Source organism: Macaca thibetana, chromosome 5, assembly GCF_024542745.1.
Source record: "Macaca thibetana thibetana isolate TM-01 chromosome 5, ASM2454274v1, whole genome shotgun sequence".
Classification (NCBI taxonomy): domain Eukaryota; kingdom Metazoa; phylum Chordata; class Mammalia; order Primates; family Cercopithecidae; genus Macaca; species Macaca thibetana.
In genome coordinates, this window is record NC_065582.1 from 14738205 (window position 1) to 14810293 (window position 72089).

Genomic DNA, 72089 nt, shown 5'->3' on the forward strand with positions numbered 1-72089 from the left:
AAAGGAAATTGGCCTATAATTTGACTCTCGTAGAAAACACCTGTGACCTGTTAGAAAAAATGATCATACTGATCTCATAAAATAACTTGGGAAGTGTTCACTCTTTTTCTGCATTCTGGAAGATTTTGTGTTGCTGAAGCCATCTAGGTGTGAAGAGGTTTGCTTTTTGCTTTTTAATGTTTTAATTATAGATTCAAATGTATAACACATTTATAACTATGTAAACTTAATAGTTCATTTTCTTGTTTGGTCATTTGTGGTTTTTTTTTTCTTCTGTCTATCCAAATTTTCACATTTATTTGCATTTGGTTGTTTGTAATAGTGTCTCTATATTTAAAACATTTTTGATCTCTAGAGATATCCCCTTTTTCATTCTTGATGTTAGTAGATTTTTTTCTACTCTCTTTGCTTCTAATAAGACTCTTTAGGATATTAAAGTGTATTAGTTACTTAAAAGGATGACTTTTAAAAAATTCTCCATTACGTATTTGCTTCCTAATTTATTACATTCTGATTTTTAAAATTATTTCCGTTCTACTCACTCAAGCTGCATTCAAGCTGTTCCTACAACTTGAGCACTGCCTGCCGTGGGTCTAGAGGTGACAGATTAATACAGGAGTTATTAAGAAATTATTTTAGGCAGTTAGAGAGGGTAAACCAGTTCTCAGTGGAATTTTACTTTAATAAAAAGCAGCCCCAAAATTTATTTTCTAATAGAAAGCTGTCTGAAAAGTCCAGCTTCAAGCAAGCTGGAAGCTTGCATATGTTAAATGCCAGCAGCTGTACTAAAAGCCAGGTGCACCCAATATGGCGATTCCCCCTCCCTCTTCTTGGTCGTCACGTGTGCAGGTGTCATGGCCCGGTAAAGCCACACGTGCGGATATCATGACACCAGCCATGTAGAAGCCATGTTTGCATAATAAAAGATGCGGGTGTGAGGGCCAGTTTCTTCATGGACTATGTAAATGGCACACCTGTTGAAACCAATCCCCTGGGCCCTCTGTAAATCGATCACCTCCTACTCAAGCGTCTCTACAAAATCAATCATATCCTGCCCCAAACCCAGAAACCCTCTTGGGCAACCCACTTTCTCCGTATGAGAAAGCTCTCTCTCTCTCTCTCTTTCTCTCCTTTTTCGTCTGTTAAAGTTTCCACTCCTTAACCTGCTCATGTGTGTGAGTCCGTGTCGTTAATCCTCTCAGCGCCAGGCGACGAACCCTGGGTATTTACCCCAGATACCGAAGCTGCTTCAGGATGGGCACCTGCTCCAGAGCTAAGAGCTGAAAAACTACCTATTGGGTACTATGTTCACTATTTTGGTCACGGGATAAATAGAAACGGAAACCTCAGCATCATGCAATATATCCTGGTCACAAATCTGCACATGTATCCCCTGAAAAAAAAAAAAAAAAAAAAAAAAAAAAAAAAAGGGGCTGATCATTTTCTGATAATAAAATTCACATTTTTACATCAGTGGCTTAAACATTTCCCTACTTGTAGCAGGGGTGGTGGTGGTGGTGTGTATGTGTGTGGGTGATTTCACCTTATTTTAAAATAAAGCCAAAGAGAAGTTCTAGAAAATGAAACTTTTATCCCCCAGAGGTGATAGTTTGTTATAAATAGCCCTTTGGCAGACACCTCTGAAAGTGTTCAAGCTATACATAAAATTAATGAATCTACAAAATTGTGAGTATTGATTCTGTGTGCTTTACCTTACCCATGACCTTCCCTTAAGATTGTTCTAACATAACATTGAAGTAGAGATGAATGTGTCTTTCTCCCAGAAATTTGAGAGATTAAGATGCTCCGTGGGATCATTCTCCACTCTAGAGTATAATAAAAAGCTTGTGTCTCCACTATTTTATTATCCAGAACGCTGAGCACTACCACATATTTGGAGTACAATAAAAATTGATGTTTTTAGTAGTAACACTGAAATATGTGGTCTGGAGGTGCTTTATGAACCCTCAAACAAGATCAAATTATATTTCTGCAGAGACATGTACACACCTAAAATATATAAATAATAATTCAAATGAACATGTGATTAATAAGTTTCCTCTGCTGTCTCTGTCTGAAAATTATAAGACAGTTATTGAATACAACTTTTAAGATATGGGGTTGATTTGTAAGATGAAAGAGTGAAAGTTTAAGTTCATTAAATTATCTTTAGTATTCAGACCTAAACTATTTGCACTGAAATCCAAAATATATTTATGAAAGACTTACGTTCTGTACATGATGACAAAATACACTTGTATAGATGAAAAGACACAAATTATACTTAAATACAAAAGATTTTCTTATATTCTTTTTTGTTTTTATCTCAACTGAATTGACATGTGCTCTTTTCACATAAACTACCTCGCTGTTCCCAGCCAAAGGAATTAGAGACATAAAAATGAGAAAAGAGCTGGTCATTTATTCTTGTTCATCTCTCTGTCACTATAGTATTATTTTCCATTATTTATTTTCTAGAACTTAGATCCAGTTAGTTGTAATTCATTTAGTACATGAGAGGCTGTGTTAAGTGTGTTAAGACTTTGGCTTTGTTGCATTTGGTTAAGTATTTTTTGAAACTGTGCACATCTGGGATTTTTTTTTCCTTTTTGTTAAAACCTGTAGAAGCTATAATGAACATTTATCAATCACTTATGTTGTTTTATTAAATTAATAATTATAGTATATGAAAAACATACTATAAAGTGTTTTCTCATAAAACAATGTAACACCTTAAACTTTGTGCAATTTTAATCCTTGGAACTAAATTTGTCATGAGCTTTTAGCTCAGTCATTCTGAGCTACCCTTAGCTCAGTCATTCAAAGATGAAGATGACATAATCATCCTAAAAGATTTTGCCAGGAATTATTTCTATAAAATAACAATTCTTACATGTAGATTATACTTCATTTGTAATATAAACATCAATTTAATGTTATTATTTGTACTGACAACACAATATATACTGTGGATAATAACTCTAGTACTGCTATTGAAACCACTTTTTGATAAACAATGGCAGATGAATAAAAATTTCATGGGAACATTCTTTCTACTGATGTGAAAATGGATCAAGCCCTTCTCTGCTGAGCTCAACAGGGGAACAATTTCAACAATAGCCAAAAAGTTATCATCACAGAGAAGAGGAAGGACATAAAAATGGTCCGTGCTTAGCTGATTGTAGAATGTTCACTGACAGCATCCTTACTGGAAGTATTTCAGCGTCCTAAACCATGGATGGTATAAACCAGGAAGAACTACTGCTTTGCAATGAAAGACAAAGAACAAAGGAGGCAAGAATTAGCACATATAGTAAGAAAGCCCCTGAAGAAAGTATGTAAAAGACCCAGTCAAGCAAATTTTAAAAACTGTCTTAGACTCAAGAAAAATGGACACCAACCATCTATTGGTCAATTAGAAAATTATGGCAAGGAGTTTATGAAAGAAAGGTAAAAATCTGAGACATTATATAAATAAAAAGCATTTATAGCAATCACTTGATTTATGACTTGTCTGCCAGTCTAAGAAATGTAGTTCAGCTTGAAAGTAGACAGTCTACAAAGAACACAACACATGGAAAAGCAGGTAGAGATAGTATATTTTGGCTAGTAGCTGAAAAATGAGTGTTCCATATATTCAACCCCCTTTTAATTTATAATTTTGGTGTTTTGTTTAGCCATTATGGTCAGGTAACAGAACAGATCACTGTTCCATTCTACAATAATCACATGATTTAGGCCACTGCTACTTACTGGTCTTTGAACCAGCAGCATTTACATCATTTACAAACTTGTTAAAAATGCAGAAGCTCAGGTCCCGCCATGGTTAAATCAGAATCTTCAAATTGACAAGGTATCCAGGTGATTTGTGTGCTTTTTAAAGTTTGAGAAACACTGATGTATAACTACAATTTTGCAAGTGATTCCCAAACATGACTGCATATTAAAAATCACCTGGGGAATTTCTTATAGGCAGTAATCCCCAGGCTCCACACACTAGACATTTTCATTCCAGTGGACTAGAGGTGAGTGTGTACACATCATTTTAAATGCTTGCCACTAAGTGTTTTCAATGTATGGCCATAATAACTGTACAAGAGAAAAAGTAAAGAATATTGATTTTCAAAACATCTGCACATAAGACTTATTTGGTTTAGTTGTTAAAATATCAGATTCACAAGATCATCTGGAGATTCTGAGCCATGAGGCCAGAGTTTGAGATCATGGATTTCAGCACGTATTGTGACATGCTCTCCAAGTGAGTCTTACAACAACTGAACCAACTTTCTGGACTCTGCCTTTCCAGTATAATGTTCTCCTCTAAGCGCTGCTTTTTATTGACTTTGCTATCCCAGGCAGCATAGTTTTCCACTGTCATCACTTGCTTTGTATTCTGATTCTTAAAATCACTATGCTTTTAGTTATAGCCTAGAACATGACTCATTGGGAAGCCTGGCCTTTCAGAAATTGAAAAAGCGAACTTATTCTCAAGTCTGAGTAACCTGGGGAGTGAAGTCAATTCAAGCTCTTATTTGAGATAAAATAAATACAAATAGAAAGAGTATGTTCATTCCTCTGTTTTCCAGTCCTCAGTCTGAGGGCAAGACCATCTCCCAGATCGATGACTCATTACTATCAGTGGAATGTTTTGGCTTTCCTTAAACCACAGTTTGTCTTCCCATTGACCCCTAACACTAGGTTTAAGTTCATTGAACCAGGGAAAATTGAGGGTTATGCAATACAGCTCTAATATATGCTACATTTGCATAATAATAATCTTCTTCCATTCATCACACTTTCATTAAAAGAGGAGACATATCTAAGGGTTTTGTGGCTCCAAAAACTGGTATACATGAATGGAAAGTATCTTATTGTGTTGAATTTTCCTAAGCTGAAATGGTTAGAAGTAAAAATCATCTCTTATTGGTTCAATGTTATCCTTAAGAGAGCAAAGTTCAAGAACACTAAAACAAACATTTGAGAAAAGCATCCCCCCATAGGAAACTGGAATTCATTGCCTTTCTAAAATTTGTGAATCCCAAATGTAATCATATGTTGCTGTAAATCTTACTCCCTTCTTAAGGCAAAGTAATCCTACTACTAGTAATTAATAAATTGCCGTAGAAAACCATGAAGCAAATAGCAGGAAATTCTTGAAATACCAAACTCATTTTTTATTCAGATAATAGAACTAAGACCAAGATAGAAGATATGGCTTGTACACCTAATTTTTAAGCTAGACTCTAATTTCACATTGCCTGAATCCAAGTCAAACCTTCTTATGTTCGCTTTTGTCTTAGCCACTGCCTCTCAGGTAGGGTGAATCCAGGTGATCCAGATTGGGTTAGCTAAGGATCATAGCTGAGGGGAACTGATTATATATAAACAATTCCATTTTTCACCTGCCTATGCCTTTTCAATGACTGCCCAGGCTTCTGTAGGTCATAACAAAATTCAGCAGGACTAAGGATATGAACATTTTATTGAATATATTACCTGTAAAATGCAAAGAAATGCTCAAAGAATTACATATTTGGCAGTGAAGTATGAAGTTTTATAAAGACTTCTGTGGTAATTGGACAATGATTCTCGTTAGATTGTTTTAGATGTCCCATCATGTAGAAACTTTGGTGCATTGAAATATGAAGAACAAATGTTTCTTATGTTTTGCCCCATGTATAAAACAATATATGCTGAATATATTTATGGACAAGGAAAAATTATCATTTCCTATCTGAGGCTTCTGAAACTTCATATGTAAAAATATAAAGGGGGCTTTATTTAATTATTAATAGCAGCATTTCTTCTGAGGATGAATCTATATTATAAAGAAAATAAATTACATGAGTGGGAAAACTTTGACATAACCCTGTCTTTGACAAAACCCTGAAATAAAGTGATAACTATTTTTCATTGAAATGATTGTAAAATTGAGGTAAGGGAGAGAAAAGAAGGCTATCTTTGATGAAGAGGATACCAGCATGTACATTAAGCATAGCTTGTACACTAGAAGAAGACAGAACCTTGATATATATGAACTCGGCTAGTCAGGAGAATAAATATGAGAAATACTTGTGTCCTTGAAAAAAAATCCTTAATTCCTTTAAATATAAACTTAGAATATAATTAAAATTGATGCTTCTATGTAATTCTCATGCAGAATATCTCCTCATTTTTTACCTTTGAACATGTATAACAAATTATTACAGAAGAGTAGAAAGGAAAAATAAAAATACCTGAACAATTACATATGACCATCATTTTTAGATATTAAAAATGAGATCCAGACAGGCAAAGTAACTTTCTCAAGGTCACATCGTGTTAGAAGTTACTTTAAAGTCACATTACTTTCTTTTTGCTCTTAAAACTACCAATTAGTAACTACTGATGCTGATTTTTTTTAAATTTGACTACAATAAATGAAATATTTAATAATTTAAGATCTAGGAAAATATTAATTTTCTAATACTTGTGATTTACAATGAACAGATTAAACATTGAGCACCACACTATTGGCATCAGTCATATTTCTAGAATTGATATTAAATTGATACTCTTAAATATTAGAAATTGTGTGCTATGCCATAAGAATCAATAGAAAAAAACAAATATATGCATTCTAATTTTTACAATTTTATTTGCTGTTTATACAGGCTGTTTTATGTAATCTAGACACAGGATGGTGAAGAACATTTTCCATAAATAAATGTATTCTTCCTAGATGAAATTATAGATTTGGCTTTATGTTTAATTAATAAACTGAGAAAATATAATAATATGTGATTACACAGAACAGGGCAGACATATTCTATCTTCCTATAAGTTTGAAATGCATTTATTCCAACTATGATAGAATACATTAATATATTTTAGTACAGTTGGACATCCTTTGTGTTAGAGAGATTTTGAAAAGTCAGAAATGATATGTACTGGAAATTTGTAAATTTTGTAGCTCAGGGTGCCATATTTGTGGCTTCTTATTATTCCTGGTATAACAATGCACAAATTACATTTTTAATTTTTGTGACAGCTTTTGTGATTTATGATTACATTTCTTTAAAGTTTATAGAATTCTTATAATTTGGATGATTGATAATTAAAAGAATAATCATTTAAATTAAAGTAAAATTCTACCCTGATGAAGAAGAAATACAAAGAAATAGAACCAAATATAGAGAGATTTATTATAGGAATCGGCTCACATGATTACAGATATTGGCAAGTCTTAAGATCTGCATGTGAGTTAAGAAACTGGAGACCTAGGAGAGCTGAGGGCTTAGTTCCAGTACAAGTTCAAAAGCCAGAAAACCAAGGCAGTGAATGGTATAGTTCCAGTCCAAAGCCAGTAGTCTCAAGACCCAGAAAGAGCTGATATCTCAGTTCAAGTCAAAAGGTAGGGAAAAAGCTGATGTCCCATTTCAACGTGAGGCAGAAAGTATTCTCTCCTACTCAGGAGGGGATGAGCATTTTTGTTGTATTCAGGCCCTCAACTGATTGGGGGAGGCCCACATATATTAGCAAATGCAAACTGCTTTACTGAATCTACAGATTTAAATGTTAATCTCATCCAAAGACACACACAGAAACACCCACAAAAATGTTTAACCAAATATTTGGGCACCTCATGGCCAGGTTAAGATTAACCGTTGTAACATACACACAAAATGAAAGTAGAACAGGACGTGGAAGAGGCAGTAACATTTTTGAGACATGTACAATATTTTCCAAAGAGCCAGCCATAGGATGCTAAAGCTTTAGAGATACTTTTAAGTTATTTTATGTTACCCCTTTTATTTCCTCCTCTATTTCAGTATATTTTGCTGCTTGTTTTATTTCATACAATGTGGACTTATAAAAAGTTATTTAAAAATGTTTTTCATTATCAATAAAGTAATCCACATGATTTGGGAAAGGGGGTTTTGAAATTAAAACAGATTTCAGACAGCTGCCTGTGTTATAAATACTTTTACACATGAATTACTCAGATCATAATGGGAGATTTTAGTGCCTCAGCATTTCTCCGTTGTGCCATACATAATAACTATGTGAATAAATACTATGAAGTCATACAGATATTACTTATTTGGCTGAAATATTGTAGCAATTGACAGTTCAGAGAATCACTTATGGAACACTAGGGTAAAATTACATAGTAATTGAGAGACATTTTATAATAGCCAGATACTAGTTTTAAAAGCAAGGAATTCACTATTTACACTAACTTCCTTTTAGGCCCAGGCCATATAAAATAACTAGTTACAGGAGTAAGTAAAATTTAAGTAGTCTGGGAGGAAGAAGAGTTTATAGTTAATTAAATCAGGGAATGAGGCTTTTGAATGGCTGTGTGAGGAGCTTGGCAAATCCTTCCTTCAAAAGACAATAAAATGGGACATAATTGTTAAAAATAACCATTTTGGGGGAACATTTGACTAAAAGGGCATACAATGCATTGATAAATATTTCTTCAAAAAATCTGTTGAATCTAAATAAAAACCATGGAAGTATGTAGTATTTTAGCTAAGGCCTGCTCCCATTTCCCCAGTTCTGGGATATGTGGCATCTACCTGGTTGGGCAGGGTAGGCCTCCAGAGTGGAAGTTCCCACCACACCTGCCACTCCATATTGTGAAAGTTCTATCCTGGGCTTGTAGGATGCGCTGCAAGGACTGGTAGCTCCTATCCCCCCATTTTTCCATCACACTTACTACTATCATTTAATTTTTCTTTTAGTGTCTGTCTCACTAATGAAATATAAGTTCTAGGACAATGATTTTTTTTTTTCTGTTTTGTTCAATGCTGCAACACTTAGAAAATTTAATCTGCTGTAAGTGGTCAGTAAAGATTTATTAAATTAGATCTTTTACCTAGTAGCTTCGTTTTATGTTTGTTTTTTATTGTGTACGCTATTTGGACTGATTTTAACCATCTTATTTTATGCTGTTTGTCCTGCTCTTTAAGTTTTCTTTTTTTTTTCTTTCCCTAACTTGATGGACTATTTCTTTGTGGGGTGTTTTTATATTAGTCTACTTTTATGACCTCTCCTAGATTTAGAAGTTATGCATATTTTAATTTTACTAGCTTTTAAAACTATACTGAAAGACAAGAGCAAATATACCTGATTTGTGTATTCTTATTCTTTATACTAATCGTATATTATATCTAATTTATTAACATTAAATTTAGTTTTTAAAAGCTAAGAGAAAATATAACGTGATTGAGCCATGCCAAAGTTAAAATCATTTTTACTAAGAACTAGATGAGTAAAACCAAAAGAAAAACTTCCCCCAAAAATCAAGCAAACAAAAGCAGTTGATTAAATAAACATTTTCTAAAATGACTCTCTAAAAGAAAAATGATATTTTGTGTGAATACTTATTTTTACCTTCTCTGTTTTTAATTATAAATTTCTTGAATATTTTATACACAAACACACACATATACTTCAGGGACGTAAAGATGTGCCTTGCGGTGAAATAAAATGTTAAAACCATTATTTATAAAGCAAAAATAATATACTAGAGGTCTTGTTTTGATTTCATTTCTCTTCCCAAATCTACTATTATTTAATTTTAAATTAAAACATAGTTCTTTAATTAAAGTAAATGCCTTTAAACTTTATTTCTTAAATGTATTATTCATACTAACCAACTACACATTGTTATTGAAAGTAACCTATTATGTAATAAATATAAAAATAATTGAAAAATAAAATGTCCATAACATATAAAGTGTTTAAAAATAAGCAGAAATTAGAGATGTTATAGCCTCTCACTCCTGATATGTATAAAATAAACTACCTTCCAGACACAGAAAATAGCCACTAAATATGTTTTAGAATTACTTAGAAGTTGTGTGCAGAGCGTACATCCTTCATGTTTTTCTTTCTCATCCCTTTAAATAGCAACTTGAAACACAGTTGGTGAGGACCAGGGCTCAGTTTGGCTTCTGATAGAAATTTGGATACACAAATTGAGTACAGTTATTAATGGCTATGCTTACGTGGAAGGGTGTGTTCAGATCTAAGATAGGCTGAAAAATGTTTTCACAATTTCCACAATCTAAAACTTGTGGGAAGACTGTGACCGTGAGATAACAAATTTTTGCTAATAATCGGAAAGAAAAGGCCAATTCCTGAATTAATTGCTACTATCTAAAGGAGGATGTGAGTTGACCTCTGATGCCAACTAACATGGAAGAAGAGTAAAATATTTCATTATTTTCCTCAAAAATTAGTGTGTTATATATGCTTGAACAGCAGTAAGAAAGTTCAAAAGTATAGATTTTAAAATATTTTCTCTAGATCCTATGTATAAGCTCCACACTGATAATGTAGTCAAATACAATAGAAAAGGAGAATAAATGTGAAAGCCAACATACTAAGACAAAATCAAATGAACATAGAGATTTAAAATATTTTGAAAGATAGGGGAAATACTTTTAATATTTGAATTAACTGGCCTACTGTAAAGCTGTAATAATGAAATGGCTCATACCACAAAGTGCTCATCAATTGTGAAAGAACTGTTTATAGATGAGGAGAAAATTAATGACAAGAAAGAGGTCCTTCCACACTAGCAGTCATTTTGGCTATAGGTATATGTGTCAATCTCTACTAGGAACATTAGAGGACACAAACTCATCAACCTATCAGATACAGTCTCTGTGACTTACAATAAAAATAAAGCATTTTCAGAAACATATTGCCACATGTCTAAGAAAATCTTAATTTAGTGCTGACATAGGTCTCCAAGCAGATTTGATTTGATTTCATTCTTTTCTTTCTTTCTTTTTTTTTTTTTTTTTTCTGAGATGAAGTCTCACTCTGTCGCCCAGGCTGGAGCTCTGTGTGCTGTGGTATGATCTCGGCTCGCTGAAACCTCCACTTCCTGGGTTCAAGCAATTCTCCTACCTCCACCTCCCATATAGCTGGGATTACAGGCACCTGCCACCATGCCTGGCTAATTTTTGTATTTTTAGTAGAGATACGGTTTCACCATGTTGGCCAGGCTGGTCTCGAACTCCTGACCTCAGGTGATCCGCCCATCAAGGCCTCTCAAAGTGCTCGGATTACAGGTGTAAGCCATTGAGTCCAGCCTCCAAGCAGATTTGAAAACCAGTCTGTGAGAAGTACAGGTTTCATTAATTACCAGATAATGAAACTGTGACGGGAAAGTTTGAAAATTTAATCTTTAACAACAGGTAGAAAATAAAAAGGAAAAAAAAAAAGTTTTAGTAAGGAACAGAAAATAAATTTTCAGCACCATTACTTCAAGAAAAGCAAAATGGGTCATGGCAATTATTATATTTTAAATAATAGTTATAAAAAATCATTTCTGCTAAGTTCTGATTGCTACCCCTCAACAAATATCTCCTAAAAACAACCTAGCAGCTAAAAACATAAATGGATGTCTAATTTTCAAAATATCATACTTTAAACAAACATCAAACAAAATAAAAAGCAATGCATTCAAAGAATGATGATGTATCTGTGCTGTATACTAACAGTGAAATTTTAAATGTTAAGAAATGGTTGAATTAGCTTATTCAGTTACAGGCATAATTTAATTGAGGTCACTTCTTCATAAATTACACGGACTATTTACATTGTCAATGTGTACTCAGAGGATTAAACAGAGCATTATATTTGTTGTTCTGGGCTTAAGGGCATTCACTAAAGTGTAAAGTGCAGTAAACCTGCGGTAATTTTAAAGAAATATTTAGGTAGCTAACAATTTTAGGTTGTATATGTGACAAACAAATAAATGTAAGGAGACTAAGACCTCATCAAGGTAAAAGGATCAAAAGCCATATACTGCAGGGGTTTGTTTTTGTTTTTGTTTTTGTTTTTCCTGCTTGTTAAATCAAAGAGCTGGTTCACGGCAGCTCAGTGCTCTTTTATACAATAATAAGGAAAAGACATTACATCCCAAGAAGAGGTTTGGCTAGTGTCTTAATCCATTCCTGCTACTATAACAAAATACTACGGACTAAGTAATTTACAAACAACAGCCATTTATGTCTTACAGTTCTGGAGGCTGCGAAATAAAAGGTCAAAGTGCCAGCAGATCTAGTGTCTGGTGAAGATTTATGCTCTGCTACCAATATGGCGTCTTGTTGCTACATCCTCACATAGCAGAAGACGGAAGGGTACAAGGGACTGGGCACTTCCATCAACCTCTTCTATAAGAGCACTAATCCTGTTCAGAAAGGCGGAATGTTCAGAACCTAGTCACTTCTCCAAAGGCCACCTCTTAATACCATTACATTGGGTGTTAAGTTCCAACATGTGAATTTTCGAGGGGCATATACATCCGAACTACTACGTATAGTCTCTGATAAATTCAGAGGGGTTACTTCTGCATCTTTATCTGTGTGTGCACGGTTCCTCGTGTAATAAACACAGTGCTTGAAGATGCTGTTTTTGTTGGCATAGCTTTCCTTGATTAAAAAAAGGAAATACTTGCCTTAATAAATCCATGGAGATAAATTTAATTAAGTGTTATTTTACGTCACCCTCAAATCATGTCTAAATCTATAGTTGGTTAATCATCCAAGTTAAAATCAACTCTCTCGTCTTTGTTCTACATTTAGTGGAATTAAATTTTGTGGAAGTAAATATTGTGAAACTTCCTAGTATATCTAGCAGATGGGTAAATAAATTTCTCTCCTTATTCTACTTTCAAAGTATTGTCTATTTATTAAGTTATATAACTAAAAACAATTTTAATATTAGCTTGTTTTGTTCCACTTTCAAAATATTGTCTACTTTCAAAGTATTGTCTATTTATTAAGTTATATAACTAAAAACAATTTTAATATTAGCTTGTTTTGTTCCACTGCATTTATATATTAATTTGGAATTAATTGCCATCTTTAAAATAATGAGATTATCCATCCATGAAGGTGATGTGGTTCTTTATTTATTCCGATTTTATTTATGTCATCAAATAATGTTATATAATTTTCTAAAGAAGGTATTGTTGATATGTTACTTATATTAAGTAATTTCTAGGTCTATTTCTATTTTCATTGAGTTGCATTGGATTTTTTATTTGATAATTCATGCTTAAAATGAAACCCTATTGGTTTTTGACTAAATCTAGTAATCCTAATGTATTCTCTTACTTGTCTAATGGTTTTCTAAAACTACTCTTGGATTTTTTAATTTAGGCAAGAAATGTCAATTTTTTTTTCTATAACTTTCCTATTTATTTATTTCCCCAATACGGAGTCTATTGTATTTTCACATATATATGAAATATATATATTTACATGTGATATATATATGAAATATATATTTACATGTGATATAAAGATATATATTTACATGTGATAAAGATATATATTTACATGTGATAAATATATATATTTACATTTGATATAAAGAGATATTTACATATGATAAAGATATATATTTACATGTGATAAAGATATATATTTACATGTGATAAATATATATATTTACATGTGATATCTATCTATCTATCTATCTATATATATATTTTTTTTTTGAGACAGGGTCTCACTCTGTCGCCCAGGTTGGAGTGCAGCTGCATGATCTCCACTCACTGTAACCTCTGCCTCCCGGGTTCAAGTAATTCTCCTGCCTAAGCTTCCTGAGTAGCTTGGGTTACAGGTGCCTGCCACCGTGCCTGGCTAATTTTTTTGTATTTTTAGTAGCAATGGAGTTTCACCATGTTTGCCAGGCTGGTCTCAAACTCCTGACCTTGTGATCAGCATGCCTCGGCCTCCCAAAGTGCTGGGATTACCAACGTGAGTCACTGAGCCCAGCCTATTTTCCTATTTTCATATTTCTGATTTTTATTTATTATCTAATATCTCTGCCTAGGAGCTCTGCCCTTATGTAAAATAAGAGCATCAGTAACCTGCGTTCTTTTTCCTTTTTCTTTTTTTTTTTTTTTTTTTTGAGACAGAGTCTCACTCTGTTGCTCAGGCTGGAGTGCAGTGGCGCGATCTCAGCTCACTGCAAGTTCCGCCTCCTGGGTTCAGGACGTTCTCCTACCTCAGCCTCCCGTGTAGTGCATTCTTTTTCTTAATTCTTATTTCAATGGCCAGTGGCATTTATTTTCTAAAATACAAATCTTTAGTATCTTAACTTAGGTTTTTGGTAGAAACCTAAAACCAGATTACAGAAGTTTCCAGCTGTTCTTCATTTTGCAAGTGTTTTTTTATGTGTAAAAATAGACATCAATTTTATTATATTCATCTATTGAGTAGTTCATAGCATTTTTTCCCTTAATGTGCTAATTTAGTTAAATTACACTGATAGGTTTTCTTCTGATTCTAGATTATTCTTGGATAAACTCTACATGGTTATGCTCTATTATTACTATAGATAGTGAAAGAATTTGCTGTAACTTGAACTTTTCTTCCAATTTGTTTGGATCTGAAATTGGCTTGTAATGCTGTATTGTACTCGTCTTATTTGCATGTTAAATTTGTATTAACCTTATAAGACGAGTTGGTAAAATGTCTTAACTTTTTTTCTTTAGATCTTTGTACAAGTTAGGGATTACGTATTTCTTAAAAGTTTGGCAAAAATCACATGTAAAAAAGGTTTGGGGCTTGAGGTAGATAAGAGCAGAGGACTAATTATAGCCTCAATTTTTAAAAACAAGTATTTGTATATTATTCAACTGTTACTGATTTTCCATTCTGTGATTGATTTGGGTGTATACGCTTCCTTAGGTATTTTCTATGTTGTTAAATTTTCAAATTTAGTTTGAAATGTTGGTCATAACATTATCTTATTATTTTTTACTTTATGGGTATGTCTTCTTAGTGGTTCCTTATGTATTTCCTTCATATATTTCCTTGTATATTTCCAATAACAAATAATATGTTATTTATTATTTGTTTTAATATTCTTTTATGTTTTCTCTCTATTATTGTTTCTTTTATACTTTTTGTTTGCACACTTTCCTTACTTTTAATATGTAATGTTTTAATAAATGTTTAATAGCTACGAACATTTTTATTGATTTATTTCATCATCTGTGACTGATAATTGCCTTTTCCTCTTTATTTCCTTAATGAATGGGAGTGATTTTCTCTGTGATAATCCCCTTTCTGTCTTGATATGGTCTGCTGTGTGGATTAAAGGTTTTAAACTATCTTTTTAGTGCACAAGTATCTAACTTATAAAAAGCTCTACCTAGGAAGCTGCACCTAAGGAAAAACGTCTTAGGAGACATCACCATTAGAATAGGATTTAAAGTAATAAGATTCTGACTTAGAACCTGAACTTTGTGCTGTAATTTGATGAAATTTTTTGAGGGTTTGGATGTATTTTGCACATGAAATAGATGTAAAATCTTTTAGCCACAGACCAAAGTTTTGCAGATTACTTGCAGTGATTGCACAAAAATCTCTCAGATCCCTTATGTCTCTTTAGAATGCAACTTTGCACCCTTTTCCATCAAGAGGTAGAGTCTAATTCCCTTGTAAATCTGAGATTACTTTGTAACTTGCTTTCAACACCCAAAGGTGACAACAGTAAATTAGCATGACTTCAGATTATAGGCCTGAAGCAGAATAATGGCTTTTGTTTTCACCTGAGCAACCTGAGACTTGTTTGCTCTTTGTGTCTAGACTGCGGGAAACTGAGTGGCCGAGTAGAAGAGAACTGAGGTTCTCCAACTTGCAGCCAGCACAACTGCCAAATATATGAGTAATTTTGGATCTTACTGTTTAAACCACCACATTCCAACTCAAATGGAGCTCTTGAGTGACCTCAAACAAAACCAATCCACAGAGCCAAGAGATAATAATAGTGTCATTAATTTGTATACTACTAAACTGTGAATGGTTAGATAGCAAGAGACAACTGAAATATTCATCATATTGTCCCCGCTCCTGTTATAAAATCTTTCTTCAGTCTCCATTGCAATTCCATAAAATTACATTCTTCCTCATACCCAAAGCACACACGCTTTAGAATTTATCACACGTTGCTGCATCTTCCTTTACTCCACCCGTTGTTTCCAAAGTCATCCAGCTCACCTGAGATTACAGGTGACTACTGTGAGCGCTTTTTTGAGTTTCTCAGAAGGAGTTAGTTAAAATCACTAGGGCCTGGATAACTCAGTGGTAGGAATAATTAGATAATGAGGTAGATTTAGTTTCCCATATCTAGAGCTCAGTAGTTTCAGCCTGTCATTTTCCCACAGTTTAGATGGAATTCAGATTTTAAGATAGGGTGAGGAAAGTACCTGGAAATGGACCATCCATGGCAACTTTCTGGTAAATTTCCATGGTAGAGTGACTTCTCCAGAAACTCAATCTTTTCAAAGCAACCTGTGCTTTTAGGCCTCTAGGAAACAGAGTAATCTCCAAATTCTTCAAAGACACAATATGACAATTTATTAATTGCCAAGGATAAATTTAAATGTCAAGTGGATTTGAATATAATTGATATTGTAAGCTCCTTTACTAATTGTAGGAAAATACATAGGAAGCAAAATTGTAATAGACATTTTCTTTGTGAGTGCAAAATTTAAAAACTGATAATTTATCTAAAAGAAATTAGTTTGATGATTTCAATTGCTTATCATAAATAAATATGTATATTCACCCCCAAACTAAATGCACCAGTAGATCAAACTGAGCAACACTTTCAAGTGCCTCTTTATTTCATGATGAATTATGGATATTGCTATTATTTTCTTCACTGAGGCGTGTTGTATTGGGTTCTCATAATCACCATATTCCTTTACTGATATGTCATTTTTCTTGTATAGTATAATGAGGTTTAGCTACAATTAGGGCTTTTACATTGGTTTTATCTAGAGAAGCTGTTTATGAAAGTTGGTGCTGGATTGCAGAAACCAGAAATCCTATACTTGCATCTGAAAGCTTCCAGATTTGACTTCTGAAGTTTTTTTGTATTTATTCTCTTTATCATTAAAAGAGTGTACATCTTTATATATGACTGTTCACATTCTTTTTTTGTCAGTCTCATCACTATGACCATTGTGACTAACACATAGGATTTTTTGACTCGGGATTGGCTAAGATTCCTTACCAATGCTAAAGAGTATTACAGATCACCAATTAAAAATGTTGGTTTCTTTTTTTTTTTATTTTTTAATTTTTTATTATTATTATACTTTAAGTTCTAGGGTACATGTGCATAGCATGCAGGTTTGTTACATATGTATACTTGTGCCATGTTGCTGTGCTGCACCCATCAACTCGTCAGCACCCATCAACCAAGACAGGTATAACTCCCAATGCAATCCCTCCCCCCTCCCCCCTCCCCACTCCCCATGATAGGCCCTGGTGTGTGATGTTCCCCTTCCCGAGTCCAAGTGATCTCATTGTTCAGTTCCCACCTATGAGTGAGAACTTGCGGTGTTTGGTTTTCTGTTCTTGTGATAGTTTGCTAAGAATGATGGTTTCCAGCTGCATCCATGTCCCTACAAAGGACACAAACTCATCCTTTTTTATGGCTGCATAGTATTCCATGGTGTATAGGTGCCACATTTTCTTAATCCAGTCTGTCACTGATGGACATTTGGGTTGATTCCAAGTCTTTGCTATTGTGAATAGTGCCGCAATAAACATACGTGTGCACGTGTCTTCATAGCAGCATGATTTATAATCCTTTGGGTATATACCCAGTAATGGGATGACTGGGTCATATGGTACATCTAGTTCTAGATCCTTGAGGAATCGCCATACTGTTTTCCATAATGGTTGAACTAGTTTACAATCCCACCAACAGTGTAAAAGTGTTCCTATTTCTCCACATCCTCTCCAGCACCTAAAAATGTTGGTTTCTATACCCATTTAGGTGAATGGAATGACAGATTTTCAGATTGTAGTTTTAGCACAGACTGAGAGGCAGCTGAGATAGATGGTAATCTTAATTTTTCATTCTTTCTTTCAAATAATATTTATTGAATGGCTTGTATGTACCAGGAAATCCTGTGTGTGCCTGGGGTACATATGTGGTGAAAATAAATTTCTGTCCTCATGACTCTGGCATTCAAGTGGGTGTTCTCTATCTTTTGGGATATTTCTATCATTTTGAAAATTTGAATAATCCTAGAATCAAGATTTAATAATGTAACACTGTGTTAGAGAAAGATATACAGGATCACAGCTGTGTGACTAAAGTATAAAAATCTTATTTACTTTTTAAAATCCTAATACTTCAAAAAAAGTAAACCCTATAAGATTAGCATTTTATTTTTAGATCCAACCACTACTACATTCATAAGACATGAAATAGAATCAAATAGTTTTAATGTTTAAAGAAACATTAGTTTTGTCTTAAAACATTTAGAAATACATTGTTTTCCTTTATAGCATACAGTCTTTTGACAATGGCTATTTGAAAGCTTATGCAAGAATAATGAGATGAAAAACTTGTGTTATTGTATAATACATGTCCACTTTTTAGTTAACATAGTTCTCAGAATGACAAAAATAAGACAGTTCATTAATAAGTAGCAGTAAATCAAAAAGCACAAAGGGAGAGCCATTTTAATGATTCTTAGGTAGCAAAAAATAATTTGATGTGCATATGAACTTAGTCTTCTCCCTGTTTGTAAAATCCCCCTTACACTATTTGTGAGATCATTCAGTCTTGTGGCTTTACATTTCTTCTGCCTGCTGTTGACATTCAAACCAAGCTCCCTGTATAAGACTGTTGTGCTGAACTCTGAAACTCAACTTCTCACTTTTCCTCTGAAACCTGATTTTTCCATGTCAGTTTGAGGAGAACCTCCTCCTTCAAGATGCTAATGGGAAAATCTTGGAGACATATTTGATCCATTGCTTTCTCTCATATCCCACATCTAATATTTCAGGAAATCTGTTGGTTCCTCCTTCAAAGTATATGCAAAATCTGACCACTCTTCTCTGCTGTCCCCCTGGGCTGAGTCATTAGCATCTCTCATTTTCATTAGCATAGTAGCCTCCACATTGGTCTCAATAATTCTATCCTTCTAACCCACAGGATGTACCTTTTTGGGAATGAAAGCTCATGTAGGAGCTCCTGATTTTGCTTAGAAGTCCAGCTGAAAGTCCTTACAATGATTCCCACTCTTTTCACCTTCCTTTCCTCTCTGACTTTATCTTCTGCTACCCTCCCCGTCACTCCCTTCTGCTAGGCACGCTGAATTCTCTTCAACACTGGCCCTGACCATAGAGATTCACACCTGCCAGTCCCCCTTCTCATCACTCTCTCAGTGAGTTCAGCTCAGACTGTCCTCCTTGAAACTGTGGCTGTTCTCCTGTTCCCCTCTCCTGGCAACCCTTATCCACTGTTCCTCCTCTAATATGACCCAAAAGAATTGTCACCTTCTAGTATCCTATATAAAATATTTATTCTTGCTATTCATACTTTATTTGAATATAATTAATGTAAGCTCCGTAAGAACATTGCTTTTTGCCTGTTTTCTGACTAGATTATGACTGACGCTTAGAAGTGCCCTCAATAAATAGTTATGTGCCTCATAACAAAATTTCAGTCAGCAATGGACTACATATACAACAGTGGTCCTGTAGGATTTCAATACCATATTTTTACTGTCCCTTTTCCACGTTTTCATCTGTTTAGATTCTTACTATTGTGCTAGAATTGCCTACAGTATCAAGTACAGTAATATACTCTACAGCTTTCTAGCCAAGGAGCAATAGGCTATATACCATATAGCCTAGGTGTATAGAAAGTGATACCCTCAGACGGGCACAGTTGCTAACGCCTGGAATCCCAGCACTTCGAGAGACCGAGGTGGGCAGATCACCTGAGGTCAGGAGTTTGAGACCAGCCTGTCCAACATGGTGAAAAATACAAAAATACAAAAATGCTAAAAATACAAAAATCAGCCAGGTGTGGTGGCATGTACCTGTAATCCCATCTACTCAGGAGGCTGAGGCAGGAGAATTGCCTGACCCTGGGAAGCAGAGGTTGCAGTGAGCCGAGATCACGCCACTGCACTCCAGGCTGGGCGACAGAGCGAGACTCTGTCCCAGGAAAAAAAAAAAAAAAAAGAAGAAGAAAAGAAAAGAATGTGATACCCTCTAGATTTGTGAAAGTACATTCTATATGTTCACATAATGATGAACTCTCCTAACAACATGTTTCTCAGAGCGTATCCACGTCATTAAGCAAGGCATGGCTGTATGTTTTAAATGAATGCATAAACTTGTGGTTTTCAGTAAATCTTATGTGATGGTTAGCAAAAGGGAAACAGGATCTTATTTGATGAATTGATAAATGGAGTGTAATATTACTAGAGAATATAAGAGTTTCAAACAACTATTCCTTTTACACTTTTACCATTGTAAAAGTAATTTTCATTTAGTGTCATTCACTGTTAAGTATAATGAGGAAGAAAATCAATGGGAGTGTCTTTTTTGCTGGCTGTTACCAATTGAAGTACAGAAACTACATACTAGTTTCATGATTATATATGTATGTACACACACACACACACACACACACACACACTTGGTTTAAATGGAATACAGCCTTAGAGTGCTTGTGGCAGTTTTAACTAAAGGCTCTCAATAAAAGACAAGCATTCTAAGGGGAAAAAATGTTCAGATAAACAAGCTTTAGCGTAAATGTTCTTAAATTTTGGATCTCTTTAGAGCTGATGAGTTTTACATAATTTAATTTTTGAAAATTTTCTGGTAATTTATTTTTATTATACTTTATGTATTTTTATATTAAATATACTCCATTTATACTATATTTATTTTTATTATACTTTACAAAAGTATTGGTCCACAAATGGATCTGCATTTCTTCATCACAAATATTTCAAAAAGCAGTGGGGTAAAGAGAATAATAATAAAGAATAATAAGTATAATTTCAAGCTATATGTATTATCTTTATGTCTCAGTATGATACGTGCATTCTTTTCTTTCTTTACGTATATGTAAAATGAGTATCACTAAACCTAACATGCAGGGTTGTTCAAATACCTGCAATGTTATATGTAGTGTACCATGCACTGAATAAAAAATAAATATTATTAAATAATGTATTTATTGTCATATACTTTCTTATGATATCTGAAACAGTGTGTCACATTTATTTATTTTGTCATGTATTCATTTCCTGTTTAACTCAGCTATAAACTGCACATAAATTCACAGCCCTGGAGATAGTACTTTGTATATATCTAGCTGCTCAGTAAATGTATATGTGATTTGTTCAGATTGCTGTAGAGTTCCAATCTGCTTGTTTTCAAACAGGATAGTTGACATGGTGATATGTAAAATCATAAAGTTATTTCAACTCATACTAACATTGATCCTTTATTCACCAAAGGGAAAGACATAATACATATTTCAAGAGAATGGCAGAGGTCTGTTTTGTTTTTCACAATAATGCCAGCCTAGAACAGTGCACAATACTATCAGCAGGTCTTGAAAAAGTATTTGGTAAATGAATCAAATATAATTCCTCTGTGTATTTGACTCACATTTTAAACACTTGTGTGATAGTTTAACAAGATTCCAAGTCCACTATGAAAAATCTGGTGTTTTTGTAGGAGAAATTTGCTAATTCAAAAGCAATACTAACGAAAACACATAGTTACTGCAGGCCTATGTGACTGACCTTGCAACAAACACCCTAGAAGCCAAGGCTCAGGCGACTTTTCTTGATTGGAGACACTTGGCATATGTTGTCACCCATCACTGCTGGTATAATTAGCGGTGTCCATTTGACTACACTAAGAGAGGACACCCAGAAACCTGTGTCTGGATTCTTCCGGGCTTTGCCCCATGTACCTTTCCCTTTAATGATTTTAATCTCTATCCTTTTTCTGTAATCAACTGAAATCATGACTGTAACTACTTTTTGAATCCTGTGAGTCATTCCAGCGAATAATCCACCCTGAGAATGGTCTTGGAGATCCCCAACACAAGCCACTATGTCACACTTTCTTAAAATGTTAATTCTCTCACTTTATTCTTTTAAATTCTTTGGTGTAGAATTATGATTTCAGAAGTAATTACGAGGCTTACATCTTTTCTTTCTAGTTCTTGTTTGATCATACTGACCATAAGTTTCAGAACAAGATTCAACTGCAGTGGTGATAGTGGGCACTCTTTTGTTGCTCCAGACCATAAAATGATGAGGTTTTTGATATTTCAGATTTGTAAAAGGAGAATAATAATACCGCTACTTGGAATTGCAACACAGATCAGATCAATACAAGGGCTTACGAAACTCCATAGGGTATACTTCTGTAAAGTTTTAATGAAGGTAAAATATGAGACAGTCATGAGAGACCAAAAGCAGGCAGCCCACAGGGTCCTTTCTCAAATATGCAGGACGTACTTCGTCTTTATATTTTGATAACGAAAACTCTGTGAGATACGCTGTTCTCAGGGAAGTCACACAATAATCTGAGGAGGGAATCTTTTAAAATTCCTCTTATTACATGGTCAAAACCAGGCTGTCTGCTGATCAAATTCAATATTAGAAATCAGAGGAAGTTAACAGTAACCAGCTGTAAGTCAACACAACATACATTTCTCCACAAATGGTGCTGAGAAGCTGACATGCTTGCCTCATGGTCTGTCTTGGACTCTGGCCTATATTAATCACTTGTTAATATAATTCATTCAGGTGGGAATTTTTGTATAAATCATCTTGTACTTGGCATGTCCAATAAGTGCATAACAAGTGATAGCTATTATTACTAAGTTGTTAGTTGTCTTCATATGGCATTTTAGCATGTTTATCATATAATCCTCCATTCCACGTTTTCTTATGGTAATTTTAAGTATTTTTTTGTTGTTGTTTTGAGACAGAATCTAGTTCTGTCACCCAGGCTGGAGTGCAGTGGCGCAATCTTGGCTCACTGCAAGCTCCGCTTTCCGGGATACAGGATGGGGACGTAGTGGGCCAGGATGGTCTTGGGAAATGCAACATTTGGGCATGAAACCAGAAATGCCTGTCCTCACCTAGGTCCATGGGAACAAACATGGCGGGTGGAGCACTAGCCAGGGATCACGCCCTTCCCTTCCCAGTACTTCCCTACTCCCCTCTCATAACATTTAGATTTTATATAATATTGGGAAAACATAAACACATTAATTTCATCTGATTTTTATATTTTGTTACATATAGCCATGACAAAAGCCATTTAAAAAATACTATGCAATAACTTGCTACATAAGGCTAACAGTAATTTCTTAAAATTAAACCAACAAAAGGTATATCCCGAATTTCTTTATTTATGTTTATTAAAAGCAGTCTCCCTGTAGGTATTTCAAACATGTGGCACAGTCTTATTTTTTTCTTTATATGTAGCTGCCTTTGTTATTAAGATATATACCAATAATTTAAATAGATTGGTTTGCACGAATCATGAAAAGTAAAATTTCCATAGAAATGTGTTTATTCACAGTTATATGGAAATAATTGCTCTCTCACACCTAGACTAATTTAACCACCTGTTTTAAAAGAGTAAGACATTTGAGGAAAAAAGTGGCTTTTTAAATTTTTTAATTTTTTAAATTTTAATTTGAAATCACAATGACAAACTATTAATTTTTCTCTTTATTTTTAAGGGTCCTAAGATACATATATTGCCTGTTTACAAAGGTAAAAATTTCTTCTTCCAGGCATTTTTGTTATAACTAGTGCTTCCAGTGATTTTTCTTGCTGCTGCTACTGTTTATGCTCCAGGGCCCCAATTCCATAATACATAACTTATATTTAGAATAATAATTTTATATATGTTGGGCAATTTATGACTGATAATATCTTGCAAGGAGGGCTGATCTTGCTAACTGAAATATCCTTTTGTGTGGTGAATACCTTAGTGTGTTTGCTAGGCAAATTTAGGAGAAAACATTTGAAGTTTCCAGGGCAAACCAAGAAAAAGAAAACGAAAGAGGAGGATATGATTTTGACTCAACAAGATATGCAAGACCAGAGGTAGCTGCACTGAGGGGCATAGGCAGTGAGAAAGCCTGGGTGACAAATGAATAAAAGTACTTTGGGAACAGGAATACAATGTTATTTGTCTACTTCTCCAGTAGTATTGTGATGACTCCCTCTTGTCCCAAATACTAAATGTGCTTTATTACAGCATTCATCATTAAGTCATTCATTGTGTGGCCTTTCTTTCTTCCCATCTTTCTTTCTCTCTCTCCCTTCCTCCCTCCCTTTTTCACTTTCTTTTTTCATTTTTTTCTTTTATTTTGAATCATGAAGAAGGAATATATCTCCACGTTGTTTGACACATTACATAGACAAAAGAATAGTCACTAGAGCCGGGCACGGTGGCTCATACCTGTAATCCCAGCACTTTGGGAGGCTGTAGGCAGGCGGATCACGAGGTCAGGAGATCGAGACCATCCTGGCTAACATGGTGAAAGCCCGTCTCTACTAAAAATACAAAAAATTAGCCGGACGTGGTGGTGGGTGCCGGTAGTCCCAGCTACTCGGAGCTGAGGCAATAGAATGGCATGAACCCAGGAGGCGGAGCTTGCAGTAAGCACAGATAGTGCCACTGCACTCCAGCCTGGGTGACAGAGCAAGAGTCCATCTCAAAAATAAAAGTCACTAGATACATAACATTCTAGAAAGCAGAAGCATATTTAAAAATATGATCTCACTGATACGCCTCTTGCCTTAAGATTGATATCTTTAAAAATAATTTGAATGTTCACAGCTAAGCTTAATGTTGTATCCAAAGGTTTAGAGGTTTCAGGTAACATCTGTGTTAAAAAATTATAGAATCATACAGATGAAAGTTTCTTTAATCAGAATGTAGTTCAGGGGTCCCCAATCCCTAGGCATTGGACCAGTACCAGTCCCTGGCCGATTAGGAACTGGGTCACACAGCAGGAGGTGAGTAGCTGGTGAGTGAGTGAAGCTTAATCTGTATTTACAGCGACTTCCCATGGCTTGCAGTACTGCTTGAGCTCCACCTCCTTTCAGATCACTGGTGGCATTAAATTCTCATAGGGGCATGAATCATACTGTAAACTGCACATGTAAGGGATCTAGGTTGCAAGCTCCTTAGGATAATCTAATGCCTGATGATCTGAAGTGGACCAGCTTCATTCAGAAACCATCCACTGCACCCCCATCCATGGAAAATCGGTATTCCATGAAACAGGCCCCTGATTCCGAAAACGTTGGGGACCATTTATGTAGTCAATTCCTCATCAAATAAGAGGGGGATCCTAAGCTCTCAAGGGGAAAGTAACTCCCCTTACCCCTGCAGGATGATAAAGTCTGATGTGGTTTGGCAGTGTCCCCACCCAAATCTCTTCTTGAACTACAGTTCCCATAATCCCCAAGTGTTATGGGAGGGACCTAGTGGGGGATAATTGAATCAGGGGGCGATTACCTGCATGCTGCTCTCATGATAATGAGTGAGTTCTCATGAGATCTTATTTATAAGGAGTTTTTCCACCACTTCACTATTTATAAGGAGTTTTTCCACCACTTCACTCGGCACTTCTTCCTTCCACCTTGTGAAGAAGGTTATGTTTGTTTCCCCTTCCACCGTGGTTGAAAGTTTCCTGAGGCCTTCCCAACCTTGCTTAACTGTGAGTCAATTCAACCTCTTTCTTTTATTAATTACGCTGCCTTAGGTATGTCCTTATATCAGTCTGAGAATGGACTAATAGAAAGTCAGACAGGACTATAGTCAGAACATAATGCCTTCCCTCTAATTCCTGTAGTTGGTCAGTAATTTCATAATAAACCTATAGAGGAGAAAACCCAGATCTCGCTTTATTGGATATTTAAACGATAAATTTTAAATACCTCAATTGAGTAATTCTAGAGTTTACTTCTCAACACAGCAGAAAATCCAGGACTCCTTTTCAAGACCTCTCTATGTACATGAAGATTTTATGATAACTTAAAGAAAAATTATTCAGATTTATTAAAAAATTAAATGTTCCATTGTTTATTATATTATGCGTTTATATTTCTATTAGTCACACTTTTTGGTCTCTTGCTATCTAGCTTTCTATTTCATTATCTCTTTCTGTTTCCCATTATTTATTTATTTAACTGGTTTTATTCCATGTTTAACTGAAAAGAACCTAAGACATCTAACAAGTATGCATACTCGACGATGTACAACATAAAAGACGCAAGCATTAACTAATCATAGCTTATGTCAGAATCATATCAATAGCATGATTAATCATTTTTTGCTAAACAAAATAATTTCCCTGTTTATGGTAATAGCACTGAATGTCATTTTCTATCATAGTCTTCTTCACATGTTTTTTTCATTGGCTTCTAGTACCATACACTCTTGTTTCTCTTTCCTTACTGGTAGAGTCTTCTCACTCTCCCTTGTTGATGCCTGCTTATTTCTAGACTTCTGCAGAGTGGAATACCCTGTAACCCATTCTAGGCCCTTTTGTTTGTCCTCAATCTATGATACTTTGCAAGTGATATCTAGTCCCACAGCTTAAAAAATATTATTTTAATACCTGTGACTCCAAAATGTGTATCTGTGATTCTAATCTTTCCAGATTTGTGTTAGACTGCCAACTACTTTGGTATTTAATAGCAGCTCACTATCTCTAAACTTATTCCTTACCAATTATTTCCTTCTTAATTATATTCCTGCCATACATTAAAAAAATTATTAACTTCTTCAGAGCAATTAAAGATAGTGGCATTGAAAAAATAACAACAACAGAAAGGGTAAACTTTATGAGCAGTCTATTTTAGTTGTCACTTTTCTACTACTATAATCATCTGCATTATTGCCTGTGTACATTTGTAGTAGTTTTCACATTTTTATATAGTTATTTGTCTTTTGGGATATATATTGGTAATGATTACAAAGGGGGAGGTTTATTTATTTATTTAACAAATGTAAATATTACATTGAATGCTCATACATTTGGAGAAATAGTGAATTTTGTCCTTACAAAGGGAGTTTGAATTTGAGCTTACTCGTAAAGTACAGAGTAATTTATGAGTAAGCTCAAAAATCCCACAAAACTTAAGATACAATCTTTATGCCTCACTAATACCTGCTTAAATAGAAAAATGGAGATTGACATTGTTTTCTTCACTCATACCTTCTATTTTTACACAGTTATGTTGGTTGGATATCTAGATACCATGGTGAGAGATACAACAGAAACATATAGGACTATAAAAGTTCAGTGGTGGGGGACATCCTAAGTAAAAGTAATTATATGAACTTCAAGATCAAAGTCAACGAATGGTACTTTAGCAAGCAATAAACTAAATAATTAAATCAAAAGCCTTTAAGTTTAAAAATGATTTTAAGTAAACTTGAATTTAAAACTGTGTTTACCTACAAGAAAATTGAAACCTTGGAAGAACGATTTGATTTGGCAAACGTTATGCTACTTGATAACAACTTAGTTGGAAATAGTGTTTGCTCTTCCTAACCTACTAAATAAAAACTGGGACCACATTAGCTTTGGTGTATCTTTACTATATTTCAGAGGCACAAACCTAAGCACTAGAATTTGGTTTCAGAATGTATGATTAATAGAAAAGTAAGATGCAAATGTTGATTCAGTGGGTAATATACAATAAATTGTTTCTAACAAATATATTTAAAATCATGCAAGAGATTATGATGAATGACATCAGTGTTATCTCCATATCCATGTGGACGACCCTTTCCATAAGAAAGAACCATACCATCTTAGTCCCTAATCTCTTCACTTCCTGGTCCTTTTTCTTGCCTCCATCTCAGCATTCCACTCCCACGATGCATCCAAGATATCATAGTGAGAGATAAAAAATTGTTTCTAAACTTGCTATCTTAAACCATTTATTAACCATATATCATGACCTTCTTTATCATTTTCTGTAGAAATCTCTTTGCAAGAATTCTTTTATCCTATTAAAAACTTCATCCCATTGAATCTACTCGTTTGTATACATTTATTGGCCGCAATCTGTTTTTAATTGCTACCTATCTAGAGCACATTTAATGGCTCGAATACAAACTATTCCCTTACATACAGTCTTAACACCTTAGATCTTTGATTCTATCTCATCCATACTTGCCTTGCAACAGATTGGAGTAAACCCCAGAATTCACCTTCTCATTTTTTCACGTATAAAAACCAAAATGTGCTGTAGAAAATCACAATTATCACCTGACTGACTTTTCTTTAAATTACAATCATTAATGTCAAATCAACACTGGTCTTTGATTGGTATCCCTACTATCATTTTCTAGAATATTCTCTTCACCATTTTCTGATATAACTTAATCATGTTTGTTTTGTATCTCCTCAAGTCCATCAGATGACCACTCCTCTCAGACTTAAAGTCCTTCAGATTCTTACCACCGAATCTAAAAACATCCCTTCATTGTACTCATCATCTTCCTTGCTCCTCTTGCATAGGAAACAGCATGATCATTCAGTTTATGTTACAGAAACCCAAAGACGGTGAAATAATATTTTCTAGTAAAACTACGCTGTTGTGGAAAAGGACAAAATAAAGATATTTTCAGAAAAAACAACAAACACATACAAAAAGTTTATTGCCTATGGACATTCATCAAAGGAAGTTCAAAAGGCATTATCTCAGGTAAAGAAAAACCCCACAAAGACAGTTTCAGATGCAAGAATAAATTATAAAGAACTTGGAGGACATATCAGTAAAAGTAAGTGGGGCCTATGTAAAATTGTCTAATTTATGAGGTAAACTGAAAGTTATATCTAAAATGCTAGATAAAATGCTTTGTGTGTCAGCGGAGATATACAGTGTTCAAGTGATCAAGGTCATTTTATGGTTTAGAATGAAGTTAACTACTAAGAAGAAGGAAATAACTTTATGACTCACAAAGCAGTAGTGGTAAAATCAGAGAGGAAAAAATCAAATAAGTAGTCAAAAAAATCAAACAACCCAATAAAGGGATGATATGATTTGGGTCTGGGTCCTCACCCAAATCTCATTTCAAATCGTAATCGTGAATTGTATTAGTCCGCTCTCACACTACTATGAAGAAATACCTGATACTAGATAATTTATAAAGAAAAGAGGTTTAATTGACTTACACTCTGCATATCTTGGGAAGCCTCAGGAAACTTAACAATCATAGCAGAAGGGACCTCTTCATAGAATAACAGGAGAGAGAATGAGTACTAGTAGCAGAAATGCCAGAAGCTTATAAAACCATCAGATGTTGTAAGACTCACTCATTATCATGAGATCAGCACAGGGGAAACCACCCCATGATTCAATTACCTCCACCTATTCCTGCTCTGGACATATGGAGACTATCAGGTTTACAATTCCGGGTGAGATTTGGGTTGGGACAAAGAGCCAGACCACATCTTTCTGCTCCTGGACCCTCCCAAATCTCATGTCAAATTGTAATTGCAGTTTGTATAAGTCCATTCTCACACTACTGTGAAGAAATACATGATACTAGATAATTTATAAAGAAAAGAGATTTAATTGACTCACAGTTCTGCATAGCTGGGGAGTCCTCAGGAAACTTACAATCATAACAGAAGGCACCTCTTCACAGGACAGCAGGAGAGAGAATGAGTGCCAGCAGTGGAAGTGCCAGATGCTTATAAAACCATCAGATCTTGTGAGACTCACTCATTATCACGAGAACAGCATGGGGGAAATTACCCCCATGATTCAATTACCCTTACCTAGTCCCACCCTTGACTTGTGAGGACTATGAGGATTACAATTCAAGGTGAGATTTGGGTGGGGACACAGAGTCAAACCATATCACAAAATGTTGAATGTGGGGCCTGGTGGGAGATGATTGGATCATGGGGGGCAGATTTTTCCTTTGGTGATATTTCCATTATAGTGAGTTATCTTGAGGTCTGATTGTTTAAAACCATGTAGTACTTCCTGGCTCTCTCTTATCCTCATGTTCCAGCCATGTGAAGTGCTGCTTCCCTTCTGCCTTCCACCATGAGTGTGAGATTCCTGAGGCCTCCCCCAAAGCCGTCATGCTTCTTGCACATCCTGTCCAACTGTGAGTCAATGAAACCTCTTTCCTTTATAAATTATCCTATCTCAGGTATTTCTTTATAACAGTGAAAGAATGGATTAATATTCTTGCACTACTATGAGGGAGAGGAAGAAACATAAAAACAGAACAATGAGAAACAAATTGAGAACAAAAGGGAAACACAAAAAACTCAAAACAACAGGAGATTTCAATCTCACATTTTCAACAATGTGGATGATCTCAAACATAATAAATGTTAGATATACATTAAAATATTCTTGGCAGGAAATACTTAGATTCCTCTTACAATATCTATATATCTTGTTATATATACATATATGTGTACGTATAAAAAACAAAGATATAAAAAAGTGCTGTATATTTTTATTACTTTTAAATCTCACATTAAGGAAGAAAAATGCTTTTTTAAAAGATTATGGTAACTATATTATAAAACTAAACATCTTTTTTTCACTTAATGTTCTTCCTTTAAAAAAAAAAATCCTAACCTAATATTGTGAAGAAAAGGAATTTGGCCATCTTTAGTATTGTGACTCTTACAAAGTTCAGCAGCTGCTTGCTTATGACTCTATTTATTTTAAAAATAAGAATATTTTGTTTTATCCCATAATGACTTTCTGGTTAAGTTGACCTGTATAGAAAAAAAAAAATGACAAATAAGAAAAGGAACAACAGATGTTTTACCCTAAACAAAAAGAAGTGCTTTCTTTTTTATCTGGATAATAACAATAAGAGCAATCAAGTAATATTCATGTATGTATTTAATCTTATCAAAAATGTTTCACAATGAGGAAAGAATGTATCCAGAAGGCTATTTATTTATAGAACAGTGGAAAGCTAGCTAGTTTCTCTTTTTATTCTACCTTACTGAAAGGATGATTAATAAGGATCAGGGGTACAGCTATTTTTATAGACCAAGTGTTGATTCTGTACCAATACATGTAGCAATATCTAGGACAGAAAACTGAATAAAATAGTTATTTAAAATTGTGGTTTGCTTCATTATAAACATTAGCAAAAAGAGAAATATGATGCATGTAATAGTAGTAACATTTATTAAATGTTTTTTATGATTCAGGTACTCCTCCTATAAAATTTTGAGATGTAACAATATCTTTATTCACTAATTCATGCTTGATTGTATGAATTGTATTACTTGATTTAATTTTGCAAAAAATGTTTATTGAACATATACCATGTGTCAAGTATTCTGGTTGATGAATTAAATGATTAATTTCCTATTTTCATGGAGATTACATTCTAACCAGACAAACAGGCAATAAACAGGAAATGATATATGCACATTAACATATAGACATTTATATAAACAAATATATATATAATAAGATGTTGGCTTTATTGTGGAGGATCTGGAATTTATGAAAAAACGTTAGTAATAAATACCACAGAGGAAAAAGTCAAGTCAAACAAAATAAAAGGATCAAAGTGATGGGGTAGAGGGATGCTATGTTGTTATGTGGTGACCAGAATCAGTCTCTCCTAGGAGCCTCTGCTGGTCCAGATGTGAAAGAAGGGAAAGGAGTGCATTATGAGCATATCTAGAGGAAGAGCATTTCAGGCTAGGAGGACAGCAAAGTGCAAAGGCCTGAATTGTTTGGAATGTTTTAGGTAAATTGTTTGGAATGTTTTAGGAAAATACAGCATGAATTAGATAGATTGGTGAAAATGGATCAGAAAGGTGGCAGAGACGAGATCATCTTAAGCCTGGTAGGTCAAGAAAATGCCTCTAAGCCTAGGATAACTGAAAGATGTTTCTCAAAGTCCCACAGCTAACAATCCAGATTGGAACCAGGATTTTACACCAGACATTTTTTCTCCAAAACAATTGCACCTAACTTCTACTTTTTGCCCCCTCCCCTCAAACATATGAGTAACTTAACCTTTTATTTATCAAATTTACCAACTCTTTGGACAGATATTGATAGAGATGTAATTATAACCTCCTTTTTTGTAGTTTTGAAGCCCTATCTGTAGATCTATTAAGCATTTTTAGAGTTGCTTTTACATTGTATCATTTGTTTTATTCTTTTCAACCCTATTTTTTAATCCACACACACAAGGTGTTTTTATTTTAGATATTTAAAAATGTTAATTGTTAATAAGTTTCTGACATACAAAAAATGTTGAAAAAATTAATTCCCATTGATCAAGAGCTCTTGGATATTTTACTCTGCGCTCATTGGTTGAACGCTTTTACTTTCCTACATCTCATTGGTTGACATATTTTTCTTGTCTCCATCTCATTGGTTGACCTCTTTTCCTTCCCTTTCAGTTACTCTGGCAAAGAAATTTTTATGTGTGATTTACTTCCTTCTATCTATAGCTCTGTAAGAGTTTTCTGTAGAGAAACATAGTATGGAAAGGTTAAAAATAAAATATAAAACATATTGTGATTACACAACACTTTTCTCTGACCCTAGTAGTTAGTATCCTATAATGCATAGAAAATCTTCCAAAATGATATGTTACTCTATCTGAATTATGAATTAAAATGTTAAAAGTCAGCCTCCCGTGCACTATCATCTTCTCCTCTAGATAACAATACATGAACTCTTCACATTGGCTCTACCTTGCTGCCTATTCTGATAATCTTTATATTTGACAAGCTTCAACATTACCTGAAGCTACTCAAGGCTAGAGTTAGTAAAACCATAGAAACCTGAGGCTGAAACAAACCACTGCCTTTGTCATGCTTATCTGGAATAAAATCAAGGCTGACTTTTCTACCAAAGGCAGACTCATGTTTAATCAGAGGTAGGACCCTGGGAGGATGCTAAATTTCATTTCCCAAATCTTTCCAAGTGAATATCCACCTTATATTTGTATTCCAGATATTTTGGGTGGCAGTAAATTTAATAAATGTTTTTAATATAGAGCATTGTATTAAAATAATGAGTTCTTTTGAATCAATCTATTGCATGCCATGTGACAATTAGAATAAAATTATTTTTAATAAACTATCCCATAGACTTTTTCCAAGTTGATAAACCAAAACTTGGTAAAAATGTCTTTCAGACCAAAATCAAAATCAGATTAGCAAAAAGGTACTAGGCTTAAACTCATTCAACAAATTTGATTCAGCAAATTTTCTCTTAAGAGAAAAGTCAAGACATTTTGAAAAAAGAGAAAAGGAAAAATGAATTACCTAAATTTTGGGGAAAGTTGAAGAGAAAGTGATTTCAAAATTAGGGTAAAAATGATGCATAAAAACAATGCATATAAGTAGGGAAATGCTAGAGGAATTCATGTATCTGTAGGAATGTAGGCTGCCTTGTGATTTCATCTGTAGATGAAATGAAGTCTAAATGGTTATATGTAGGACCAAATACACATTCAGCTAGTATGACACAGATTTACACACATAATCGCAGGTGTCCTACTGCCACTCGAATCATTATTTATCATTTCTCAAAGACAGTTAAAAGGAACATCAAATCACCTAGGCTCCCACATGTCATTCTTTCTCCTCAAAATATCCTGTATTTCACACTGTCTTTTCTCAAGTGGTTTCCTTTCTCTGGGAAGAACTTACTGCACACATTAGCCAGAAATTAGAAATATATTTTTCCTATGATTCACTTAAATATCAATTCCTCCTCAAAGTATTTTCAGATGTCAGTGACAGTTAACATTCTCTCTTAGAAAAAAAAAAAAAAACTTGTAGTATTAGGATATCTCCATTATTTATTTCAACAACTCTTTTATTAAGATTATAATCTATATGTCTTAATTTTCACCTGATTCTGATTGCAAATTGTGATTATACTCCCTGAATTTAGATCATAGTTATTGAATCATGAGCACCTGTTACCTTCTTATTAGGAGCTAATGCCTCAAGTGTCTCAGGTTTTTTCTAATATTTACTAGTCAGTTAGGTTATTTTGCCCCAAACTTTTCATCAGTCTGTACCCCTGCTTCCTCTGTGAATGCTGATCTTGGGCTGCCATCACTTAATGGGACACAGCAATCTTTGTTGCTGAACCTACTGCTGTCCCTCTGAAGCCTCAAGTGAAAACATTGCTTTTCTCAGTAAGTTCTGCTGGCTCTATACTTATTAGTGGATCTGAGATTCATGAACATTTTTGCTCTAAATGCAAGCCACTCCACAATGTCACCACTGCAGTTGTATACATGTTACTGGGAAAAAAACAGAATCTCTATGATATGTGCAGTCTTGTTTTGGTCTCTGCTTGGTAGGAGTTGCTCACACACACCAAAGCAAAACCAAGTATTTTTGTCTCTTTGAGTCCTTCTCTTAGACCTCTTATTTTTTTGCTCAATTTAATACACCATTAAAGTTAGTTTCAGGATTAACTATTTCTCAGAGTATTGATATGGGGAAATTATTTTTCTTTAAGAGGAAACCATATTCCAATACTCATAATAACTCAACATTTAAAATCTACCTGTGGCACATTTCTCAGTGTTACTAATTGTCAACTTGTTATATGGTTACTTAACATTTGTGTCTCTCTTGCCTGTTAAATTGTGAAGCATAAGAAGATAAGATTGTGCCTTAAACAAAATTGTATACCCCACAGTAGATTGTAGAAGTCCCCCAACAATGGAAATATACAATAAATATTTTTTTTTGTTACTCTTGGACTAGAAAAGGAAGTATTCCATCTTCATATCCCTGAAATTTTGCATGTTGTATATTTATTAGTTAATGAATGTATAGGAGTTTTCAAAATAGAATCCAGATGTCTCGACATCAACTGAAATATCCAAGAGGAGGAAAATCAGTTTTTGGAATTCAGGTTATGACTATGTATAGGTTGTGCTCAAATGAAAAACATGTGTTTTATTTGAGAGAATATACACTCAGTGTGGCTATATAATTTTTTTAAATGAATACTAGTATTTAAAGTTTTACATGAACTATCCCAATGTATATATTACAGATGAAATTAAATACACTGGGCCATCAAGCAAAAGAGCTGTTTGGCTTGTCCCTGGTTAATAATTTATAACTTCTATTCACTGGTAAGTTTCATTAGTGTTACATTTCCTGTGTTACATGTTTTGAAATTATGGTAGTGGATTACTGCATTAAAATTTGACAAGACTTAATTCCTTCATCTCTTAAATAGTGATAGAACTCTAGGTCTCAAAGATGTAAGTAGGAATAAATAAGCACAAACATAAAAGTATCTTTTAAATGATAAAAATGTTCTACAAAAATTAAGTATTCTTATTCCAACTTAGTAAGACTCTTACTTTTGATTCAGCTATAGTATGTGTGATAAAAGTAAATCACAAATCTTGGGTTATGTCCTTACAAAATTTTTATAGAGGTGGATATTTAAAATATATATTAAAGTATACATGAATATATAAAGTATTATAAGAAATCTTAATAAAATGTAAAGATTGCATTGGAAAGCAGAACACAATTAACTATAACTACTGAAATAAGATGATGGATACACAAGAAAACTAAACCTGCCATGAGAACACTCATGTGTCATGACAAATTGCAGACATATATGCATATGTCAAAATTTAGAAAGCATAACAGCCATGAACTTCCTTTAAGGAAAATATTTAACAAAATTAACTAATGAAATTAAAAGTGAGTTATAGCAGAAATATCAAGTTACAAAAGGTGAAGAGGAGGAATCGCAGTGCATAATAATTTTTCCCATAATGTGTAGTAAAATGCAAATGCATGATGACACAAAGTAGAAATTTATAATATAAGAAGGAAGTAAGGTTTTTGAAAACTAAGAAACATACGGTCAGGTACTGCTTAATGACAGGGATACATTCTGAGAAATGTGTCATTGAGTGATTTCATCATTATGTAAACATCATAAAGTGTATTTACACAAACCTAGATGGCTATAACCTACTACACACCTAGGCTACATGGTATAGCCTATTGCTCCTGGACTAGAGACCTTTGTAGCATGTCATTGTACTGAATATTGTAGGCAATTATAACTCAATGGTAAGCGTTAATATTTGCATTTCTAAACACACTTTAATATAGAAAAGGTACAGTAAAAATATGGTATCAAACATTAAAAAAACAGTATACTGTCACAGGACACTTATCATGAATGGAACTTTCAGTCCTGAAAGTTCCTCTGGGTGAGTCAGTGAGAGAGTTGTGAGTGTGAAGGCCTAGGACATTGCACTACCGTAGATTTTATAAAAGCTGTACATTTAGGCTACACTAAATTTATTTAAAACATTTTCTTTCTTCAGTTATAAATTCACCTTACTTTACTGCAACATTTTTACTGTATAAACTTTTTAAAGTTTAAACTTTTGATTCTTTTGTAAGAGCAGAGGTTAACACACATTTTAAAAGCATAATGAAATATTTTTCTTTATATTTTTATTCTTTAAGCTATTTTCTAATATAATTTTAAAACTTTTTATTATAATTTTAAAAAGTGGCAGTACAGTAGGTTTTCTTACACCAGAATCACCACAAACATGTAAGTAATTCATTGTACTAGGGTGCTATGATGGCTCTGATGTCACTAGCTGATTGATAGGAATTTTCAGCTCCATTAAAATCTTATGGCAACTGTCTCCAACCTTTTAAGCACCAGGGACTGGTTTTTGTGGAAGACAATTTTTCCACAAATGGGGATGGTGTGGTGTGGTGGGGAGAATGGTTTCAGAATGAAACTCTTCCACCTCGTATCATCAAGCGGTTAGCTGGAGCAGGCAACCTAGACTCCTCGCATGCGCAGTTCATAAATAGGGTTTGCGCACCTATGAGACTCTAGACCGGGCCCCGCGGCTCACGTCTGTAATCCCAGCACTTTGGAAGGCCAAGGTAGGTGGATGACTTGAGGTCAGGTGTTCGAGACCAGCCTAGCCAGCATGGTGAAGCCCCATCTCTACTAACAATACAAAGAACTTAGCCGGGCGTGGTGGCGTATGCTTGTAGTCCCAGCTACGGGAGAGGCTGAGGTAGCAGAATGTCCTGAACCCGGGAGGCGGAGGTTGCAGTGAGCCGGCATTGGCCACTGCACTCCAGCCTCGGCGACAGAGCGAGACTTCGTCCAGAAAAACAAACAAAAAAAGCCCAGGCGTGGTGGCTCACTTCTGTAATCCCAGCACTTGGGAAGGTCTAGGCGGTGGATCATGAGGTTAGGAGATCGAGACCATCCTGGCTAGCACGGTGAAACACCGTCTCAACTAAAAATACAAAAAATTAGCCGGGCGTGGTGGCGGGCGGCTGTAGGCCCTGCTACTCGGGAGGCTGAGGCAGGAGAATGGCGGGAACCCGGGAGGCGGAGCTTGCAGTGAGCCGAGATCGCGCCGCTGCACTCCAGCCTGAGCGACAAAGGAGACTCCGTTTCCAAAAAAAAAAAAAAAAAAAAAAAAAAAATCTAATGCCGCAGCTGATTTGACAGGAGGCAGAGCTCAGGTGGTATTGCTCACTTTGCCTGCCACTCATCTCCTGCTATGCTCATCTCCTGCTATGCGGCCCAGTCCTAACAGGCCACAGACCAGCTCCGATCCACGGCCTAGAGTCTGGGGTCCCCTGTCTTATGGGACCACTGGCTGTATACCTGGTTCATCCTTAATCAAAATGTTATCATAATGCACGTTAAGAAAACATCTATAATAGACTAGAACGAAAAGTTCTAAATTACTATAGTAAAAGCCAATATTTAGAAAAGATGGCAAAGAAAATAATGAGGTAGTAAGAATCCAAAGGTCTTGATTTTTACGAGCAAATTATGCATTTCGTTTTTATTAGTTAAAAAGTATTGTGATTATTATTTTATTTATATATAGATATAACATTAAGGGCCTTGTTTTTGTAAAAAATAAACACATATATGTATGTATAATGTATTTACATGTATTTAATGTCTTTATGTATGTGTATGTCTATATAAAACACTATATCTCTATATATATGAGAATCTATAGATACATTAGCCTGAGTTCATTGACAATTCTAGAGAGAACAAAGATGGGAAAAGAGAGGGAGTCTCTAGGAAAAACACTATATTTCTAAATGCATTTCATAGCTTGGCATTCTTCTATTGCTTGTATTGAGATTGTGTTTGTTTTTCCCAAATTCTAGAAAATGTAAGAGAAGAATTTTAAAAATTGGTCCCACTAAAAAATTAGTAAAAATTCTGTCTTCGAGTTAAGTGTTGTTTGTAAGATATTTTTTAATTGTTTATTACTCTATCAAATATATTTTACAGTCTCTTGACTTTGGGGGGAAATAATTTTTCTTTTCTATTACTGTCATGTACCTAATATTTTTGGAGACTTTGAGGAATAAAACTTGGACAATCGTTTCTTGTATGTAACTTGGATAATAATTTTCCATTTAATTTACAAAGGCTCTACTTTGGGGAATTATTTTGACATTTTAATGTGTGCTTCTAAAATGTTAACACATTTTAATATTTATGTCTTTGTATGGTATGAAATATTTCTTTGTCTTTTTTTTTCAGTTTGTCAAGGATGTCTGTTCTGTAAGTCAAGGGAATTTTTTGAATGAATATTCAACTGAAAATGTTTAAATAGAAAAGAGGATGAGTATGCTGTGTGTGTATGTACGAGGAGATGCAGGTAAGGCCATATTTTTTAAAGAAGTTACAATACCTTATTTTCCATATTATTGTATTAAAAACCTTAACCATGGTCAACACACCTCACTTTGAAATATGTCTATTTTGAAAGTACACATTTTTTCTTTGTATATTTTTTATATATGAATAGTATTCTATTGTGATCTACTGTGATACCCTTATTTACCTAGCATCATTATTATTATTATTCATTGGTAATTTATTTAAGGCTAATGAAAGAAACACACGTAGTAAAACACAAATAATAAAAAATTCAGAATAAGAATACTGTAAAGTAAGATAAGAATCACCCATTATGATATGTTTTCTACTGGTCAATGTATACATATTTTCTTTAATCTAATGAAGACATATTTCAAGACACTTAAACAGAAAGCACACATCAAAGGTATGGAAATAATTAACTTATAATAAGTGCTTTATCATATCAGAAAGAATTAAAACAATATTTTAGGATGCATTTTTCTAGAGTAAATTCCAAGAGTAGGTATTTCTGAATTTTGGCAAAATACTTGAGAAATATTGCAGTTAAAATATTGTGAACGCCACGGAAACATTCACTCAGGCATGCACCCATAGTCCTAGCTACTTGGGAGGCCGAGGCAGGGGGATCACTTGAGCCCAAGGGTAGGAAGTTACAGTGAGCTCTACCCTGGATGAGGATGAGGTGTTCATCAGGGTTCTCTAGACTGACAGAACTAATAGGAGATATATACATTATATATATTTATTATTAACTCAGTATTAACTCACATGATCACAAGGTCCCACAATAGGCCATCTGCAAGCTGAGGAGCAAGGAAGCCAGTCTGAGACCCAAATCTGAAGAACTTGGAGTTCAATGTTTGAAGGCAGGCAGCATCCAGCATGGGAGAAAGACGTAGGCTGGGAAGCTAGGCCTGTCTAGTCTTTTCAGGTTCTGCCTGCTTTTTATTCTGGCCATGCTGGCAGTTGATTAGGTTGTGCCCACCCAGACTAAGGGTGGGTCTGCCTTTCCCAGTCCATGGACTCAAATGTTAATCTCCTTTGGCAGTACCCTCACAGACACACCCAGAATCAGTACTTTGCATCCTTCAATCCAATCAAGTTGAAACTCAGTATTAACCATCACAATGAGAGAGTGAGAACCTGTCTCAAAAATAAAATAATTCACTTATGAATGGTCCAATGGTGTGTTTCTTTTCAATTAATATACATTATAGTTTAAGAAAACCATGTGCTTCTTTACAAATCATTATTGCATTTTGATAGATGTATTATTCAGCAATAAGATGGTTGAAATGCCTGATAATAGTATGATAGTTACTATATCAGACTATTTAGGACTAATTATTCAAGAAAGAATTTGTGAGGACATAAAATTAGGATAAGCTTGAGCAAGCAGCTTACAGAAATGATTCTTCAAATGAGTTCATTGTATAATTAAGTTCAATAGGTTACTTCATGTCTTCTTGAGTTAGTCAGCCAACGTGATAATTAAACACTTAGGGACTTGTTGTGACCACTTCTCCTTTGCTTGGCATCATTTATAGACTAATTGTTTTGTTCATACTAAGGTTAGAACACAGAAGACTGTCTTTGTAGGTGGAGTGAATCAAGGGAATATTAAAAACTTTATTATTATAGAATGTAAAATAGGTAGTGCCTGTAATCTTTGGCTTTGTTAACCCTTCTGAAATTAAATTTACTTGGTTGATAGTTAATAAAAATTGAGATGTTTTTGTTTTCTATTAGTTATAATATTTTAATCTGCATACAGAAATTTGTGTTTAGCATTAGTTATCACCAACTTTAGATTTTACATTCAAGGATAACTCAGCGGTATCTTCTCTGTAGCCATATACACGTGTGATCTCAGCAAAAAAGGCAGACATTTCCCTTTATCCAACGTTTTCTCATCCTCTTGCACTCTGTTGGATATCCTAAAAAATATGTTACCAGGCTGATTTCCATGTGTTATCTTCACTCTATAATTTCCTTGTTCTTTAACTAACATATTAAAATAAAATGTCAGTGAGGCTTTAAAATTTTTCTTCATTTTAGTTCATTATAGGAGGCAGTAAATAGGAAAGTTCTTTATACAGTCATTTGCAAATTGTAGGTGACAAAGTCAAAGTAAAAATATTACTATACTCATCCTGCTGATACAAGCATCAGACTAAATGTTCTCTCTCTTCTGTGTCCTATCAGAGGACGCATTATCTCACGGAATATCAATGGTCATAATGTTGCCCAAACACAATGATAAAATAGCCTCAGGAAGTTGCTGTTCAGCTCTTGCATCTTTGGGGTCTAAAAGCTGTCATTAGTGAATGAAGGATGTTTGTTCATATCACATTAAAGATTGCATTATTATTTCAAATTTTTCAAGGTTTAATTTCAAAAGCAATCTCATCCTTCATAAATTTATATGCAGTTTGACCTATCTGCACATGGTTGAGTATTAAATTATTCAAACCTATGAATAGTACATTTAGTTGTGGGACTAAGCCTACACAAAAATTAATCATAAATGGTGGCAACTTGACCTAAGAAAGGACAAAATTAAGAGGTTGATCAGATAAGAATGTTTTACAGATTCACTAAAGTTCGTGTTTAAGCTAATTATAATGTAATTACAGGCAGTGACAAGATTAAACTGTCATACAGACCATAATATGTTAGGTGAGTCTTATCAAGAAATAGAAAAGACTTTGAGGCAAAAAAAAAAAATAGTATTAGCTTTCTTAGTAAAAGCTAAATTTCAAATCAAAATGTTATTTAAACATAAAGAGTGTGGGAAAATCTTTCAATTATATAATTTTTATGTAGAAATAGTAGTCTCTGGCAGATGGATTATCTGATATGACCGGGACTATCTGTAAATAAATTTTATGTTATTATATTTCAATTAAAATCACAATTATTTGTTGATGTACAACTATGAGCCAAGTTACAAAGATCCACATCTTGGTATCATTACACTTAAAGATTTATGCTTTTGGCCAGGGGTTCCCTACTGTTTTGGCACCAGGGACCAGTTTCATGGAAGACAATTTTCCCATGAATGGGGAGCAGAGGCGGATGAGGGTTAGTGGGTGGGTTATGGTTTGGGGATGAAACTATCCCACTTCAGATCATCAGGCATTAGATTCTCATAAGGAGCAGGCAACTGACATGCCTCGCATGCTCAGTTCACAATAGGGTTCCCGCTGCTAAGAAAATCTAATGCCTCCGCTAAGCTGATAGTAGGCAGAGTTCAGATCATTTAGCCACTGCTCATGTCCCCTTGTGTCACCCGGTTCCTAACAGGCCACAGACTGCTACTGGTTCGCAGCCTGGGGGTTGCGGACCCCTGCTTTAGGACATAGTGAATGCACTTTTTAAAACAAATGAAAATGTATTTTGCCTTTTATGATTTGTTAAAGTGACATAGTATTTTATCAGAAATTAGACTTAAGAGGTGGAAAAACACTTCACATTAATCTAACTAGGCAGTTTCCAAACATGGCTGGTATAAAAACATCATCTGGTCATAATACAGATTTCTGGTGTCCATTCTAGACCTCCTTGTCCTGAGGAATGGGCTATCAATTTTTAAAATATAAATAAATAATAGCATCACCTCAAAAGTCTTTTTAAAATCAATGATATATTGCCATCAAATATATCATTAGAACATTGAAAAGACAAGAAAGATTCTTTACTCCTAAGAGGTAGAATCTCCACCCTTTTCTTGTAGTACCAGTTAATGTGAAATTTATATTCTTTTAACTTTTGACCATTTCCACATCAGGCTTTGTTATTCTTTGCCTCCATAGCCTTTCTTTCTTCGCCCTCCATTTCCTGCTTCCCATTGCTTTAGAATGATGCACTGAAAATATGGCTTCCATCATGCAACCTGCTTGTTCATAAAATTGCAACATTCTGATACCTGTAATTGGCATATATAAATCCTTAGTTTGTCATACAAGACATCTACAATTTAAAAGCTCATGTCTGTATTGTATTACTTCAAATCATTCCACAAGTCAATTTTTTTGAAGACAGATTCTGCACATATGTCCACTCTTATGATTTTGATAATACTTTTTTGATGTTTTTCAGAATAAACCTTTTCTATCTTTTATCTAAATCCTATCCACCATGTACGACTGTAATTAGAGTTTCTTCATGAAGTGTATCTTGCTAACCTTCTTCCAAAAGATTGTTTTTTCATCTTTGAACTTTAACAATGGTAGCTCATTCTGTTTAACCCTGTAGCTCTATAACCTGCTAGTCTGTGAAGAGGGAACTTACTGATGGATCTGCTGATGGCCTCAACACACAGTATTCTGTATCTATCAACCCCTCATGTTCATTTCTTAGCACAAACATAGGTCATGAATCAAAATTGTAAGGAGATAGAATGCCAAGATCTAGATTGCTGGTTCTCTACTAATTCCACTAGGCTGAGATGTTTTTCAGTATGACTTGATTGATTTTAAATTATAAAAATAAACTATATTGAATATTCCATGAGAATCAACAAATTATTTTTGTACCTTACAGTCCCACAACAAAAACTCTATATCACTTATGTATGGTTTCTACAATCCCTTCTCTGACAATTTGTAACTGGAGCTTTTCTCTTTCTCTCTTTTCCAAAAGCATTAAAATGTGTTTTTAATCAACTTTTCAGTAAGCAAAAATGTGTGAGGAATGACATAAGTTATATTTATCTAAATCATATTGTAGCACTCCTAGAACATCACCCTATTTTAAAATCTTAAAACATGTGTTTTACATGTAATTGTATTTAATTTAGTATTTGTTGTACACTGAATAAAATATGCTACCCAATTTTCTAAATTATTTCAAATTATTATCATAATAATGATATTATGAGGTAGGTACTGCAATTAGCCCCATTATACAAATAAAGAAACTGAGACTTAGAAACCCTAAATAATGTGACGAATGTTATACAGCAAGTTAGGAGAAGAACCAGGGCTTAAACCTGCAAGTTGAATCCTTCTTCATATCACTGCTAACTTCCAGAATATTTGGGTCAGTATATGACTATCCAGAATGAAATCTACAGTCTCCAAACACCCTTGCAGTTTGATTTGGCTAGTCATGAAACTACATCCTCGTAATGAGATATAAGTGCAAGTGGCCTGTAGTAGCATTTAGCTGACTTTCTTAAAAGATAGCTGGTATGTGTGCTTCGCTGTTTTTTTCTTTATTTCTTCAAGCTGATGCGTGGAACAGGAATATAATAGCTGGAATTCCATATTGGGTCATAATGATGTAGAGTTCTATACCATAAGCTTGGCTTGGTACATCCAGTCTTTAACAATTGTGGGGCTGTTATATAATTCCCTCAATTGTCTACATAACCAATTTTTAATGAAAGAGAAATTAACTTCTAACTTGATTAAGCCACTAATTTTCAGTTTGCTATATATATAAATATACATGAAAATTCACATATTTAATTAAAGTTTTCTAGAAATTTGGGCTATGTATACATATTAATATTTACTCTATTAAAATTAAAACTGAAACATTGAAAAATATACCTTAATGTATTAAAATAACAATAAGCCCCCTTTACATTAACATATTTTAATAAAAAATTATATATCCTAAAAAAATTTAATAAGAAAAGTAAGATTGTTAATATCCACCTTAACAGAACAAAGAAATGAATTCTGGTATCTGCCTTTGCATTTAATCTGTTGCCATCTGATTTACTGGTTGAAATATATGAAAACCAAAACAGTATCACAGAGATGTGTGTTCACAAAAAAGGAAGGATTTTAATAATCTTTTCAGATAATTATAGACATCTTCTCAGATACTATTCCCAAACTCAATGAGTGGTAGTCTCTTAAATGTTATTTGCAATCAAGAAAACTGACTGAAATCATATCAATAACTAGTTTATACACCACTACATTAAAATCTATAGGAAAACCTTGAATTTTGGGTATTTTACCAATCTGGAAAATATCAGTCCACGGAGTGATGCAGAACTTCCACATTTCACATATCTCAATATAACAACTTAAAAATCACGTTGTTTAATTTCACAACATTGTCATCAGAAGAGATATTAAGTGTTAGAGGACATCACCCTCATAATGGTGGTTCAACATTTTGCAAAATTTTAATTTTCACTTAAAAACTCAAATTTTTCACTAACAAAAATTGCTTTCAGTTGTTGTCCTTGAAGTTACAGGTTAACTTTGTTCATTTTTGTAAAGAATATATCTGCCAAATAATTGGGTGTGAACAGCCATATTTGGTTGGTTGTTCTTTCAAGTAAAACTTTTCATTCTGTGAAAGACGTAGCTAATTCAGCTTGTAATTCAATCCCTTACAAATCATTTTATGTCAGATAAACATTATATTTCAGTATTCAGCAGAAGTGTTTTATGCAAGCTGCCCATTTTATCACACAGAATAATAAATGATGTATATCCAAGAACAAATATTTAATAACATTAGTACGTTGTGTTGACTTCATCAAGAGCATTCTTTTTTTTTTTTTTTAATTATACTTTAAGTTCTAGGGTACCAGTGCATAGCGTGCAGGTTTGTTACATATGTATACTTGTGCCATGTTGGTGTGTTGCACCCATCAACTCGTCAGCACCCATCAACTCGTCATTTACATCAGGTATAACTACCCCTCCCCCCTCCCTGTGGTAGGCCCCGGTGTGTGATGTTCCCCTTCCCGAGTCGAAGTGATCTCATTGTTCAGTTCCCACCTATGAGTGAGAACATGCGGTGTTTGGTTTTCTGTTCTTGTGATAGTTTGCTGAGAATGATGGTTTCCAGCTGCATCCATGTCCCTACAAAGGACATAAACTCATTCCTTTTTTATAGCTGCATAGTACTTCATGGTGTATATGTGCCACATTTTCTTAATCCAGTCTGTCACTGATGGACATTTGGGTTGATTCCAAGTCTTTGCTATTGTGAATATTGTCGCAATAAACATATGTGTGCATGTGTCTTTATAGCAGCATGATTTATAATCTTTTGGGTATATACCCAGTAATGGGATGGCTGGGTCATATGGTACTTCTAGTTCTAGATCCTTGAGGAATCGCCATACTGTTTTCCATAATGGTTGAACTAGTTTACAATCCCACCAACAGTGTAAAAGTGTTCCTATTTCTCCACATCCTCTCCAGCACCTGTTGTTTCCTGCCTTTTTGATGATTGCCATTCTAACTGGTGTGAGATGGTATCTCATTGTGGTTTTGATTTGCATTTCTCTGATGGCCAGTGATGATGAGCATTTTTTCATGTGTCTGTTGGCTGTATGAATGTCCTCTTTTGAGAAATGTCTGTTCATATCCTTTGCCCACTTTTTGATGGGGTTGTTTGTTTTTTTCTTGTAAATTTGTGTGAGTTCTTTGTAGATTCTCGATATTAGCCCTTTGTCAGATGAGTAGATTGCAAAAATTTTCTCCCATTCTGTAGGTTGCCTGTTCACTCTGATGGTAGTTTCTTTTGCTGTGCAGAAGCTCTTTAGTTTCATTAGATCCCATTTGTCAATTTTGGCTTTTGCTGCCGTTGCTTTTGGTGTTTTAGACATGAAGTCCTTGCCCATGCCTATGTCCTAAATGGTATTACCTAGGTTTTCTTCTAGGGTTTTTATGGTATTAGGTCTAACATTTAAGTCTCTAATCCATCTTGAATTAATTTTCGTATAAGGAGTAAGGAAAGGATCCAGTTTCAGCTTTCTACTTACGGCTAGCCAATTTTCCCAGAAACATTTATTAAATAGGGAATCCTTTCCCCATTTCTTGTTTCTCTCAGGTTTATCAAAGATCAGATGGCTGTAGATGTGTGGTATTATTTCTGAGGACTCTGTTCTGTTCCATTGGTCTATATCTCTGTTTTGGTACCAGTACCATGCTGTTTTGGTTACTGTAGCCTTGTAGTATAGTTTGAAGTCAGGTAGCGTGATGCCTCCAGCTTTGTTCTTTTGACTTAGGATTGTCTTGGAGATGCGGGCTCTTTTTTGGTTCCATATGAACTTTAAAGCAGTTTTTTCCAATTCTGTGAAGAAAGTCATTGGTAGCTTGATGGGGATGGCATTGAATCTATAAATTACCTTGGGCAGTATGGCCATTTTCACGATATTGATTCTTCCTATCCCTGAGCATGGTATGTTCTTCCATTTGTTTATGTCCTCTTTTATTTCACTGAGCAGTGGTTTGTAGTTCTCCTTGAAGAGGTCCTTTACATCCCTAGTAAGTTGGATTCCTAGGTATTTTTTTCTCTTTGAAGCAATTGTGAATGGAAGTTCATTCATGGTTTGGCTCTCTGTTTGTCTGTTACTGGTGTATAAGAATGCTTGTGATTTTTGCACATTAATTTTGTATCCTGAGACTTTGCTGAAGTTGCTTAACAGCTTAAGGAGATTTTGGGCTGAGACAATGGGGTTTTCTAAATATACAATCATGTCATCTGCAAACAGGGACAAGAGAAGAATCAAATAGATGCAATAAAAAATGATAAAGGGGATATCACCACAGACCCCACAGAAATACAAACTACCATCAGAGAATACTATAAACACCTCTACGCAAATAAACTAGAAAACCTAGAAGAAATGGATAATTTCCTGGACACTTACACTCTCCCAAGACTAAACCAGGAGGAAGCTGAATCCCTGAATAGACCAATAGCAGGCTTTGAAATTGAGGCAATAATTAATAGCCTACCAACCAAAAAAAGTCCAGGACCAGATGGATTCACAGCTGAATTCTACCAGAAGTACAAGGAGGAGCTGGTACCATTCCTTCTGAAACTATTCCAATGAATAGAAAAAGAGGGAATCCTCTCTAACTCATTTTATGAGGCCAACATCATCCTGATACCAAAGCCTGGCAGAGACATAAAAAAAAAAGAGAATTTTAGACCAATATCCCTGATGAACATCGATGCAAAAATCCTCAATAAAATACTGGCAAACTGGATCCAGCAGCACATCAAAAAGCTTATCCACCATGATCAAGTGGGCTTCATCCCTGGGATGCAAGTCTGGTTCAACGTATGCAAATCAATAAACGTAATCCAGCATATAAACAGAACCAAAGACAAAAACCACATGATTATCTCAATAGATGCAGAAAAGGCCTTTGACAAAATTCAACAGCCCTTCATGCTAAAAACTCTCAATAAATTCGGTATTGATGGAACGTATCTCAAAATCATAAGAGCTATTTATGACAAACCCACAGTCAATATCATACTGAATGGGCAAAAACTGGAAAAATTCCCTTTGAAAACTGGCACAAGACAGGGATGCCCTCTCTCACCACTCCTATTCAACATAGTGTTGGAAGTTCTGGCTAGGGCAATCAGGCAAGAGAAAGAAATAAAGGGTATTCAGTTAGGAAAATCAAGAGCATTCTTAAATGAAATTGACTTTAAAAAATTCTGAATGAGTCATCCCATTGTGTAAAGATCCCAACCAGAGATCAAGCACAGGACATTACAGTGAGATTCTGAGTGAACTAAATAAGCATTATCCAGAGTGAACTAAATAAGCATTATCCAAAGATACAGATAATGACAGAGGAAATATTTAGTCTTTCCTTTTCAGGTAGTTGAAACTTTTGAGAAAAAAATGTGTTTTTACTTTTATGAAAATTATTGCGTTAAATTAGTAGACAACTTCTCGCAATTGGTTTTAACATGGAAGTTTAAGTCTGAATAGGTAGATGTGTATGATTTTTAAATAGCACAGGAGTGCTGTTTAAAGAGGCAGTTTTATTGGCAGCTGCTGTTTAATCTTCCAGTTTCAGCAATTTTAACATTATTGAATTTAAGTGTTTTAATAGCATCCTCCTGGTTCCCCACTGTGCTAGTCAATTTTATGCATCGACTTGGCTGGGCCACAGATGCCTAGATTATTTGGTCAAACACTTTCTGGTATGTCTATGAGGGTATTATAGAATGAGATTAACATGTGACTTGGTAGACCGAGTAAAGCATATTGTCCTCCCCATTATGGGTAGGTCTCAACCAATCAGTTGAAAACCTAAATAGAACAAAAGGATTGACCCTCCGTCTATAAGACGTCTGCCTGAGTGCCTGAGTTGAAATATTGGTCTTTTCCTGCTTTCAGACTCAAACAGAAACCTTAGCTCTTCTTGGATCTCAAGTCTGCTGGCTTTTGGATTGAAACTTACTATCACCTCTCCTGATTCCACAGCTTGCTGAGTACAGATACTGGAGCTGCTCAACCTCTATAAGACTTTATAATAAATCTATCAATCAATCAATCTATCTATCTATCTATCTATCTATCTACCTATCTACCTATCCTATCCTATTGATTCTGTTTCTCTGACCTAATACAGCCACATTCATGGTTATGGAAGACAAATAACCTTTTGGTAATTTCAGAATCAAGCCTAGATTCTGTTTTTACAGCCCTTTCTGTGAATTTTGCAATCAACTAATTCCCAGTAGTACAATTTCCCTTTTAAAACAGGAAGATAATTTATTCATTCCCTCAATTGAAATAATAATGATAGAAATATTAGCTATAATTGTATTATAGTTATTTCCTCTCTGATGGTTTTTGGTTAACATAATTTTTATGTTCCTCTAACCGTAGTCAAATAATTGTTGATATGTTAATAGAATAATCACTTCTTTTTAAAAAATTATGAAACAAGCTTACAGAAAAAATAAAGATTTCATGTAAAATGTGTATCTCCTACCACGTTTACATTAAATTTTCACATTTTACTTTTCTACATGTTTTCATATTTTTAAATAAATGAAGGTTAAAGATAGCTGAGTTTCCTTTCACTAACCCTTCACCTACTTCATTCCATCACACTGACCTCTGCATTTTCAGAAGTAACTAATTTTAATAATTTCATGTTGTTCTTCTTTGATGCATGGGTGTATACCAAGAAGAAAAATATTGCCTTGGTTGCATATTTTCAAATTTTATATAAATGGCAAAATATCATACAAATTATTGGCAACTTGATTTTTCACACATGTCATTTCAGACATTTAGCCTCATTGCTACATCCACCTCTGATTTATTTACTCGATTTGCTGTTTAGTAGTAGATTATATGACTATCAAAAATTTGTATATTTTCTTCCAAGTTTACCTAGCATATGCACAAGGGTTTACCCAGTATATACAGAATTAGAATAGCCAGGTGATAGTAAATCTCAGCCATTAATTTTAATAGTTGTTGTTAAAATAATCATACAAAATAGTTGTGCCAAATCAAACTTTTATCAATAGCATATGTAAATTTCCTTTCTCCACATTTGTTCCCTTACATTACAAACTTACAGATAATGTTCTAATAGGCTGTATATCTTTCTTATTCATAAACAGGAATGCTTTTCATAGTCTCAATAATATTAATTTAATCTCTGCAAATACTTTCTCCTAGTCTGTGACTAACTTTAAATATTGTGGTGTGTTTACTTGAACACACAGAGCTAATTTAAAATAGTCTAATTTGTACATCTTTACCTTCAAAGGCAGTATCTTTTTAAAGAAATGCTTTCATTATTTAATCAATCAGATATTCACTATTTTTATTTTTAACAAGATTTTTAATTCTTTCTTTTTTAATTTGAAATTTAAACTTTTAATTTGCCAGGAATTGATTTTATGTACGGTCTTAGGTACAATTCTATTTTTCTTTTGTTTTCTTTTCTATTTTTCTTTTTTCTTTCAGATGAACATTTAAGTATCCCACCATCATTTATTAAATATCTTATATTTGACTTGTTTACTGTTTTTGGCTTTAATGGATAGTACTGACATGAACAGTTATGTGCATGTCTTTTTTTGTGAATCCACATTTTCAATGGGAATATATCTAGGATTACTAGGTCCAACTTGTGAGATACACTGCCAAATATTTTTATATGGTGGTTATAGCCATTTACCTTTCTCCCAATGTTTCTGTACAAGATTCCAGTTTTTCTCTTCATTGGATTTTAATGTAAATAACAAGTCAATTTATGATTGTCATTAATACTGATTTATAATAATCCTTTTTTATTTTTAAAAATATTTTCTATTCTTTAAACTTCCGACTTAGCTTTTAAAGTGTGCCTGGTCTTTTAATGTAGAAATTCATATAAGCTGCACTTCATGACAGTTTTTATATTTGCTCCTCATTTCCAGTTTTTGCTTCTTCTCAATCTATTTCATCTGTTCCTTCAAATAAAAAGTTTAGTATAAATGGTGACAGAGATAATTATTGACTGACTCAGGATTTCAATACTTCTAAAAATTCATATTTTAAGGAAGATTCAATCATAAGTCACCCAAAGATATCCGTTATTGAGTTAAGAACATTTCTTTTTATTGCTAACTGGCTAAGAAATTATTTTTGCTGTGAATAGAGCTTAAATGTTATAAAATTATTTCTCTGCATCTACTGGAGTGAACATGTGTTTTGCCTTCTTCAACATGGTAAGATGAATTTTATTAATACTTTTTTTGATATTAAGATATCCTTGCTTTTTAAAGGTGAACCACTTTATGAAAATGCTGTTTCCCCTGCACTGAATTTGATATACTTATCTGTGATGAATTTGTGTCATTCTCTGTAAGTGAAGCCAGTTTAACTTTTTCTTGAATTGTTCTTGGCCAGTTTTTACTAGACCTATAATACTAGTTAAGTACAATTTCCTTTATTTTTATTCCATAAAATGCTTGCTGTATGTTAATAATAGAGGTATGTTTCATAAAGTTCAGCACTCAACAATTTATCTTTCGGGACTACTGTCTATTCTGGCAAAAGGTGGGGCAAATAGTAATTTTGATATTAATTCAATTTTGTCAATTTTATTTTTAACTTTACAATATTATTCTTATATATATTTACTCAAAATGACAAATTGTATCCACATTTCTTGGAAAATTTTTTCCACAGCCTCTATTTATAGTGTTTAAAATCTCTTCTCTGCTGTATTCATGATAGTATCACAATTTTTCTTAACAAATCTTTTACTTTATCTTTTATCTCTTTTTGTTTATGTTTCTGGAGCTTTGCCTATTAATTATGCTTTTGTAAGGAACATTTTCATCATCTTGGTTCTATTTATTTGACATCCATTCTGTTAATATTTGCCCTTATTTTTATTATTTTCTGCTTAAGTTCCCATAGATTTGCTTTTCTGGTTTTTTTGTATGTTTTTAGCCTAGCATTTTTAGGCCAATATTTTAGTCCTTTACGTAAAGAAGTAATGGGGCCTAGAGCAGTGGCCCACTCTGGCAATCCCAGCATTTTGGGAGGCTGAGGAAGGCCAATCGCTTGAGCCCAGGAGATCAAGACCAGCCTCGCCAACATGGCAAAACCCCATCTCTACTAAAGACATGAAAATTAGCCTGGAGTGATGGCATGTGCCTGTGATACCAGCTACTTGGGAGGCTGAGGCACCAAGACTTGCTTCAACCTAGGGGGCAGAAGTTGCGGTGAGCCAAGATAGCACTATTGAACTCCAGCCTGGGTAAAAGTTTAGGCTTTGGAATAAGAACTGAATTCCAATTTCCGTGCTACCTATCTAGTAACTGCATGACTGTGAGGATGAAATTTAACCTCCTTAGACTTATTTCCTTACTTGTAATAGAAGGGAGACAACTGCTTTACCATGGGCCATTGTGAATATTAAATGAGACAGTTTATGTAAACAGATTCACGAAGAGCAGGCAGGTAGTAAATGCTCTTAAATGGTAGAGCTTGTCATTCATCTTACTACTAAATGAAATAATAATTATGTTCTTGTTCATGTTGAAAATGTTCTTAATGTTTAGAGACATTCGCACAATCCTAAAGGTTGTGTGTCTTTTTTTTTATTATTCAGAAATGTAAATCTACTACATTCAAAAGAGGTTTCGATTGTGAAAACATATAATTCCAGTTTATCTTATTTAAAAGTTTGTTTAAGTTTATCGTGTTTAAGTTGACTGAGACTTGAATGCTTGGAACCAAGTCTTAAAATAATTTTTCCATGATAAAAACAAACCAGTTGTTGAGTATATTTACTTCTTGTGCAACTTTTGAATATTCATTTTTTATTTTAAAATAAACTAATATGCTCTCACACACATTATGAGATGCATCCCTCTTTCAATTTCTTAATGTCAAGATTATATAAGTAATAGAGAACTATTTTGAATTTGTTATTTGGTAATGAATAGCTTATTAAATTTTTTGAGAGTATAATAATATGGGCATAAGTATGAAAAGAAAAATTTTTTAAAAATTGTTAAGGTTGTTAAGGTTATGAAGAGGTTGTGAAATAAAATAAAATATCATAAAAAGCTTCAAAAGAAAAGATACTTGGAAGGGATCCAACAAGAGACAGAAGAATACTCTAAATTATTTTCAGTAATTCTTTATTGCTATTTTAAAATTATAACTCCATCTGTTCTAATTTCACTTGCTTTCCTATAAATACATCAGTTTCAAAAAGTAACAATCTTCAAATAAACTCTGGTACTTTAGCTATATAATTAAACCTGTGAGTAATTGTTGCTAGTAAATTATAAATAAGATTTTACGTTTATATTTCTACCAAAGGCAGGGTGAACCATAAGCCCTTTAAAAATTACTGTTCAGAAAAGCCTTCAGAAAATGACAATATTTCCTAAAATTTTAAAATACGATCCCTGATATCCTCTTTAAGTACATGCTGGATAAGTATACATTATATGCATGTATATGTATGTGTGTGTGTGTGTATATATGTATATACACACATATACACATGCATCTATAATCTGTTGTAACTAAAATAATTTTTATATTTTTTAACTCAAGTAATATTTCACTGAGGATAATAACCTTATTTTGTGAATCTCACCAATTTATGGTTATGTCTTCCCAGAAATCACTTATTTGACCTATTAAATTTTACAACATAAAACGGCAAAAATCAATGTATCTAAACCTCAATGTGATCTCCCAATAGACTAATTCAAATTGAATTAATCTAGGAAATAATGCCCATGGACCATTTATTTAAACAAAACCTTAAAAGATTATTTTATGATAGCTTTTCTTACTAAGGCTCATGCAATTATTTCTATTTATCAAAACTCAATGAAAATTGAAAGTGTTGTTTAAAAAGATGGAGTTCATTAGAGTGAATTATTGCTCAATGATATTAGAACTGGAGCATTTCAGTGTTCCAGAAGCACAGTTTAAACTTTAAGCACAAAAATGGGATTACTTATTAAAGCAGAATTTTTTATAACTCTTTGAATATCTACCCTTAGCATATACTTCAATATTCTATTAGAACACAAGTATCTATTTTTAATTGTCCTAGATTTTCTTGTATTAAGTACTGCGCTAGTCTGAGTTATATAACATTGCAGGGTATAGCCTGTATTTATTGTTTTTGTAATTTTAAAAGTGTTACATTTTAAACATTTCATAATGTACATTGATTTTCTTTTTGATACTAAGCTTCAGCTCTCTAGTACTCTTGGTGTTACATATATTAAGCCAGCTCCCTTCTCTACAGTCAACTACATTTATAAAGGTCATTCAGTTTATTTATACAGTATTCAGATATGTCAGTGGAAATTTAGAGTTATCTGTTTAGCTGTCAAAGCAATAATGTTATATCATTAATCTCTGCATTACTTATACATCAAAAATATGCAACTTTCTAAGTTGCATTTCCAGATGATTATATATGCAATGAATCACAGTTTAGGGCATGCCACTCTTCTTTTTTTCTTCTGTTTTTAGTTCCCTTGAAAAGCTAGACAACTGCGTTCTTACTCTGTAAACCCTCACATAATTAAAACTAAGTGAGCGAATTAGGCTTAATATTTGAAAACCCATTTTTAACTCTTTGTGACAGGCTGTAACTACAGGGATTTGGAACGTCCATATTCTTTATTTCATAATCATTAGAAATGTATTTATTTCAAAATAATTTCCATTCTTAGCCCCAGCTCTTTACTGCAACATTCAATTAGACATGGGCAGAATGCAAAGAAGGGAATTAAAAAGAAATTATTGCAATTCTGGAAGAAAGCAATATATTTATTATTTTTCATTCACTCATTTGGCAATAATTGATTTCCTAATATATTCCAGACAAAATTCTAGGATCTGAGGATTTAGAAATGGGGAATAATGTACATCATGTTTTTCCTGAAGCACAGTGGATGCTTAATAAATATTAGTCATCCTCACCCTCATATCCTTCCTATCCATTATCATATTTCTCTTCACAGCAATTGTTGTGATTTTATTCATCACTGAGGAGAATTTCAATACACTTGAGAATAATATCTACAGTTTTATAGGATGTAAAATTTAGGTAAGTCTGGTTTCCACTTGCTTTTTCTAGTTAATATTCTGCATAACTTTTTTCATGGATTTTTCTTAATATAGGGTGTTGGTCTATGTAGATAGCTACCTAGGCATTCAGATTTCCTCCAGAAGTTAAGTTGGGGCCCTGATCCTTGTGTCTTAATGAAGAAAAGTAGAAGGAGACAAAAAAGAGAAAAATCCTTAGTCAAATACAGTTAATCCCTTTTCCAGTTTCATCAGTTCAGTAATTTCTTTCTTCTCCTTTGTACATGAGTAAGTAAAACGTTGACAAAATGGATAAAAATACTCCTTTCATAACTTTCCCTCTTTAGAGTACAACAGAATGTCCTCTAACCTCTAAAAACATAAGAAATGAAACCTAAGGTTTTTTTTCCCTATTAAATAGTTTATTCAAATGAAATCACGGTAACCTTTTGATGTTGGATATCTCCATGTTCTCTCAAACATTGTTTGTAGCTAGATATTTATTTAATGTATATTCAAGTTTTGAATATAGAATGTGAGTTTATTCTCATACTTCAGATAGTTATCAATTTAAATAAAATCTCACATTATAGTGAATAATACTCTTGCATACTTGAAATTTGCTAAGAGTAGATCTCATCACATGTCCAAAAAATTGTAACAATGGAAAGTGATATGGGTGTGTTAACTCATGTGATCTTGATAATCATTTTACATTGCATATGCAATCAAATCATCACATGGCACTCTTGAAGTATACAAAATTTATGTCAATTATATTTCTATAAAGCTGAAAAATAGATAAAATAAAGTCTCAGCATTATCCTTTCATTAACTATATCTACTATCTTGCCAAGAGGATGCCAGATATTCTTATGACACTTTTATAAGAAAAAAAATAGAAAGTTTAAAAGAATGTTTAAATTAATAAATTGTTTTTAGGATTTTATATATGTTCTTTTGAAATAATTTTGCATATATACAAGGGTTTAATCTGAAAAGATATAACGTGTTATATGAACACTGCCAATAGCAATTGGTTATCTAACATACAGTGCTAAGCAGCTTTAGGAAGTGCAAATGCAAACATTTAAGTTTAAGTATAAATTTAAGCATTATTGGGATCAGTGAACCATCTTGAATACAGATATATATAATTTTGCTTGTTATTGATGTGTATATTTAGAGATATACACGTATTTAGAGATATATTTGCAAATATTTTTCTATAAACTTTCCTGTGAAGAAAAACTTGGCATTTGCTTCCTGGATAAAATAATACATTTTATTAAATTAAAAAAATAAACATCAAAATAAAAACCACATAAGTACAATATTTGCCTGTATAATCTTCAATATTTTGACTTTCAAATAACAAAAAAAGATAACAACTTGTTATACCCTGAACATCCTAAACAGTAGGCTTACCTGATCTCCTAGTTCACAGCTGCATTTCAACGTGTCATTCTAACTATAACTGATTTGCTTACATGTCTTCCTATACTTGGCGGACTTTTAAATAAATCAAAGATCCTTTATCAAAGTAAAAATGAATTGTTTTCATATGCCTTGAGTTAAAGAGAACTCCTCACAAATATTCATAAAATGTTTTTATGTGTGTAAAATATTTTTATGAGTGTTTTATGTTATGTAAAAGTCCTAGGAAGCTATATTTGCATTTGAAAAGATAAAGAGTATTTGGTTTTAAAATATTTCCCAAAAAGAAGAAGACCATGTTTTAAAAATATGTGTGTGGTCATCAGCTTTTTATATATTCAAATGAAACAGTAAAGGCAAGTGTGGGACGTATGCATTTATACCCTTTTTGAAGTGTCCTTGACAGATGCCACTCAACAATCTTGACTTAATTCTTGGAAGTGCTCTTAATATGATGTTTCAGACAGTAGTCAAATTGACAATAATTAGCTCTCCCCTGGTCTCAGAACCCTGTATTCTTCATGGCTAACCAACGGTGATGGTCTCTTTTACTTGTGTCACTATAGGGTTTTTGAGGTCTCAGGAGAACTTAATGCTCCTGACAGTCAAACACAAGTTAGTCCCTCCCTTGGGTTGAAGCAAAATGCTATAGTAGCAGTGACTGGCTATCAAAGCAGAATAATAGGGCAGGTAATATAACAAAAACATAGATTTTGGAATCAGAATTTAGTTTCTCAATAGTGTTGTCTTCTGCTGGCATCCATGAGACTTTGGCCAACTTGTCAGTTCCCAATAGTAATATTAAAACGACAGTGGTGAAACCCTATCTCTACTAGAAATACAAAAAAAATTAGCCATGAATGGTGGCGCATGCCTGTAGTCTGTAGACAAAATTATCCTGGCGTGGTGGCACATCCCTGTAATTCCAGCTACTTGGGAGGCTGAGGCAGGAGAATCGCTTGAACCCAAGAGGTGGAGGTTGCAGTGAGCCGAGATTGCACCACTGCACTCCAGCCTGGGCAACAAAGCGAGACTCCATCTTCAAGAAAAAAAAAAAAGGATTTTTTTTTTTAAAGAAAAGAAAACTATGGGTCAATATCTCTGATAAACATTAATGCAAAAATCTTCAATAAAATATTTGCAAACTGAATTCAACAACATATCAAGAAGATTATACACCATGATCAAGTGGGATTGATCCCAGGCATGCAAGTCTGTTTTCACATATGCAAGTCAATTAAAGTGATATATCATATTAACAGAATGAGAGATGAAAACCATATGATTATCTCAGTTGATGCAGAAGAAACATTTGACAAAGTTCAGCATAATTTCTTGATAAAAATACTTTTAATGGTTTGAGTATGGAAGGAAAGTTTCTCAACATAATTAGAGCCATTTAAAATGATACCGCTAACATTATAATCTATGGGAAACAACTAAAAACTTTGCTACTAAGTCTGGTAAAAGGCAAGGATGCTCACTCTCGCTACTTATATTCAACATAGTACTGAAGGTACTAGCAAGAGCAATCATAAAACAAAAAAAATAAATAAAAATAAAATAAAATGAAAAGCATCCAAATTGGAAAGGAAGAGGTAAAATTATCTCAATTACAGATAGCATCCTCCTATATATAGAAAACCTCAAAGATTCTATTAAACATTTTTAGAACTAATAAATGGCTTCAGTAAAGTTGCAGAATACAAAATCAACATACTCAAATCTATAGTATTTTTACACAAAAATAACAATGAATCTGAAAAAGCAGTTAAGGGAATGATCCCACTAGTGATAGTATCAAAAGGTAAAGTAGGAATGAATTTAACCAAGGAGGTTAAAGATTTGTACATTGAAAACTATAAAGCAATGATGAAAGGAATTGAAGAAGACACAAAAATGGAATGATATTCCTTGTTCGTAGACCAGTAGAATAAATATTGTTAAAATGTCCATACTAAGCAAAGTAATATGCAGATTTAATTCAATCTCTATCAAAATTCCAATGGTATTCTTCACAGAAGTAGGAAAAACAATGCAGAAATTTGTCGGAACCACAAAAAACCCTGAATAGCAATAGCAATACTGAGAAAGAAAAAGAAAGTTGGAGGCATTGTAATTCTTGATTTAAAATTATATGCAAGGTTTCAGTAATCAAAATACTATCATACCGGCCTAAAAACCAAAACACAAACCAATGGAACAAAATAGAGATTCCAGAAGTAAATCCAAGCGTATATTATCAGCTAATCTACCCCAAGGTCATGAAGAGGACACATGGGGAAAAGAGAGTCTCTTCAATAAATGGTGCTGGGAAACCTAGATTTCCACATGCAAAAGAATTAAACTGAACCGTATCTTATACAATACACAAAAATAAACTCAAACTAGATAAAAGATGTAAGACTTTAAACCATAAAACTCCTGGGAGAGAAAACAGGGGAAATGAGCCTTCGAATTGGCCTTGGCAATGATTTTTCTTTTTTAATTTAACAGCAAAAGCCTAGGCTACAAAAAGTAAAAAATAAATGATTCCACATGAGATTGAAAAACTTCTGGACAGCAAAGGAAACGATCAACAAATTATAGGTCAAACTATAGACTAGAAAAATTGTAAACTACACATCTGATATAAGGTTAGTATCTAAAACTTATAAAGAACTCATACTACTCAATAGCAGAAAACAACCTGATTTAAAAATGAGCAAAGGACCTGAATGGACACTTCTTCAATGAAAAATATAATAATTGCCAGCTCATATATGAAAAGGTGCTCGACATCATTAATCGGCAAGAAAATACAAATTAAAACTACTGGAAGACATCATTTCACACTTATTATGACTTTTATCTAACAGACAAGAAATAAATATTGGTAAGGATATGGAGAAAAGAGAACCTTAGCATACTGTTGGTGGGAATGCAGATTGGGACATCTATAATATAAAACAGTATGGCAGTTCCTCAACAAATTAAAAATACAATTACCATACAGCCCAGCAATTCTTCTGCTAGGTATATACCCAAAGGAAGTGAAATCACCACCAACTCCTAAAAATAAATTCATTGCAGCATTATTCACAATAGCCAAACATAGAAACAACTAAAGTGTCTATGGACAGACAAACAAATAAACTGTGAGATGTAGATACATAGAGATATATTACAGAATATTATTCAGTCATTAAAACAATAAAATCCTGCCATTTGCCACAACATAGATGAACCTGTAGGACATTACACTAAGTGAAATAAACCACAGAAAGAAAAATAGAGCATTTTCTCACTTATTTGTGGAATCCAAAACAAAGTAAATTAAACAAAGATGGAAAATAAAACCATGCTTACTATGGGTGGAGAAGAAAATGGGAAGATATAAGACAAAGGTTAAAAGTGGAAAATGTAGGATGAACACGTTTATATATCTAAGGTACAACATGAGGACTATAGTTAATAACGTTGGTCTGTATTAGGGATTTTTGTTAAATAAGTAGTCTTGAGCTACTCTTGTCACAAAAAGGAAATTGTGAGTGAGATGATCTGCTTCACTATAGTAACCACTTTAATGTCTATATGTATTCCATAACACCCTGAAGTAAACTTGAAATCTATACAATGAAATTTATTTTTTAAAGTAAATGTTCAGGAAAAAATTCAAAAAATTATTTGCAGGATTTTCCCTCTTTAAAATCAGAATTTTGTTCCCCTCAAAAAGAGCTAGTATTTTTAATATTTATTATATGCTAAGGAGCTAATATAAATTAGCTTAATCAATCTTCAAAATAGTTCCAGTAAGTGGGAACTTATTTTGTACAATTGCAATATGAAATTAAATTTTTAAAGATATCAAATCCACCATTATTAAAAGTTAAGAAGAAACTTGAATCAATGCTGTTTTCTCTAAAACCCACACACTTGATGTTATTTTACCTTTTTCCATTTTCAACTATGTAACTCTAAAACTATGTAATTGTTCAATCATCTAATATGATTAATAGTAATCATATTAACTAATCATATCATAATATGATCTAGTATTGTACTGTATTACAAGCATTATGAAAGAAGAGCACATTTGTTTCTTGTTCAAAAATATAATCCCAATGCCCAAAACACCATTTGCCAAATACTTGAATTTACGTGAATATTGAATAACTTGGTGTTTTAAAGATTAAACATGCAGGAGCTTCTCAATGATTCCAGATAATATTACAAAAACCATGGGTTCACAATTCACCAAATACTTGATGATATGTGTTCACTGAATTACATATTTTTCAAATTCTGTTTTGTTAATTAATCAAAATATATAGTATAATTGTGTGATTTATTTGACATTGATTATGACTCCATAATTTCAATGCCTGTATTATTACCTCTACTAATAATTGCAGATTGTATCATGTTTATTGTGTGAGCCTATAAGAAGGGCAGAGCAGAATTAAATTATATACATTTACATTTGTTCAAAGTGAAAACTAAATGTGTAAGTGCTTATGCTGCAAAAGGAATTTTCACGTTAATTGTCCTAGAGAAAAATGATTTAGTATTGAGTTACCATAAGGATCTCATAAGTTACATACTTTTAATTCAAAACAATTGGTATCACAATCATTCCTATCAAATTCATATTTAATGTGCTTATTAGTCAGATAAGCAACCTCAGTGGTAGCATTAAAAAAGTGTAGTTAATTTTAATTGTATTAGATTCTTAGACTGATTTGCAATTTATTATTAAACTACTGTGTTTCTGTAATATGTAAAGACATAAACAAAATGAGTTAAAATAACTTTATCCAGTAAATATTTTCCAAGGAGTCTGTCTATTATAAGAGTTCAGTCAGGTTGGTGGGAAAAACTAAAATAAATACAAACTTTCTTGGAAGCCTGGAAGGTTTTTGCAAAAGCCTCAGGATTGAGTTATGTCTGAAGGCAGCCTAATCCTCTTTGAGCTATACCAATGGTAATTAAGATAAGAATGTAGAGGAGTCTATCTAAATAGCTTGCTTACTTATGTGATCCTAAGACTAAACTTTGACCATCACAGGTGCATGATTGCTGTCTACTCAGGGGGTCAGCAATGGCAACTAACTTCTAATGGTGTTTACTTGAGACTTTTGTCATTTAATGTGTGCTGAATAAATGCCAGGAGGGCCAGAAGATCTAGGCCATGGCTGTGACTGTTTATAGCACCTTCCTTGGTGTCTGTGAGGCGTCTGGACACTCAGCTGGACTGACAAGCAGAATATCTGTGTCAGTGTACGTTATTCATCTGTCATTGGGTCAGGGTCTGCAGGATGGATCCCCACAATCTGTAACTTTTTAAGAAACACTTATCTAAAATGCAATAATTTGGAAGTCAAATGATGTATTTGCCAAAGATAATTGATTTTTCACTTCAGACTTTCCCACCTTCCTCCCTTTACCTTGTAGAATCACCCAGGGCTCCTAGATTATAATGGCAGTCTGAGTCTTTGGAGCCAGGAAGAGAAGCCCCGTGACACATCAGTCCTGCTGGAGCATTTGTGACGCTGGCTGTGGACCTGGTGACTATGCCTCCAGGGACAGTCTACATGTCAGTTGTCTAGAACACAGGTTGGACAGGGTTGAGGTAGCTTCTTTTTGCTTCCTGGGAAATCTTTCTTAATGTGCCCTGGTTTGCCATAGTTGTAGCAATTAGCAGGTGCACCTCAGGAATCCTGGGTTTTATAGGCCTGCAGAGTGGCCACTAGAGCCTCTGCCTTTTTCTTGTGCTTCCTCTCTTTCTCCTGAGCCTCCTCCTGATTGCTCTTGTAAAAGGCCAAGGTGGCCACCTTCAGGTTTTCCAAAGTGCTATCTGGTCCTGTGGCCTATTTTTGCAGCTTCCTCCCGATATCAGGGGCTGCCTGAGTAATAAACTTGTCTTTCAAAATTAGTTGTCCTTCAGTTGAATCAGGAGACAGGGCAGTGTGTGTTACCAAGGCTTCTTTCAGTTTTTTCAAAAAGGCTGAGTGTTTTTTATCTGATTTCTTTACCCATGGATCCAGAGGAGCTAGCTGACAAGAGTAATCATACTCACTTGTGCTGTACTCTAGCCCCCTCCTGCTGACTGCCTCTGGGTCTCCCAGATCTAATTGTTCTTTTGGGTTTCCAAACTGGAGCTTGGAAGATGCTTTGAAGCAATTGAACTTGGGTGAGAACTTTTAATGGAGGGGTTCCTCAGTCAATTTCTTAACTGATGTAGGAGTTCAGTCAGGCTGGTGGGAAAAATTTTAAAGATAGTTATAACAAATAAGCACAAACCTTCTTGGAAGTCCAGGGGGGTTGCATAAGCTCCCATAATAGATCTGGCTGAATGCAGCCTAATCTTTGAGTAAATAAATTAGGTATAAAGGGATGTAAGGGAGTTTATCTAAATAGCTTGTTTACTCATGTGGTCCTAAGACCAGCCTTTTATTACCTGCGGGTACACAATTGCTCTCTACTCAGGAGGTCGGCAATGTCAATTACCCTCTGGTGGTGTTTACTCAAGATCTTTGTCATTTAATCTATACTGAATAAATGCGAGCTTTGATAGCTGTTTGGGGTCACAGCTGCCATTCTTTACAGCACCCTCCTTGGTGCCTGTGAGTGGCCTAGACCCTCAACCAGACTGATAGGCAAGATATCTGTGTCAATGTACATTATTCGTTCATTGTTGGGTCAGGGTCTGTGGGACAGACCCCTGCATTAACTCATTCCTTAACAGGTAGATAACATCTTGAGTCAAACCATGGCTCCCAAGAAAATGAGAAAGGATAAATTCCAAACATAATTCCATCTTTCTATCTAAATATTACTCTAACTAGATGCAGAATAAGTGTCTTTGAAAAATGTGAGGGTATGATTGACCCTTTCCCCACAGTGGTGATCACATGAGAGTTAACAGCCATCAAGGTAGGGTTTTTTTTGTTTTTGTTTTTTTTTTTTTTTGGTGGCTTCCTCATCATACACTCAACTTTCTTATTTACAGATCGGGGAGGGGATTTGTTCCTTATTAGGTTGCCTCAGGAGAATGTGTGGCCAGGGAACTAAAGCCCCTGGGTAGAGGGTTGATAAGGCCCCCTATGGAAAAAATTCTGATTTTATTGAGTGGTTTGATGGAGTTTGGAATGTTAATCTGTAACTCTGCCCAGATACTTTTCAGGCTAAGGTTTGCAAGAGAGGTTGGGCTTGAGAGGCTGTGCCCACAGTAAGCCTCCCAGGAGGAGAAAATTAACTTGCCTCTTAGGAGGGCTGTACAAATACACTGAAAAGTGCTGAGTTCTCACATAGAAAAAGAAACAGTTTAAATGGAGAGGAGGATAGTCACTCAGGGAGAAATAACCTCCAGTTCAATGCCATTGGATGCTATCATTAGGGGATAAGGAGGCATTCAGGTCTAGATCTTGAAATACCCTTTTCTCTAGGAAATCACAAAACAAAAACCTTTTTGAGTTTCATTCCTGATTGCTAAGGCACTTGCTGATTTTACCCAAGAAAATTGTATCTCTGGGTTGCAGAAACACCCACAACATTGTATACATAGAATAGATAGGAGCCATAAAGCTGCAAAAGAAAGAAGAAAAATGCAATAGGAAAAGACCAGAAGTTCTCTTCCTAACACCCTAACAGGCTGTCAGGAACTGAAGTTAGTCCAGGGGTCTTTGGGTAACTGAAGTGTAGCCTCAAGCAGATACCCCCAGTTGTTCCAGGACCACCTTCCAATCCTACACAGCACCTAGACCTCCATGAAAAAAAAACCAGATTGGCACAGAGTCAACATTCCCAACACCAAAGGGCAATGGAGGATTGACAAAGTCCTCCCTAGCAAGCCAGTCCTCTGAGTCTTAAGTTTGGAAGCCACACCATTCACTCTTAACTGGCCAACAGAAGCCCAGTGTTTTATTTGATCTTGAGAAAAATACTGAGGACAAGTAGCCTCAGAAATGAAAATAATGAGAGAGAGGTCTGCTCCTACTCACCCTTCTGATGATCCTGGATAAGCCCCCAAACTGTTGCAGTCTGCTTAGTCCACAGTTCAGCAAGGTCTGAGTTCTTGTCCCATGACCAAGAAGAATAAGGCATGACGACACCAGAGAGTAAGTAGAGTAGGATTTATTAACCAAAAGGAAAGTTCTCAGCAATGAGAGGAGATCTGAAAGCAGGTTGTCAGAAGTGGGACTGAGTACTGGGTCTTTCAGGTGGCAAAGACAAGAAAGTCTTCTGTGGGTTCTGCCCAAATGGGAGGAGTAAAGATCCCTCTTATTAGTGCCTCATGTTGCATCTGTGCATGCCTGGGTTTGGCCAAGTGACTCCATCTTGGTAATTATCCATACATGCCTAAGTGAAACCTATGGAGGGGCTAAAACCACAGTGCTAATGTCATATTTATTTATTGTGCCTGCACCTAAGTTGGGACAGTCCCTTCTGAGCAACATTTTAATAAAAGGGTTAGTTCTTAACCACATTTCTTTCTGCTAGCTCTACGGGTGGTGCAGGGTCAGCAGTTGCTGACCATAGGTATTTTTCCACTCCTGAGACCCTCTCTCTCTATCTGCCTAAATAGCCTCTAACTGCCTCCTCTCTCATTGGGATTACAGGTATGAGCTCTTGTGCTCAGCCTGATCTAAGTATTACTAAGCTTCATCTATCTGCCTACAAACATTCTGCCAAACATGCTGCTTTTACAGATCTGTGTTCCAGATAGGACATTTCTTAATTTAGCTTAATAAAATACTTAGTCAAAAATATTTTACTTTCTTTATACATGAATCTCAAAGCTATGGTACAAATCTTTAAGATTATGAGATTTCTGCTTTTGATTATAAATCTTGTATTTTCCATGTATTAAATAATTCTGTAAGAAAGTTGGCTGTATTCTCATATCATGTATGCAGAACCAAGCTTCTCAGGAGTCCTTAAATTAGGCCACTTTTTGAGTAAGCAGCATGGCTAGGATAAAACCCCAAGCTTTCTAAATCCAGAGATAGTTTTCCTCGAAAAAACAAGTCTTTTCATTATCATTGCTTAATTATTCACTGACTGCATGTGTTTTAATAAAAACATTTACAAATATTATGAAATTGGGTGTATTCACTTTCTCTCACTGCCATAGCAAATGACCACAAACTTAGTTTGGTAAAACAACACAAATTTATTACATTATACCCCAGTAAGTCAAAAGTCTGGAGTGATTCTTTTGGGTCTTACTGGCCTGAAATCAAGGTATCAGCAGGGCTGTATTTCTTTCTGGAGGCCCTAAAAGAGAATCTGTTTTCTTTACTTATCTAAATTCTAGAGGCCTCTTGCATGTATTGGCTCATGTACTCTTTCTCTACCTTCATAACTAGTAGCATAGGATCTTCAAATCCCCTGATAACATCCTGGAAAGGTCTTCTAATTTCAATAATATGTAAGTAGATTAGCTCCATGGAAAACACAGGATAAGTTTAAGGTCCTTAGCTTTAATCACATCTGCAAAGTCCCTTTGCCATGTAAACTAACATATTCACAAGTTTTAAAATTGGGATATTGGCATCAATGTAAATCATTATTCTGCCTATCACAGACAGTAGCACATTATATGTTTTCCTCATTATTATTTCATTAATATTATGAAATATAAGTAAATCATTAAATAAGTTAATGGAATGTACATGTGTTATCTTGGGACCAAAGAAAGTCATACGAAGCAATCTCTGCTTAATAGAAACGAGTTTGTAGTCTTAATATTTAAACGTATTTTCCTCTAAATAAGCATCCTTATACAGGACATATCATGATAACCATCACAAAAAGAATTGAGTCTCATCTGTTAATCAATTTTGTATGTATTTCTCTGTGTGCATCTAGGTATATGTGTTTCTTTCTACATGTATCATGTATCTTAACATGAACAAAAGTTTAAACAGTAATAATCATTCTACCTATTTAAACTAAATGCAGAGATTTTTACTTGTCCTTGTTACTTTTATAAAATATGTATTTTAAAAATAGGTTTTACAAAATTTTCTTATCTGCTTATAGGAAATGAGATAGCCAGAAAGCTACCACAGAGTAGGAGAAATTAATTGATTATTAAGACAAAATGTGAATTAAAACTTAGGACATAAAGCAATTTTTAATTTTCTTTTGTCTAAAATCCCACAGTAATTTATTTTTGCATTTTTTTAGCACAGATTAAATCATTACAAACTCGTTGAGACATTAGAAATGAGCAGGTTTAGTCAATTTGCTGATAGGGCAACGTTTATAGTAACATCAAAATGATGATGTGGGAAGTTTGATTTTGGGATCATTACAAGTGACCTTAGCATCACCCACATTCTGCTTTTCATTTGGCTACATTTGCTACCCATAAGCAACTATTAGTGTTTAATTCCTTTCAAAAAGGATTTGGTGATTTTTGAACAGATATACTTTGCACAGAGATAGTATTTTTATGTTGTTCTTAATCCTATATGTCTAAAAGAAAATGTAGGATTAGAAAGAAGTAACCTGAGACAGGTTCTGGACACAATGGTAGACAGAGGAATGTTTTGGACAAGCATAACCTTGACCCATTTTTATTCATTTATGCAAACAATAGTGAGTAAACATAGAACACTGGGATAAAATTCAAAATTTAGCACAACAACAATTGCTATGCACCATGTTTACCTATAAGGGTTATTTGTGTTTTAAACTGGGTTTAAAACATTTAACAAGATATATACCGTCTGCCCTCACAGATCTCATGGACTAGTAATTAAAAGATGTATATAGGCTATTATGTCACCATATTGTTTATCTAATAAGTACTTTGTGGGATTTTTCCCTCCTTTTTCTTCTTTTGAGGATATTGAACCAGTTATTTTCATGTAAGCAAAGCTGTCCATTTAATTTGTACTGTTTTAGGTCAAAGGAATAAGATTATCATCTTTGTGAATGGCAGTAGAGATAATATTGTTCCTCAATACATCGGACTCCCATTAAGAGAAGTTGTTCTTAGAACTGAATATGTGACATGGTATAAAACAAAAACTAGGACACCTGAAATTTTAGGGTATGATGGTGCTAAAAGTTCTGAAGAAAGTTATAGATCTTCTTTGGCCTCCATAATTTAACTTTTTTGAAGTAAGGTATCATAATAGTGTTACGTGCTACCAAGTTTTAAAAATAAATAGAAAACATTCAGGAAAAGAGTGCTTTAATTATATATGAAAGTAGACTTCACAGCACGTTTTGAGAAAAAAATGTTGCATATGACAGAGATCAACAACTAGATAGCAAGAAAATCAAAATGAAGTCATGTAAACATGATCTTATCATATTGATCCTATTTATAGCACAAGTAGAAAACTGTAATTCATTCTTTATTGTTATCAATCTATCTATCTTGATCATATACATATACATGCAAATGTTTTATTCTAGTTTCTCCTTTGCAGGTAGAATGATGACTTGTTAATATTTATGTTATCTGTTTTTAACACAGTGTTTGATATGTGGTAGTCGTTGGCGTATTTTGATAAAGTGAACTACTGCCCTTCTTCACAGCTTGTTTGCCATTCCACACATGACAATACATATTCACCATTTCCTATGATCTTTCTCACATCTATAATGGTAGTTGATGCTGTTTCATTGGTATGGAATGCCTCTACTTCCTTTTCCTATCCAGGTACTTCTTCATCTGGTTTAATGCTTCCACATACTTCAATACACTACTCAAATCTTGCTTTTCATCAAAAGGAAAATCTTTTTCAATTCTCAACCCCATTATGTTCCCAAGGTATCTTCACATAGTGTTTAGTATTACAATTATGTTACTGTATGAGAGTTATTATTTAGTTTGACTTTCTCTCCACTGATCTCAGTACCTGCAAGACATCTTTCTTTATGTGAATTTGGTAATCAATTATCAGCCATGACTTGCCATAACTAGTTATCACTATGAGCAACTATTTTTTTAATCTCTGGACTTCAATTTCCTCACCTATATAACATCAATGTTGGAATATTTAATAGTCACAGTATTTTTAACATATTAAAAATTTACAGTAATAGTCTCCAATGATAATAAAACACAAAAAAACTGATAAAAAACCTGAATATGGAGATCTGTAGTACTCTCTACTTTTTCCAAGAAGAAAAAAAATTAAAACTCATATTATCAACAACAAATAACATTTATATATCTATATATATGTATCTACCTATATATGTTTACAGATGTGTGTAAATTATATATATACATATAAAATCCTTTTAGAAATAATTTTCTGAATTGCTGAGATTATGTTTTTTATATTTCTGCATAAAAAGAAGAGTTGTCCCAAATATTTTGGAGTTTCCTCCTATTTTCCTAATAAAAGGATGAAATGTTTACAATGAACATTCAGAATGCTACAAAGAGATTTAGTTATTATTTCTTACAAGCTTACATCTAAACTAATTCCAATTTCTACTTCGTAAAATGTGTTCCCATTTACTTTTCTAATAAAAATCTGTTCTAAAGAACTCAAGTAAATATAATTGTGTAATATTAAGTCCTCACGATATTGATTATCATATTTTCAATCATCCTGATGCTCTATTCATTAAAATAAATTATGTAATTCAAATGAAAGCAGTAACTCATTCTTTTAACTTTCATAATCCAAAATTCCAAAATATTTGTGCTTAAGGCTCTGCACATGTCACAAATATATGTCATTTTGGAGCTGAAGGAGTTAAGAATATACTATGCCAAAATATGTTGCTTTGTCATATTGATCATTTTGTGTTGAAGGCACTTAAGAAACAGCAGATGCAGGAAGGGCTTTCTGACCTACTCTTTTTTACTTAAAAAAGGCCATAAAAATTCCCATGAGAAAGGCACTCTCCCTGTACTAGGAAGAGAATCTTATCACCAGACACTGGGAATTGACATTAAAATAGATCTGTACAAATGAGTATTCTAAAATGATCCTCATCTTCCACTAGTCTTCTCCACCTCCCGCTGCCCACCACAAGTATCTCCTATTCACTTCCCCACAAGTTATTGCCTCTAGCCCAAACCCCTTTTCTTGTCATTTCCTCACAAACTTACTATTTTGTTGTCAAAAAAGTATAAAAGCTTTCCACTGTGTCCATTTCTCTGGGTCTTCTTTCTCTCATGAAGGTTCCCATATACTTGTAAAAATTTTACTAAAACTTGCATGATTTTCTCCTGTTAAGCTATCTTATGTTGGTCTAATTCTGAGGCCCAGCCAGGGAACCTAAGTGGATACAGGAACATTTTTATTTTCTCCCCAGCAGAGTCTGTGTATTTTTTGTGCTATCGTAATGTTTCACCTTGCCTTGTTCCCTTTTGACCTCTTTTTCTTCTTTCACTCTTTCATCAATTTCACACAGTCGTCCTTATGTTGTTTCTATATTTATCATTTCTCTACTTCTGAAGTAGGAAGCAAGGCTGGACTCGAGGTGGGGCTCAGACACCAAATCAAAATGAGGACTGATGGGCAGAAGTACCTTTTAATAAGATGCACCCACCACTGTGCCATGTCAGTTTACCATTGCCATGGCAACATTGAGGCATACCTGCCCCTTTCCATGGCAATGACCTGATGATCCAAATGTTACTACCTTTTCCCTAGAAATTTCTGCATTAACAGTCCCTTAATCTACCTGTAAATAAAAGCAGGAATAAATATGACTGCAAAACTGCCCTGAGCTGCTACTCTCAGCATATTGCCTACGGGGTAGCCCTGTTCTTCAGAGCAGAATGCAGTCACATTGCTGTAACACTGCTGGAACTGTAATACCTCTTCAGTAAAGCTGTTTTCACCCAGGCACAGTGGCTCACACCTGTAATACCAGCAATTTAGGAGGCTGAGGTGGGCAGATCACTTGAGGTCAGGAGTTTAACACCAGCCTGGCCAACATGGTGAAACCCTGTCTCTACTAAAAGTACAAAAAAATTGCCATGCGTGGTGGTGGGCTCCTGTAATCCCAGCTACTCGGGAGGTTGAGGCAAGAGAATTGCTTGAGCCCGGAAGGCAGAGGTTGTAGTGAGCTGAGATCACACCACTGCACTCCAGCCTGGGTGAGAGAATGAGACTGTCTCAAAAGAAAAGCTGTTTCCTTCTACCACCACCTTGCCCTTGAATTATTTCCTGGGCAACGCCAAGACCCTTTTGGGCTGAACCCCACTTTGGGACTTGCCAGTACTGTACTTTGTCTTTCATAATCTATTTATTATGCATTTAAGTCTTTCAGGCCATGTATAGTGGCTCACATCTATAATGTCAGCACTTCAGGAGGTCAAGGCAGGAGGAGTGTTTCAGCCCAGGAGTTCAAGACCAGCCTGGGCAACCTAGCACCCATGTATACAGAAAGTAAATATATATACACACACACACACACACACACACACACACACACACACACACATATATATATATATATATATATATATATATAGCCAAGCTTGGTGGCACACACCTGTAGTCATAGCTACTCGGAGGCCAGAGGTAGGAGTATGGCTTGGGGGGAGTCGAGGTGGCAGTGAACCGTGATAGCGCCACTGCACTCCAGCCTGGGTGACAGACCCAGACCCTGTCTCAAAAAAACAAAAGTCCTTCAGTTTAACCTTTGAAAAGTTATAGCCAGCTACTGAGGCTTGAGGGGAAAACAGACTATGTATTTAGAGAATTATTAATTGCAAAGACAGTGAAGAAATAAAGTTAAAAACATTCTCATTTTCTCATTAAATATTGTTTTTCCATATATATAAATGTAAAATGATCTAAAAATTATCTGTTGCAACAATTTTTTATTGCTTCCTCACTTACCTGTTACTCTCCCTGAATAAATTTACTTTTCAAATAAGAGTATGAAATACAACAGATGTAATTTCTGAACACAGTAGGAATAGAGTAGGAAATGGGGAAAACAAGCACAAATAACTAAGAAAATATTGCATTTACTATGATTATTATTATTATGTAACTATAAATTAATATTATATTACTGAAGTAATCAAATTCTAAAGAGAAGTTGAAAGATCATAATAAAAATATTTTAATTTTAGTTATTTTAACAATATCTTATCAGTACATAAATGAAGCTTTGTCAAGCCAAAGTTTAGTTTCACTAAAATATAAGTTTCACTAATAAGTTTCACTAAAATAAAAATTAAATTATATGATTGCATCCCTGTTTTTAGAGATTCTTAGCAAAGGAAGTCACAAAAAAACTTCACTGCAACATTTTTTCTTATAAAAGAGCCATTTCAATGAACAAATTTAGATGATAAAAAGCCTTTTTATAAATAACTAAATTAAGCAAGAAAATAGAAATAACTTTTGTGGAAGTCATTAAATTACATAGTCATAACACTAAAAATAAAAGCCAAAGAAATCCAATAATTCTTCCTTGCCTTACTGCAGATACTATCCAATAACACAGATTTATGAATTCATCATTTTTTTTGCTTAGCCAGATTTTAGAAATTTATTTCTTTACATATTCTCATATTAATTTCTCTTGTATTGTCAAATGCAATAGAACTTTTGGAAGCAAACAGGAAAGCTAATTCGGAAATCATTTTTTGACACTTTCATAAAAGAAAGATTATCTCAGAAGGGCAAAGAGAATTTAAAGAGAACAGCAATGCATAAAATTAGAATTGATCATTTCACATAAAGGAGGAGATTTATTTATTATTTCGTTTTCTAACTGTGTCCTGTTGAAGACTTTGCATTCCAACGTTCCTATTTTAAATGACAATCACATGCTAAG